General features: G+C 30.4%; 6 protein-coding genes across 10 annotated transcripts; 4 read left to right on the forward strand and 2 right to left on the reverse strand.

Moving 5' to 3' along the window:
* The first annotated feature begins 8,964 nt into the window (after positions 1 to 8,964).
* On the forward strand, positions 8,965 to 12,817 carry LOC123200746 (organic cation/carnitine transporter 7-like). Of its 4 annotated transcripts, none has more exons than XM_044616110.1 (6): positions 8,965 to 9,114; positions 9,439 to 9,716; positions 10,646 to 10,883; positions 11,463 to 11,973; positions 12,047 to 12,249; positions 12,330 to 12,817. In XM_044616110.1, the coding sequence occupies exons 2-6, from the start codon at positions 9,448 to 9,450 to the stop codon at positions 12,585 to 12,587; spliced, it is 1,479 nt and encodes a 492-aa protein (XP_044472045.1). In that variant the 5' UTR covers positions 8,965 to 9,114; positions 9,439 to 9,447; the 3' UTR covers positions 12,588 to 12,817. The 4 variants fall into 4 exon arrangements, with proteins under 4 accessions (XP_044472045.1, XP_044472046.1, XP_044472047.1 ...); XM_044616111.1 differs by lacking the exon at positions 8,965 to 9,114 and adding an exon at positions 9,117 to 9,257; XM_044616113.1 differs by lacking the exon at positions 8,965 to 9,114 and adding an exon at positions 10,024 to 10,278 and having other exon boundaries at positions 9,585 to 9,716.
* Positions 12,818 to 23,168: 10,351 nt separating this feature from the next.
* On the reverse strand, positions 23,169 to 24,304 carry LOC123200751 (TMV resistance protein N-like). The gene is made up of 2 exons (XM_044616118.1): positions 23,892 to 24,304; positions 23,169 to 23,427 (listed from the first exon to the last, which is right to left on the reverse strand). Exons 1-2 carry the CDS (start codon positions 24,077 to 24,079, stop codon positions 23,169 to 23,171), a joined length of 447 nt encoding a protein of 148 aa, XP_044472053.1. The 5' UTR covers positions 24,080 to 24,304.
* A 2,567-nt stretch (positions 24,305 to 26,871) lies between these two features.
* Positions 26,872 to 45,047, forward strand: LOC123200750 (organic cation/carnitine transporter 7-like). Its single transcript, XM_044616117.1, has 4 exons — positions 26,872 to 27,211; positions 27,805 to 28,313; positions 44,297 to 44,499; positions 44,580 to 45,047. The coding sequence occupies exons 1-2, from the start codon at positions 26,996 to 26,998 to the stop codon at positions 28,243 to 28,245; spliced, it is 657 nt and encodes a 218-aa protein (XP_044472052.1). The 5' UTR covers positions 26,872 to 26,995; the 3' UTR covers positions 28,246 to 28,313; positions 44,297 to 44,499; positions 44,580 to 45,047.
* LOC123200753 (organic cation/carnitine transporter 7-like) lies at positions 28,390 to 29,013 on the forward strand. The gene is made up of 2 exons (XM_044616121.1): positions 28,390 to 28,579; positions 28,660 to 29,013. The coding sequence occupies exons 1-2, from the start codon at positions 28,532 to 28,534 to the stop codon at positions 28,840 to 28,842; spliced, it is 231 nt and encodes a 76-aa protein (XP_044472056.1). The 5' UTR covers positions 28,390 to 28,531; the 3' UTR covers positions 28,843 to 29,013.
* Positions 35,679 to 59,755, reverse strand: LOC123200747 (calmodulin-like protein 12). 2 transcript variants are annotated; one of them, XM_044616114.1, is made up of 9 exons: positions 59,574 to 59,755; positions 58,209 to 58,775; positions 57,759 to 57,894; positions 57,053 to 57,133; positions 56,598 to 56,822; positions 56,412 to 56,492; positions 36,458 to 36,682; positions 36,272 to 36,352; positions 35,679 to 36,040 (listed from the first exon to the last, which is right to left on the reverse strand). In XM_044616114.1, exons 2-9 carry the CDS (start codon positions 58,697 to 58,699, stop codon positions 35,906 to 35,908), a joined length of 1,455 nt encoding a protein of 484 aa, XP_044472049.1. In that variant the 5' UTR covers positions 58,700 to 58,775; positions 59,574 to 59,755; the 3' UTR covers positions 35,679 to 35,905. The 2 variants fall into 2 exon arrangements, with proteins under 2 accessions (XP_044472049.1, XP_044472050.1); XM_044616115.1 differs by lacking the exons at positions 56,412 to 56,492; positions 56,598 to 56,822; positions 57,053 to 57,133; ... (1 more) ...; positions 58,209 to 58,775; positions 59,574 to 59,755 and adding exons at positions 36,913 to 36,993; positions 37,624 to 37,735; positions 38,091 to 38,558; positions 40,540 to 40,942.
* A 6,402-nt stretch (positions 59,756 to 66,157) lies between these two features.
* LOC123200752 (organic cation/carnitine transporter 7-like) lies at positions 66,158 to 66,939 on the forward strand. Its single transcript, XM_044616119.1, has 2 exons — positions 66,158 to 66,586; positions 66,667 to 66,939. The coding sequence occupies exons 1-2, from the start codon at positions 66,539 to 66,541 to the stop codon at positions 66,922 to 66,924; spliced, it is 306 nt and encodes a 101-aa protein (XP_044472054.1). The 5' UTR covers positions 66,158 to 66,538; the 3' UTR covers positions 66,925 to 66,939.
* The last annotated feature ends 5,150 nt before the right edge of the window (positions 66,940 to 72,089 follow it).

Here is a 72,089-nt window from a genome sequence, read left to right on the forward strand (position 1 = left end):
GTGTTTATTGATATATCCTTGAGTCAAGCCTCAAACTTGCAACCTCATCAAGTCGAGCAACAATGAGTTTAAACTTAACAATAATTAAGTTGAACTCAACTCAACACGAACTAAGCTATGAGAAGCTTGCCAGTGGTGTGACTAGTTTACAACCCTAAACAAAATCATTTAAATAATAGATTCAAATTTAGTAAATAAAATAATAAACAAAAATTTATCTTGATAATTTACTTTTTACTAATAAACAAACTTGCTATTACCGTATTATTAATTAATTTAAAAAATTAAACTATCAAATTAACCCAGAAAGTTAGGGATGAAAATCAATATACAATATAGATTGATGAACTCAAACTTATAATGAAAATAATCCATAAGATTTCAATATTATCTCCTCTGACAAAACCCATAATTATGTATGAAGGAAAATGATTATAAAAGCGTTTCTACCATAAACTTAAAAGATGAAAACCTCAATGTGAAATGAAAAAAAAAAACCAAATGTGTTATAAATCAATTAATAAAAGTTTTGTGAGATTTTAGAAATAACAAAGAAAATATCCTTTTATTTTTTTAGTGTTATAAGGCATTTTGCTCTATCAAGCTAAATGACCATATTTCGTACACTAAAACCTTCCTAAATGAAATTTGAAGGACTAGTGTTTGGCCAGATGAAAGCCACAAATATTTCAAAGGCATTACCTCATCTCTCAGTCCAACTTATTAGCCTAAATGTTGATATTAACAATAATATTAGTACTATAATTTCATTTTTAAATATTTCTAATATTGATGACTTGGCACCATGGTCTTACAAATTTTGTTGATGACTTGGCACCATGGTGGAGTCAATGAAATCTATATTGAAAACCTATAGATTTCATCAATGACTTAACACTATGATGAAGTTAACGAAATCTAAATTGAAAATCTATAAATTTCTTCGATGACCTTACACCTTAGTGTGGTAAATGAAATTTGCTAATGCCTAACTTCTTTGCCAACTTCCTATAGATGTCATAACTAGGTATATGACAGATACCCAATTAGTTTTTCTTTGTTTTGAGTTTACATGTTCATTTTGTTTTACTTTGACTTTGACTTAATTTGTTTTTGGGAGTCTATGTGTTTATTTTGTTTTGTTTTGTAAGTCTCTAACTTTGCTTCAGGTATGTCCCTCATATTTTGTATTTTATTTTTGCTTTATAAAATTTCTTAATTTATAAGAAAAAAGATATTATAAGTGGTGAAGACAATTGAGTTGATTATAAATGTGAGATTCTAGTTGACCACTAAGGTTATGGTTTCCAAACTTTTGTAAGAATTGAATTGCATGTTTTCAAATCTATAAAATGAACCAATTGTCATGTTTACATCATTAAAGTAAGATTTGTAAAAAGTTTATTTTTTTCATTTTTTTTTAATTTTTGGATAGTGAAATTTTTATTTTACTTTTATCACATTACTTTTTTATTTAATGAAGTTTGATTTTAGATGGAAAAATATAAATTTATACCTTGAAAAGGTTGAAAAGTGTTCTTAGACCAAACTTTGGATGGCAAAACTTAATTTACTCACTAGATTTGTATTGATTTCTAGGAAAGAGTTTAGAATAACAAATTTATAAAATAAAAAGTCTATTAGTCTCTATAGGTAATCAGATTTATAATTTGAGTATTTGGATTGGGTGTAATAACAAGAATAACTCCTAAGAAATTGTAATTGGGTTATTTCTATAACTCACAAAAAAAAAAAATTTACGGTCAAGGTTTAGTGCATCCCTAAACTTACTAAGTTTCGAAAACTCAAATACCTATCCGTTAATTGTTAAATTTAACAAAATATGTTAGTTTAAATCGTATAATTATAATTTAATATTTAATATTAAAAAAATAAAATTTCGTCCCTTCTTCTTAAATTTTAAAAACTAACAATTTTCCCTCGACCTAAGTTTTAAAAACCTTACTTTTCCCCGTAAGGGTTTTCTTCCTTCCTTCTCTAGTGACCTTCTCTATCATTGGTTGACTTCAGCTTCCCACCAATCTTCTTCTCTGGTGTGCTCTCCCCCTCTCAATGCTCTCCCTGAAGAACGACGATTGAAGAATTGTCAAATCAAAGCATGGGTTGTCAACCTACGCTTCTATTTGATGATGGTTGTGAAACGATGTGGTCGCGGATGAATTGACGAATGCATTGGAGATAAAGATGTCTTCATCTTCATCCAGACAAAGACGATTTGTCTCTAGACAATTGAGTTGAGCATTATGCTTGGAGAGATGACCAAGAAGGATAGATAGTGTTAGAAAGGAAGAGACATAATTTGGAAAGCAGTAAAGAAGGTGATTGTTTACCAAAAGATTGTCACTAAAAAATTGAAACCTTTAGGGGAAAAATGTAACTTTTCAAAACTTAAGTCTTAGAGAAAATTATTAATTTTTAAAATTTAGGAGAGAAAAAAAGATGAAATTTTATTTTTTTAATATTATATGTTAAATGACAATTATATTATTCAAATTAACAAATTTTGTTAATTTTAACAGCTAATGAGTGGATATTTAAGTCTTTAAAACTTAATAAGTGAGAGTTTGGGAATATACTTAACTTTGGGTGAGAATAAGTCTTTTGGCCGAAAAAAAATAAATAAAATTATACATATTTATTTTAAATATACAAATATACACCTATTTAATATAAAAAAATTGTTTTTTAATATTTTAATCTTCAATTATCATGAGTCAGCGAAAAATATTTATATTAGGGAAATTTTAAAAACTAGGCAAAATTAAAGGGGTCTAAGGAAATTGCCCAAAAAATTCAGGTTTAAGCAAAAATGCCCAGGTTTTTGAAATGACGAAACTGCCCCCATATATAAACACAGCAAATTTTCACTGTGCAATTCAAAGAAAATTCGAATTTTTTCCACATCCCACGGCAATCCCACGACGAACGTCATTTCCGCCGATTTTCTTGCTTTCCGGCAACCGAAAATGGAAAATAATGTTATCACATCTCCCGTAATCTTGTTTGGATCAAATTATTGCTCATATTATTGAAATTTGATTGAGATTTTTCGGTTTGAAATTTTAGGGTTTACGGTTTGAACAATGCTTAAATTGTTTTGATTATTGGTTGTTTTTGTTAAATTAATTGAGGGGTTTTGTGTTATACAACGTGTAGATTCGATTTATGGGAAAATCGGAGGCTGAAACGACCAAAATTTGGCCGAAAATGACTGACAAAGAGATCGACAGTCCGACATGGGAACAGTGTTTCCCACGTCAAAATCATGCATCCCACGTTCAGCCAAATTTAGGGGGGTAAATTAGCTTTTTAAAACTATTGGGGAGTCGTGGGAGACGCATTAGCCCACGTCGGGTTTTTCTGAAATTTGTCACGTCAACGTGAGTTTGGCGAAATTACGAAAATGTCCCTATATATAAACATAGCCAAATTTCTTATTTCCCACGTTAATATTTGCGAATTTACTATGCATTTCTTTCAAATTTCAAAACTTTTCACGCACCACGTTCATCCCACGACCGACCAGATTTCCGTCGATTTTCGTGATTTCCGGCATCCGCAAATGGCAAAGAAGGTTAGTATATCTCCCGTAATCTTGTTTGGATCAAGTTATTGCTCATATTATTGAGATTTGATTGAGATTTTTCGGTTTGAAATTTTAGGGTTTACGGTTTAAATAATGTTTAAAATGTTTTGATTCTTGGTTGTTTTTGTTGAATTAATTGAGGGGTTTTGTGTTATATAACGTGTAGATTTGATTTATGTGAAAATCGGAGACTGAAACGACCAAATTTTGGCCGAAAATGACTGCCGAAGAGATCGGCAGTCTGACGTGGGAACAGTGTTTCCCATGTCAAAATCATGCATCCCACGTTCAGTCGAGATTGGCTGTTTTTAGGGGGGTAAAGTAGCTTTTTTAAAATATTGGGAAGCCGGTGAAATTCTTTAGAACACAGTGGACCTGTTTAGAGTTGGAGTTTTCATGAGGGGGTAAATTGAGAGTTTTCTTATCTAGGGTTTTTGATTGTGTAGTTTTAGAATTTTATATCCGTTTTTTCTGTTCTAGGGTTTTTCAACTTTTGGAATTTGAATTTCAATTAAGTTTTTTCGAATTTCACCGTTTTACGAGATATGGACTCGTATTTTTCATATTTCCGAAGGATTTTTCGATTGTTCCCATTTTAGGGTTTTTCAACTTTTAGAATTCGAATTTCAATTCCGTTTTTTCAGATTTTATCGTTTTACGAGATATGGACTCTTATTTTTCAGATTTCCGAAGGATTTTTCGATCGTTGCCATTCTAGGGTATTTCAACTTTTAGAATTCGAATTTCAGTTCCATTTTTTCGAATTTAACCGTTTTATGAGATATGGACTCGTATTTTCCAGATTTTCGAAGGATTTTTCGATTGTTGCCATTCTAGAGTTTTTCAACTTTTAGAATTCGAATTTCAATTCCGTTTTTCGAATTTCACCGTTTTACGATATATCGACTCGTATTTTTCAGATTTCTGAAGCATTTTTCTATTATTGCCATTCTAGGGTATTTCAACTTTTATAATTCGAATTTCAGTTCCATTTTTTCGAATTTAACCGTTTTACGAGATATGGACTCGTATTTTCCAGATTTCTGAAGGATTTTTTGATTGTTGCCATTCTAGAGTTTTTCAACTTTTAGAATTCAAATTTCAATTCCGTTTTTTTGAATTTCACCGTTTTACGATATATCGATTCGTATTTTTCAGATTTATGAAGGATTTTTCGATTGTTTCCATTCTAGGGTTTTTCAACTTTTAGAATTCGAATTTCAATTCTGTTTTTTCAAATTTCACCGTTTTCGATTGTTGCCATTCTAGGGTATTTCAACTTTTAGAATTCAAATTTTAGTTCCATTTTTTCGAATTTAACCGTTTTACGAGATATGGACTCGTATTTTCCAGATTTCTGAAAGATTTTTCGATTGTTGCCATTCTAGGGCTTTTCAACTTTTAGAATTCGAATTTCAGTTCCATTTTTTTGAATTTAACCGTTTTACGAGATATGGACTCGTATTTCCCTGATTTCTGAAGGATTTTTCGATTGTTGTCATTATAGGGTTTTTCAACTTTTAGAATTCGAATTTCAGTTCTGTTTTTTCGAATTTCACCATTTTACGAGATATCAACTCGTATTTTTCAGATTTTTGAAGAATTTTTTGATTGTTCCCATTCTAGGGTTTTTCAACTTTTAGAATTCGAATTTCAATTCTGTTTTTTCAAATTTCATTATTTTACGAGATATGAACTCGTATTTTTCAGATTTTCGAATAATTTTTTGATTGTTGCCATTCTAGGGTATTTCAACTTTTAGAATTCGAATTTCAGTTTCATTTTTTTAAATTTAACCGTTTTACGAGATATGGACTCGTATTTCTAAGATTTCTGAAAGATTTTTTGATTGTTGCCATTCTAGGGTTTTTCAACTTTTAGAATTAGAATTTTAGTTCTATTTTTTCGAATTTAACCGTTTTACTAGATATGGACTCGTATTTCGCAGATTTCTGAAGGATTTTTCGATTGTTGTCATTCTAGGGTTTTTCAAATTTTAGAATTCGAATTTTAGTTCCGTTTTTAGATATATCGACTCGTATTTTTTAGATTTTCGAAGGATTTTTCGATTGTTCCCATTCTAGGGTTTTTCAACTTTTAGAATTCAATTTTTAATTCTGTTATCAGGTAGTTAAATCTTGTTTTTTAAGTTTTGTCATTTCCTTTTTTATTATTTGGTATTTTTCATCTTTTTATGTTTTTTCCACGTATACATTTGTTTACATATTTGTTTTTACTCATGTCTAACGAATTTTTTACATTGTCTCAGGATATTTCTCGCAAAAGAAGACAGGTTGACAGCGAGCTACGAATCCCCGATGAGACCAGACACTTTCGGGTAGAGGCGATATGTCGTGCACAGCGTGCCGCATTATCTCGAAAGTGAGAGTGAGTGTTTGAGTGATATGAGAAGTGTGTGTAAATAAAATGAGTGAGGAGGGTTTATATAGATGAGGGGAAGGGTAATTTTGATATTTTAGAAAAAGTAATGAAATAAATAAATAAATATGAAAATGCCTTTATAATGTAAAATATCCAAAAACCCCCCATATTTATTCTAAATTACATTTAACCCCCATACTTGTCAAACATTGTATTTAACCCCTATATTATGACATAAAAACTAGACTTAACAAATAAAATTAAGTTTTAGGCTAAGATTGACATAAATACCTTTTTTTGATGAATAGTATTTTTTAAGCCGAATTCAAAAATACGAACTTCTTTCGTCCAAACGAATCCCTACTAATTGATGTTGAAAAAAATGAAAGTGAGAGTGAGTGTTTGAGTGATATGAGAAGTGTGTGTAAATAAAATGAGAGAGGAGAGTTTATATAGATGAGGGGAAGGGTAATTTTGACATTTTAGAAAAAGTAATGAAATAAATAAATAAATATGAAAATGCCTTTATAATGTAAAATATCCAAAAACCCCCCATATTTATTCTAAATTACATTTAACCCTCATATTTGTCAAACATTGCATTTAACCCCTATATTATGACATAAAAACTAGACTTAACAAATAAAATTAAGTTTTAGGTTAAGATTGACATAAATACCTTTTTTCGATGAATAGTATTTTTTTGAGCCGAATTCAGAAATACGAACTCCTTTCATCCGAACGAATCCCTACTAATTGATGTTGAAAAAAAAATGAAAGTGAGAGTGAGTGTTTGAGTGATATGAGCAGTGTGTGTAAATAAAATGAGTGAGGAGGGTTTATATAGATGAGGGGAAGGGTAATTTTGACATTTTAGAAAAAGTAATGAAATAAATAAATAAATATGAAAATGCCTTTATAATGTAAAATATCCAAAACCCCCCATATTTATTCTAAATTATTTTAACCCCCATACTTGTCAAACATTGCATTTAACCCCCATATTATGACATAAAAACTAGACTTAGCAAATAAAATTAAGTTTTAGGTTAAGATTGACATAAATACCTTTTTTCGATAAATAGTATTTTTTCGAGTCGAATTCAAAAATACGAACTCCTTTCGTCCGAACGAATCCCTACTAATTGATGTTGAAAAAAAAATGAAAGTGAGAGTGAGTGTTTAAGTGATATGAAAAGTGTGTGTAAATAAAATGAGTGAGGAGGGTTTATATAGATGAGGAGAAGGGTAATTTTGACATTTTAGAAAAAGTTTGAAATAAATAAATAAATATGAAAATGCCTTTATAATATAAAATATCCAAAAACCCTCCATATTTATCTAAAATTATTTTAACCACCATAGTGAGTGAGGAGAGTTATATAAATGAAGGGAAGGGTAATTTTGATATTTTAGAAAAAGTTTGAAATAAATAAATAAATACAAAATGCCTTTATAATGTAAAATATCCAAAAATCCCTCATATTTATCTAAAATTACATTAAACCCCTATAGTAAGTGGGAGAGTTAATAAATATGAGGGGAAGGGTAATTTTGGTATTAAAAAAAGTCGTAGGCGTTTTTTTTGAAACAGTGATTTTGCGCATTTTGGCTTGGAAATAGTGATTTTGGACATTTTTGTTTAATGGGAGGGCATTTTGGCCATTTTCTAAAATTGCTCTTTATATTAAGAATGTTTTGAGTCAAAGATAATGATTTATTATTATAAAATTAAATTCAGATGTGACAACACGTTAATGCTATTGATTATGAAAGGGATTGCACATGAAGACAATGAAAAGGAGAATATTATTGGAGCTTTATTATCTTGAAAATAGAAGACATCTTTAACATTGCATAGCATAGTATGTATAATATAACACTGTATTAATTATTCTATAGTATCACATGAAATATTTTTAGAATGTTTTATGCATAATTGTATCATATTAACAAACATTTTACCATTTTTTTTAATTTTATAAGGTGTTTTATATGCTATAAAATGTCTTATACAAAAAATATTCTCATTTCATAGTAAAATCAATCTCATGTATGATATATTATAGTAATATGGTTGATAATATATTATTATATGATTAAATATTATTTTATTTTTAATTAAAAATTATTTAATCACATAATGTTGTATTATTATTGATATCAAATTAATATTCATTGTAAATATACATAATTATATCTGAAATATTATAAATGATATAAATACTCTAAATTCTTCTAAGTCCAAAAGGTCTTCAATTTTGTAAGTGTGAATTGAAAATGAGGGTTTATATCCAAACACTGAAGTTTGGTTCCAAAGTTAAAATTTTTGTATGTTTGCGACATTTACTATGCATAAATACAAAAATTAGTTATTGAGACAATGACAACATAAGATCATTTTAATTTATTATACTAATTATTTCATGTTATTTTAGAGTAATTTATATTTTAAGTAACATTATACGTATCTATTTTGAATATATAAATAGGTATAAATTTATATATATTATCATATAATTATGTATTATTTTATATTTAATTTAAAATAATTTAATTACTTGATAGTATATATCAAATATATATTTATTTATATATTTAAAATAGGTATGAATAATTTGTTATTATATAATTTGTTATTTTATCTTTAATTTAAAATTATTAAATTATTTGATAATATATATAAAATATATATTCATTGTATAATAAAATAATGACACATAATTTTATTATTCATATATATATATATATATATATATATATATATATATATATATATATATATATATTGATTTAGGTTTTTTTGGATGTAAAGTTAAATTATTGAAAAAAAAAAAAAAACACTTTTTATTTTAAGATTATAACGATGTAAGAATTTATAAGTTTTGAAATATGACCCACTGATTTGAAGAGCATATGGCGTTCGTCGACGACAAAGAGTTATGATTTGATGGCTTGTTCCCTCCGCAATTACACTTGTCGACAAAAGTACTTTAGTAGTGGTGCATATTAATAATTTGTGGCCTTCCTTTCATTATCTCCTAGACTCAGTTTTATTACACCATTCATATCCATTGCTTTTTCCTTACTGGGTCTTGATATTAATTTGAACCATTGCAGTGAAGGTATCTTGTTCTATACCTCAAGTCTGACTTTATAACATATTTTCCAACTGTTGCTTATTTTTTTCATAAGAAAGAGCTATTGTTTTAATCACAAACAGTGTAGCACTTACTACTACTTGCATGTTATCTGCCACTTGTACCTGGTACTCTCTGCTTCAAATTCTTAAAGCTATTTTAAGCATGCAAAATTCATATCCATTTGCTAAATTTCTGGTTCTTTGAGTTTTTGGTTGTTAAAAAGTGATTATGATGCTATACTGGTCATCTGTATGATTTGGCTTCTAATTATGTTTTGAGTATCTCAGTTTGCTTGTTTTTGAATAGGCTGTCTAGATGGATGAGCAGAGTGACGTGTACACAGTGGATGAGGCACTTGGTCATGTAGGGTTTGGGAAATTTCAATATCTTGTGCTTGGTTATGCTGGACTGGGTTGGGTTTCAGAAGCTATGGAGATTATGATCCTCTCTTTTGTTGGACCAGCGGTGAAGTCTGAGTGGGGGCTTTCATCAACTCAAGAGAGCCTTATATCTACTGCTGTTTTTGCTGGATTGGTGGTTGGAGCTTACTCTTGGGGTATTATATCAGACAACTTTGGAAGGAAGTATGCCCTTTTGTTTTATTTATTCTGTTTTCTTGATATCTGTCACATATTTTAACATTATCTGATGCAAATGAAAGTATTTATTCTTAGCCACATACATTTCTTTGCTTTAATTGGGGAACTTTTAATGTTTCCTAAGTCTATTTGAAGTTTTGACTGTTTGAGATAAAAATTGGTTCAATCTAAGTTTTTGGGATTGGTAAAATTTTTGTTTCTGTTGTTGGGTTATCAGGATTTTGTTCTGGAAATAGCAGAAAAAGCATTAATTATGATTAGAATTCGAATTTAAGTTATGACAAGCTTTCAGGTGAGGATATATAAAAGCTGATCTTTATCAAGTGGTACCTTTCCAATCAGCTTGATTCAGTGGATTCCTTTTATGCTTTGAGCAGCTCAAGATGAACAAGGTTCAGTAATGTTAGTACTATTTAAATTTTGTGGTCAAAGGATTTAGTTTTCATTTGTTTGCCCAGGGAAGGATTAACGACGCTGGACATGTAAGGTTGATCAACAATATGAAGCTCATGGAAGATCAAGATGAACAATTACCTCTAAAATTTCGGTTCTGTCTTCTATATATATTATTCCTGTCCAATTAACCTCTTCTGATTATGCATGATTCTTCTCAATTGATGTATTTCTTTGAAAAGTTTAAATTAGTGTTTCTGCTGATTTCTTCAATGCTTAGTGAATGTAAGCATGTGTATATTAAATATGTCATGCTGACCCTCTCGAGTTCAGTGTCCCATATAGCATTTAATCATATATTCATTCAGTTTCCAACTTTGGCTGATTAATGAGTTGACAATTATTCAAAATGCAGAGTCATTTGACTATTTTCGATTCCCACATTTACCTTTCTGCTTCATGATTTGGTCAGATTAATCAAATTGGTTTCTCATTATTATTCTTTTATGTTTCCTTTCCAGGAAGGGTTTTCTGGGAATAGCAATGGTAACTGCTGGTGCTGGGCTGCTAAGTTCTTTCTCTCCAAATTATACATCGTTGGTGATTCTTCGTTGTTTGGTTGGTGTTGGCCTAGGCAGTGGGCACGTTTTCTTATCCTGGTTTCTAGAGTTCGTTCCTGCTTCTAATAGAGGCAAATGGATGGTTGTCTTTTCAGCTTTCTGGACCGTTGGATCAATTTCTGAGGCCGCACTTGCATGGGTATGTATTATGTCATGGTACTGTACTTCTGTAGTTTAATAGCAGCACCATTTGAACTTGTGGACCATTTCAGCTTATGGACCATTTGAACTCATGAATAACAAAATTTATGACCACCTAGACGTTGTACTACCTAAACTAGTTAGGACCATTAACATCACCAGTTGTTCGAAAGTGATTCTTTGTTTATTGTATCCATTTAGGGAGATTCTTTATTTCTTTTTTCCCATGCATCTTCCCTTTTTCAGTTGAATAACTAAACTTGAAGCTAAGTATTCGAACACTGGAAAATTCAGTAAGTTCATTGCAATGCTTTGACAATGTGGATTGGCTAATTGAGTTTGAAAATTGAACTAAGAGTTGTTGCAGAACATCAGAGTCTTATCTGCTGGCTTTGTTGGCCTGGTACTTCCTAAGGACGATTGACGATTAAATCTTGAAATCCATCACTAGATGATACTATGTTTAAATTTTGATCATGTGGGGGCCCAGAGTTCTCTTATATTGTTCATTCTTCCTGGGGACAAGAAATAGTTTTAAGATTATATCCATTTCAATATTCTGTCACCTCAACTGCAGACTGTCATGCCAAGATTGAACTGGAGGTGGTTACTTGCACTGTCCTCTGTTCCATCTTTTGTTGTGCTTTTTCTTCTTGGTCTTTCACCGGAATCTCCAAGGTATCTATGCATGAAAGGTAGAACAGCTGATGCACTTCATGTTCTAGAACATATGGCACAACTGAACGGACAAAAACTCCCAAATGGCATGCTTGTTTCCAATAAAACTGCATGGGATGAAGAATTTGGTACTCCTGGACATGTTCATCTTCTTACATTGGATGTCAACAAAACCACACAGCCGAAATCTGGCTTCTCAACATTTCTCATGCTATTCTCACCAAGATTAATTAGAACAACTGTTCTTCTGTCAATTTTACTCTTTGGAAATTCATTTGCTTATTATGCAATTGTATTGTTTGTCTCCGAGCTTAGCAGTGCGGAGAAAACTTGTAGCTCGACTATGCTACTTGCAAAAAATCTCCAGAGCTCTAGCCTCTACATAGAGTCATTCGTCACTAGCTTGGCAGGTACTTTTTCTAATGAGTTCCATATTATGATTTTGCGTTTGCAGTTTTCATTTGATATGAGATTCTCTTGCAGAGGTTCCTGGACTTCTTTTATCGGCAATTCTAGTTGATAAAGCTGGTCGCAAGCCTTCTATTTCAATTATATTCACCCTAGCATTCATTATTATTTTGCCACTGATTATCAATCAGTCCAATATTTTAAGAACAAGCTTATTATTCGTAGCTCGCATGTGTGCTATGGGAACCTTCACAATCTCTTTAATATATGCCTCAGAGGTAAGCTTCTTAGAACTACTTACAGAACTTAATTGACTTCCAATGAACTTATTCGCCGCTAATTCTCATTTTACCGATAGTTATATCCAACTTCAATGAGGTCAACCGGCACTGGATCTGCAAACGCCATGGGAAGAATCGGAGGTATGGTTTGCCCTTTTGTTGCAGTTGCGCTGGTGGAGGGCTGCCATACCAAAGCTGCCATCATAGTGGTAGAGGGTGTAATAGCGATATCAGTAATATGTGTTCTATTGATCCCATTTGAAACAAGAGGAAAGGAATTGAGTGACATTGTAGATGTTGTACCAAATTCAAGACAAGTGACTGTTGGTCAGTGATAAGATCGTATGTATGTGAATATGATACGAGTACCATTATGTACGCAAACAATATGCAGAAACAATAATATATTACAATATGATTAAGTAGTTTTAAATTAAAAATAAAACAATACTCAATCATATAGTAACATGTTATTGTTTATGTTAAAAATTGTACATATTATTTGTGTATACGATTTTGTTGATATGATATTGCACCGTTATGAAGCGTGAGTATGATTCACCAATATTTTCTCTTTATTCTCAAGTGTAGCTTTCTATTGAAGCAGTTTTGCTTGCACCAATTAGAAATAAGCAATATCAAGCCTTGTGCAAGAGAGACTACAATATTGGTGAATGCAATTGGCCACGTAATTTTGTGTTCATTATGTGATATAAGTGAATGATGTTAAGTGGAAATGAATGATTGTGTGAATGAATTAAGAGGAGAAAAAGTTTTTAACATGGTTTGACCCGCTACTCAGAGTCAATATCCATATCCTATCTAATTTTTGAGAAATTGTTTCAACATAATATATATAGTTGTTACATAGTGGTAATCTTTTTATGCCCTTAAAAGGATTTATAGTTCTTTTCTATCTCTATATATTCTATTGTATTTTTAGGACAAGGAGACGTATTCATTGTTTTATTTATTATATTTAAATATAAAATTGAAATTAATTTACTATTTTGTTTTATACAAAGTTATCTTATCCTAATTTAACAAAACTAGCTTAGATGAGTTAGTCCAATTGATGTAGGCTATGGTTATAGCGTAACCAAGCAAAAATGTTTTGCTCTTTTTCCCTTATTACTCTTCCTATATTTCGATGTATGTCTTCTTGAAATCGTAGTTCAATTATTTATATATTAATTGTGCTCACAACATGTGTACACAACCAATCTATATCATGAGAACTTACAATTGGTATTAAAACAGGTTTTGAATTTATTATATTTAATAGATCCACTCATGGTTGCTTCTAGCTTACTTGTTTGATTTCTTATTCTACAACTTTTTTTAACCTCATAATGCATACATTATGTGAAGGTGGTTTAGCCACAAACCATCCATATAGGATATAATTAGCTATCTTTATTAGAAGACAAGATAAGAGCTTTCATAAAGTCGATTAATGAAAAAGATTGGATTTCAACTATTAATGAATGGAAACACCAGCAAATTGAAGAAGAAATAATAAGAATTAGAACTTGTAGAACAAAAGACTAATGTTGATGTAACATCTCTAATCCAATAGTTTAATTTACTATCAAAATATTATTCACTTTAAATATATAGTTCATTATAGTATTCCTTTTGGACTTTGCAACCCAAAACACATCTTGACAACTTAAGGCCTACAAATCTGACATCTCTCTTATGTTTTTGCAGACGTGGGATTTGTCTAAGGATGCCATATACAACCCCTTTTATGGGACTCAACGTCCTCACAAAGGTTTATTCCACCATCACTTAAGAAGACATGCGAAATGACTCTAATACCATTTGTAACATCCATGATCTAATAATTTATCCCACTGTCAAAATATTGTCCACTTTAGAGATATAGTCTATCATAGTTTTGCTTTTGGGTTTTGCAATCTAAAACTCATCTTGACAATGTAAGACCCACAAACCCAACATCTCTTCTGTGTTTTACTAATATGAGATTTATTTAAGGGAGTTACAGTTGATCAAAATGCCAAAATGTTGATTAAATGGATCTTGATGAATTGATCAACTTTTTTAACACTATGAGCTCACTTTAAAATGGTATAAAAAGAAGTCATGTATTACTCTTCACTCAAACACTTGGTTGAATATTGTTAGACTAAAAACGTTGACTTTAAAAATTTGGATAATAAAATAATTGTCATGTTGACTAAGAATTATGCCAAGTTTCTTAAAAAATACGAGAAAACCCAATGTTACAAGTAAAGGGAAACAAAATTTTGGCAAATAAAATTCTAATCAAGTTTCAGGACTTGGCAATAATTTAAAATTTGTTAAAAGATATTGAAAAAAAAAAAAACAAGGGAATTCAATTTCGTGAATGTAAGAGTTATGATCACATACAAGCAAAATGTGCTAACTCTTTTAAAAAGAAAGGAAAAGTGATCATTGTAAATGAATTTAATGAATCAAGATTTGTGGAGATTTTTGTTTAATTTGTTGCAAACATGTCTAAAATAACAAATGTTAGGATAGTCGAAAAATTTGATGACCTTTATGAATTCGATGATAAAGTTTATGGTGAACAATAAAAAACATATCATCAAATGTAGTGGTTTAGAATAGTTCAAGAAGTCAGAGTGGTTGAAAACCTTTAGATTTCATCAATGACTTAGCACTAAGATGGGATTGATGAAATTTATATTGAAAACCTATAAATTTCTTGGCAACCTGACACCATGGTGGGGTAAATGAAATTTGATGATGTTTGACTTCTTCACCAACTTCCTGTATGATAGAGAAGCGGATGGTGATGTTGTTATAGATGGTAAAGACAACTGAGTTGATTAAAAATGTGAGATTCTAATTAATGACTAGGGCTATGGTTTCCTAACTTTTGCTAGAATTGAATTGTAGATTCTCAAATCTATAAAAGGGTTCATCTATCATGTTTATAACATTGAGGTGAGTTTCATAAAAAAGTTTATTCTTTTTCACTTTTTTTTGGTTTAATTTTTGGATAGTGAAATTTTTATTTTACTTTTATTGTGTTACTTTTTTATTTAATGAAGTTTGATTTTAGATAGAAAAATATACATTCATGAGAAGGTTGAAAAGTGTTTTTAAACTAAATATTGGATGGAAAATGTAATTTACTCACTGGATTTGTATAGATTGCTAGGATAGAGTTTAGAATAACAAATTTATAAAATAAAAAGTCTATTAGTATCTATAGGTAATTGGATTTATAATTTAAGAGAGCATTTGGGTGTAATGGATGCTAAACTTTCGGAATAAGAATACCTCCTAAGAAATTGCAAACTATTTCTTTAACTCACACCAAACAAAAACATATATATATATGATTCAAACAAAAATATCTAGGCCAAAAGACTTATTATCAAAATAATTGTGAATTATTATGGATGGCCAAAATATCTAAGCCAAAAGACTTGTTCCTGCTTAAGGTTAGGTGTAATGCCAAACTCACATTTTCTAATTTAAAAAAACCCAAAGTCTCATATATAAGCAAAATTTTGTTAAAATTATCGGTTAAAGTTAAAAGTAAAATTATTATTTAATAAAAAACTTAAAAAATTAATTTTTTATCATATTTTTTCCCTTTAATTTGAAAATCTAACCATTTTCTCTTTACTAAAAATTTGAAAAGTTATAATTTCCCTATAGGGTTTTAAAACCATCACCAAAGACAGTGAAATTTGCCATCTTTAGCCACATTTGCTCTTCGTCTCGGCTTATGTCCCTCTAGCGATCAAACCTCTCTTTCCGAAGAAAAAGAAATCAATTTTGTTTTGAATGAAGATAGTTGTCTTGTCTCAAAAGAAAACAAATCGTGTTTGTCTCCAATAAAAACAAAAAAGGTGGGGAGGAAGTGATGATTGGTTGAGGGAGAAGAATGAAGGAATGTCAGCCAATGGTTGGGAAGGACTGAGTTGTTGAAGAGAAAAAAAAAAAACTCTATGAGAAAAATGATCATAGTTCAAATTTTGGATAGACGAAAATTGTTAGATTTTCAAACTGAGAAGAAAAAATATAATAAAACTTTAACTTTTTAACTTTTTATATTAAACAATGATTTTGCTTTTAACTTTACCTAAAAATTTTAATGGAATTTGACATGAGTGAGATTTTATGTTTTTAAAAGATAAAGGGTGTGAATTGATAGTACACTTAACTTCCGGTGGAAACAAACTTTTGGGCAAATATCTATGACCAGAAAATTAAATTCAGATGTGACAACACGCTAATGCTGTTGATTGTGATAGGGGTAGAGATGATATGGATGGAATTAATTCCACATGATGACTATAAAAATGAAAATATAATCGGAGCCTTGTTATCTTAAAAGTAAAAGACATATTTACCATTGTGGGTGTTTGGTTTGTGTTTGAGAAAGTATAATCTTGTTAATTTTTTTTTTATTATTTGAATTATTTTATTTAATTTATTAATAATAATGTGATAAATAATATAGATAATAATCTGATTATTATTTCTACTTTAAGTATTAAAAGATTATCAAAGTAATCTTATATTTATTATAATTTTATTCTTATTTATTAATTTTTTAAAACTAAAATAGCCCCATTTTAATTAATATAACAAGTAATATAAAATATATTTTAAAAAATTATATCTAATGATATTTAAGTAAAATAATATCTTAATATTGTTTCACAATATCTAATCAAATATAATAATTATTTATATCTATATATTTTTACCGAATATAGTAATAATTTATACTTAATAATCTTTAAGTTAATCTATTTTTATGATAATCTTTATATTTAATAATAAAATATTACCTAAACCAAACACTACTTATGTAATATAATATTGTATAATATAACACTGTATTAATTATACTAATGTTTTATGTCAAATATATCCTTGTTTAGTTTTTAAATCAATTTTTATTAATAACTAGAATAATAGGGTATGTCTTGTGTAACATAGTTAAGAATTTGAGTAAATAATACATACATTTGTAATGAATTTTAATTTGTAAAACAATAATGATGAGTTATTATATGAGTGAATATTATTTTATTTTTAATTTAAAATTACTAAATTATATGATGTTATATTATTATTAATTTTTAAAATCAATATTTATTATAAATATACATCATTTTATTATAAATATTATAAATGATATAAATACTCAAAAATTTTATTGTAAATATTGTAAATATTATAAGATCATTTTAATTTATTGCACTAATTATTATAGTCGTTGTAGTATTATTTATTTTATTTTAGAGTAATTTGCATTTCCTTAAAAAAAAAATTTATTAGTCCTAAAATACTTTTTCACCAATTGAATACATGTATCATACTTTTTCATCCTAAATCCAACTTTATTAACGAAAAAGTTTAGACACAAAATCATAAAAATTAAATTATGATATAATCACTTACTATTTCCCTTTCCAAAATTATTATATTATTCTCAATTATAAAATTTTAAAATAGACTCTTGCATGTCAAAATTTTCATCAATACCTTTTCGCCTCTCATTTTAACCTTTTTCCTTTTAGTGGGTTTGGGTCGGTAACGATTTTGTTGGCTTTAAATTTGAATAGATAATGATTTTGACAATTCAAGTTTCTAAACTTGAATGGTAAAGATTAAATTATAAATTTCTAAACATATAACCTTTTTCTTTTTAGCTTTGAGAAAGTATTTTAACATAATATATGCAGTTATTACATAGTAGTAATCTTTTTGGACTCACGGATTTATAGTTCACCCCTCCAAATTCCGTTGTATTTGGAGGATAAGGAGGCATAGTTTTAGTCCAATCCGTTACGTTCGAATATAAATTTGAAATTGATTTCTTATTCTATTTCATAAAAAGATAGGGTAATTATTTTACCCCAATTCGGTAAGTTTTTCATTTATGCTAATAAAATTCATGTGAAGCAATCCCATTGAAGAAGTAATCTCAAAATCTAGTATTTTTTTCTTTAAAACTTCATATTTGCTTGATATCCGTAAAACTATATGTACTCACTTTTGATACATAATTTATATACATAGATAATATATCATTATGTGATGATTAAGTGATTTTGAATTAAAGATAAAACAAAACCTAAATACAAGATAATATATCATCTGTGTATACAAATTATGTACTAAAGATGGGGATACATAACATTGCGTGCTTGATATTGTAGTCATCATGATGAATGTAGCTAATTCTTTTTTTTCTTTTTTTCTTTTTTGGGCCAAAAGACTTATTCTGATCCGCTAATTTTTGAAAACTTAAATAACCACCTATCTATTAATTTTTATTATTATTGTCAGCAGTAAATTTATCATTTAATATTTTATTTAAAGAGATAATTTTTTCTACCTAAGTTTTGAAAACTAATAATTTCTCTCTAACCTCATATTTTTTATATTTAAAAGTTGACTCTCCTTGAAGTCTAGGGTTTGCAACCTCCGTATTTTTCTCATTTACAACTGCTTCCAGCCTTCTTAAAAATTTCAGTTTCACCCATACTTCACCTTCAGTTTCTAAATCGTTGTTGGCGACTTTCTTCCTCTGTCTTTAGTATCTCCTCTATTGAGCATGAGCCGCTGACATTCATCTCCTTATTATTTCTCCCTCGTTTGTGCAAAATCCTACTAAAATTGAGCAAGATTATCAGATTAGTGCCGATACGAGTCACCAAGGGAGGAAGGGTTTAGGGTTTCGATCTGTTGGTTAGTTCTATTCTCATTACTAGCCTCCTTGGTGACTCCCATCTGTGCAAATCAAGAACCTACTCACCTAAAAACAAATCGACGACTACTGCCTTTCTCTCTTTTTGTGTTAGACAAGAGAGAAATGGTCAGGAGATGGATATTGGTGGCTTATGCTTGGTAGAGGAGATGTTGGAGGCAGAGGGAGAAGGTCGTCGACGACGATCTGGATACTGAAGGTGAAATGGGGCTGAAATTGAAACTTTTTAGAAAGTTGGGGGTAGCTGTAAATGGAAAAAATATGGATGCTACAAACTCTAGACTCTAGGGGGGTTAGTTTTTATACTTGAAAAATATGAGGCTATGAGGGATTTGTCAATTTTCAAAACTAAGGTGCAAAAAAGAATTTTTTTTTCTTTGAATAAACTATTTAAAAAACAATTTAACCCTTGATAGGAGTAACAAAATTTAACAGATGAATTGGTATTTGAGTTTTCGAAAGTTAGTGGATGGGAGTTTGGGGCTACACTAAACCTTGGGTGGGAATAAGTCTTTTTGGACTTCTTTTTTTTTTTTTTTTTCTAAAAGAACTTAAATTAGAAAACACTTGATTCATGTGAGTTTGATTTTCCTTTGGCATCATGAATTGCATATTGCAAGGTAGTATTTAAAGCAAATTATATTTGCATTTATGTCTTGGTATGATCTAACTTGAAATTATTTTTCTTGTTATACTTGACCAAACCCTCTCATTGATATAATTTTTCATCACAACTAATGTACACAATTTAAAGTTTTACATAAGATCGATTGGCAAAAGCGATTAAAATCTAATACACTCAGATAAGTCTGTCATAGGCATGTGAGATGATAGATCGAGATAAGTAAGAGAGGACATGAGACAAAAGATTTTTTACTCGGTTTGGTTTGATGATTTGAATACCTACATTTACAAAGTTATCATTTATCTAAGTATAGAACAAAAATAATACAGGATCCTCTCTCCTTTCCCCCACCGCAACTCTTTTTCACTTCTGCTTAAGACAATTTTCAAAGAGAAGATTATATTTCAAAATCCCCTAATATAGGATCTTAATCCTTGAATTGAATCTAAATGGGAGGGAGTTATGTATATAGCAACGACATTTTTTTTTTTATTTTATGGGAAAAGTTAACATTTTATTAAATAATCATTGATCAAGTATTGTGTCGTAAAATTTGGATGGGTTCTTCCTTTGCTGAAATTGTAATCATAAAAGAATTTTCTTTTCAATGAACTATAGAGTTACAGTTGCCTAGTTGCTAGTCATTTATCTAGATATCTAGCCTTGAATTGGGTTCCACTAAACTTTGGGTTTCAAGTTGGAGAATTACATAGTCGTTGTCCATTGGTCATCACATGTGGTTTTACTTTGAGAGTTGACTTTGAGGTGATCAATTCGATGAAACAACATTTTTCCCCTCGTTTTTGGACTGCAAGGAGAATATCAAGAACTTCAAGAATATTCTACCACAATGGTTTCACCATATGTTTTAGATTATGCAAGTAAAGATACCATGATTTCATATGTTTCAAGCAATGTATCTATCTTATCATTTCACTTTCCTTGTGGGATATGACTATACATGTATTATTTACATCATGAGATAGTTGAAATGTGTTTGTGAGGAGATCTAACAATCATGTTAGTAGTGATTTGTCATAATACAACCAAACTTAACATTTAAGTTTCAGACCTCAGGGATGACATCTAGAATTAACTAGATCAATATGTATTGGTAATTAAACCATTTTGTTTAGGATGAAACTAGACGCCATGGTCTCAACTCAAGTATAGAGTAATAATTGAAAAGAGTAATAATTTAAATTAGAATTCCAACGCACTCAAACATCAACATCCAAGTAAAAGATTGCATTACAATATCATAAGATTCACTAAAATTTATTAACATTGATTGTAATGAGCTCATAAAATTAACTTGTGTTAATTGGAATTTTAATTTCAAAAGAACTTGAATAAAAGAGAAAAGTTCAAATATGCAATCACCATAGATGAAGTCAGTGCTTGTATTAGTAAATGAAAAATGATAGATGAGTTTGTAAAATAAGAGTTGGTATAGCTATTTTTCCAAGGTATGCCTAGAGTGTTTGACTATTAGAGACTCAACTGGATATACTAGAAAACTTTTGATAAGATTTGGAAACTAAAGTTTCTCCTAGAATCAAAGTCTTTGGATGGCTTTGGCCCAAACCAAAATTTCATATTAGATAAAAAAAATTCCAAAAAAGGCTACCAAGATTGTGTCTTTTGGCTTTTTTCTTTTTTTTTGATAACTGGGGATTTTGCCCTTATTTGTTAAATAGGTAAATCCGAGATATAAGGATCAAACCCATACCATTGCATCAGATAAGTCAAGATTTCACAAGTAGCATGAGTTAATGAATCCAGGTACTTTTGATTCATTACTGATGTAGAACATTTTTGCTTTTAGGGAAACGAGACAAAGTACACCTTATCCACTACTTTGGACTGTAATATTCAAGGACTTTGAAGATTCTAAATGTTTTCTTCATAAATCTTATTAACTTGGAAGTAGTTTTTGGTGATTTTGATATAGACAGTGTCTACTTAAGGAGCTGATTCAACTACAAATGTACCACATTCATTTTTGTTGATGGGTTCGAGCTTCTGTCACGTTTATGAAACATTGACTTACTTGGTACAGTAGTTGTGGGTTTTATCACTATATCCCAGTTTACCTAACCAACAAATAAATATGAACGAGGTCGAAGACTTTTAAGTATTACAATTATATCCTACTAGTATAAGGTGTTTATGAAATAGTGTAAACAAATATTCAGTAGACAACAATGTTATATTTATGTTATCATTAATCTCTCTAATAATACATTTATACGTATGTGAAATAACTAGTGATCAAGATTTTAGAGCTATTATATAAAGATAGAATCAACATATATATGAAACAGTCATATTGATATGATCATGCGCTTGTTCACAGAATACATATGATTATGCATTCATATAGACAAGAATGGTAGTGTAATGATATTGCACCCTAGAATGATATGTACTATGTACGTTTGTTGATAGAATTCAAATGGTCGTGTGCTTATTCATAGAATACATGTGATCGTGCATTCATATAGACAAAAATGGTAGTGTAAATGATATTGCACCGTAAAATGACATGTACCATGTAAACTTGTTCATAAAATACAAATGGTCATGCAATGGTAAAAAAACTTCAAGATTGTTATACTTTGGTCTTTAGGTGCAATCAACAATACTTTTAGCCCAAAGACCTTCCGAGACTCAATATCCTCTATCCAGATTACACATCAAATTCATCTTAGTTAATCTTATATCTAAAGAATTTGATCAACTCCTTTTGTGTGTGACCTATAGACTCTTTATTAGGTCGATAGTGACTAGATTTGTGTCAATGTTTTGACCAAACATCCGTTCATATAGACATGATTGTGTGCTTGTTCATACAATACATATGATTGTGCGTTCATATAGACAAGAATGCTAGTGTAATGATACTGTATGCTAGAATGACATTTATAGGGTGCACCCATGCACGTGTTGCATCAAGTTGTGAATGAACAATTTTGACACGTGAGATTTGTTATCACCTTTCGATAAAATCGTTCAATATTATAACAATTATGTCTTTATTACCGTTGTCATTGGTCATGATAATACCAAACCTATGAATAATTTTGAGAATGACTACTTAATATACACATAGGATTCTCATGATTAATTATCATTCAATTAATCCCTCGTTATGATTCAACCATTTTAAAGACATCTATCTAAATTACAAGAATAAGATAAAGAAAATGTCATATTTCATTCATTAAAAAGTCTTTCTACAGTTACACTTTGTTGAGCTAAGATAACGTTTGAATTGAAATTAACTGACTAAACTATAAATAATTAATCTATAAATAATTATAGATTGTATATTACAATGAAATCACCGTCAACGATACTTGGTCCCATTCTGATGCGCTAAAGTGATGAATATGCCAATGACAGCCTTCCGTCAGACTTTCATTCAAAACTTTTGTCAGGCAAGGTGTGAATGCAGCACACAAAAGTACTTAAAAAAAAAAAACAACAACGACAAACAAAGAGGGGTGAGGTGAGAAACAGGTTGATTCTTCCCCACTAACTCCAAAAAAAATTTAAAAAAAGAAAAAAAGGGGTCAGGTATTGGGTGATTGGCCCCACGACTCTGATTGTGTGGGTGTGGGCCTGCTGCATTACAAGATTCTCTAAACATGTAATTACTGCAGTGGCAGAGGCAGTCACTAATCTTTTGAGATTGATCAAGTTTGAGGCTGAGGTTGAAGTTGAGACTGAAGTTGAACTAGTTAATTTACTTGATATTTCCTTCACAACACCTTCAATAAATTCTGCTTCATACCTACAACATCATTAAAGTTATTTATTTATTTTTTTTAATTAATAAACAACATCATTTTTCTAAAATACCAACTAAATTATATCATCTATTCTATATACTTACAACTCATACTTCATTTTTCTGCTTTGCTAATTAATTATACTCTCTACTCCCTACATCTATTTTTTTAACACACAATAAGGCTTTAAGATTAATGAATTTTTACCTGCCCTTCAACTCCCTCCCAGACAGATTAGTGATCTCCATCAAAGCAATGACCAATTAATTATTATAAGTTTAAAAAATCAATTCAGAACTAAAAGAAAGTTATGCTTAAAACATTTCAGAGACACTGACCAATTAATTATTATTAGTTAAACAAATCAATATTCTGTTTCCACAGAAAAAGGTATGTAGTAAGAAAAAAAATACTAAAAGTAAGTTCTGGAAATTAGGCTCTGCATATTGTAATAAAGAATATTTACCCATCCTTCAAGTGAAATCCAGAAAGATCGGACACCTCCTTTAGACTCTTCCTCCACATTTGCACTTTCTCTACATTCTCCTCAAAGCTTTCTTCATGCCCAGAAAATGCTTCTTTAAACACTCCTTCTTGATGTCTTGGTTCATAGGGCTCCACACCATAGAATATTGGAATGACTATTTGTCTCATTGTGATTTTACATTCAACAATCTTAACGAGTTCATCCAAACATCGAATAGAAGAAGCATAGCTTTTAGAGAAAACAACAATTGAAATTCTTGAGTCTTCAATTCTATTTGAAATGGGAATTTCTCTTTCAAATTTATTGTCACCCTTAAAAACTTTAAATCCTTTTCGATCCAAAGCAGCATATAAATGATCTGTGAAGTTCTTGCCAGTGTCTTCACTTTGAAAGTTTATTTTATTTTATTTATTTTATTTTAGAGTAATTTATATTTTCCAAAAAAAAATTATTAGTCATAAAACACATCTTTCACCCATTGAATACATGTATCATTCTTTTTAATCCTAAATCTAACTTTTTCAAATCAAATTGAAAAAAAAAAAGTTTGAAAAATTTTCAAACAAGTCAAATCATATTAGGTTTCGAACCAAATTGGAAAAATATGATTTGGATTACAGTTTGAATCATGTTATCAGTATTTTATAATATATGATATATATATCATCCGATATGATATAAGTGAAAAATAATACATATCATAAAATGTATCGAATTAATACGGTATAGTTAACATATCATATGGTGTGATATATGTTGTCGATACAAATCAATACATTTTTTAAGAGAAAATGATGGTGTAATGGGGGTGTATATGAAAAAAATTTTAAATTTTAAGGGTATTGTGATATTTTCCCAAACGATGATATGTCAATTATAAGTTTTTATTAGTTTATCACTTTTTTTTTCAAAACGCATATCATATGATACGATATATGACACACGATATGAAAAATTAAATTTTCAATACATGATACGATGTACAATTCAACTACCATGATTTGAATATTTTAAAATCATTTATATATATATAATTTAATAAAATTATAATTTTTAAAAATATAATATAAACAGGTAAAATAAATATGAAATATATGTACAATACACATATAAAGAAAATGACAAAATTAATATAAAAAACAAAATTGTACACCTAATTGTTTATTAGAAAATTCTATCAAACATAGTTATATATATATATACACATACATACACACACATGCATGTATGTATTTTAAATAAATATGATTTACGATTTGGTTCGGTTTTAAAATCGTTCAAATTGTAACCCAAACTAAAAAAAATGGTTTGAAAATTTTTTAGCCAAAATCAAACTATTTTACAAACCAAATTATAATTTTTAAATAATTTGATTCAGTTTTATGGTTTGAACCGATTATGCACATTTCTAAGACTTTGACGTAAGCTAGTTAATGAGTCAGTGTTTTAATTTTTTTCAAAATTTCATTATTTTACCTACTCAATATTAATTGTTTTTTACGTGGATGGCAAAGAGAATATTCCTTGTCGACAAAAATATTTTAGTATTGATGGATGTTACATATTTATGGCAATGCTATCATTATCTAACTCCTTTCCTTGCTAAGAAAGTTATTACACCATTCATAGCTGTTGCTTTAATCACAAACAATGCAGCACTTCTGCTACTTGTACCTGGTACTCTGTGCTTCAAATTCTTGAAGATATTTTATGCATGCAAATTTACTCATTTGCTAAATTTCTGGTTCTTTGAGTTTTTGGTTGTTAAAATATGATTATGATGCCATATTGGTCATCTATATGATTTGGCTTCTAATTATGTTTGAGTATCTCAGTTTTCTCGTTTTTGCATTGGCTGTATAGATGGGTGAGCAGAGGTATGTGTACACAGTGGAGGAGGCACTTGGTCATGTGGAGTTTGGGAACTTCAATATCTTGTGCTTGGTTATGGTGGACTGGGTTGGGTTTCAGAAGCGATGGAGATTATTATCCTCTCTTTTGTTGGACCAGGGGTGAAGTCTGAGTGGGGGCTTTCATCAACTCAAGAGAGCCTTATATCTACTGCTGTTTTTGCTGGATTGGTGGTTGGAGCGTACTCTTGGGGTATTATATCAGATAACTTTGGAAGAAAGAATGCCCTTTTGCTTTATTTATTATGTTTTCTTGGTATCTGTCACATATTTTAACATTATCTGATGCAAATGAAAGTATTTATTCTTAGCCACATACATTTCTTTGCTTTAATCGGGGAACTTTTAATGTTTCCTACCGTCTATTTGAAGTTTTGACTGTTTGAGATAAAAATTGGTTCAATCTAAGTTTTTGGGATTGGTAAAATTTTTGTTTCTTTTGTTAGGTTATCAGGATTTTGTTCTGGAAATAGCAGAAAAAGCATTAGTTATGATTAGAATTCGAATTTAAATTATGACAAGCTTTCAGGTGAGGATATATAAAAGCTGATCTTTATCAAGTGGTACCTTTCCAATCACCTTGATTCAGTGACTCCTTTTATGGTTTGAGCAGCTCAAGATGAACAAGATTCAGTAATGTTAGTACTATCTAAATTTTGTGGCCAAAGGATTTAGTTTTCATTTGTTTGTCTGGGAAGGATTAACGACGCTGGACATGTAAGGCTGATCAACAAAATGATGCTCATGGAAGATCAAGATGAACAATTACCTCTAAAATTTCCATTCTGTCTTCTATATATATTATTCCTGTCCAATTAACCTCTTCTGAATTATGCATGATTCTTCTCAATTGATGTATTTCTTTGAAAAGTTTAAATTAGTGTTTCTGCTGATTTCTTCAATGCTTAGTGAATGTAAGCATGTGTATATTAAATATGTCATGCTGACCCTCTCGAGTTCAGTGTCCCATATGGCATTTAATCATATATTCATTCAGTTTCCAACTTTGGCTGATTAATGAATTGACAATTATTCAAAATGCAGAGTCATTTGACTATTTTCGATTCCCACATTTACCTTTCTACTTCAATGATTTGGTCAGATTAATCAAACTGGTTTCTCATTATTATTCTTTTATGTTTCCTTTCCAGGAAGGGTTTTCTGGGAATAGCAATGGTAACTGCTGGAGCTGGGCTGCTAAGTTCCTTCTCTCCAAATTATACATCGTTGTTAATTCTTCGGTGTTTGGTTGGTGTTGGCCTAGGCAGTGGGCATGTATTCTTATCCTGGTTTCTAGAGTTCGTTCCTGCTTCTAATAGAGGCAAATGGATGGTTATCTTTTCAGCTTTCTGGACCGTTGGATCAATTTCTGAGGCCGCACTTGCATGGGTATGTATAATGTCATGGTACTGCACTTTTGTAGTTTAATAGCAGGACCATTTGAACATGTGGACCATTTCAGCTTATGGACCATTTGAACTCATGAATAACAAAATTTATGACTGCCTAGACGTTGTACTACCTAAACTAGTTAGGACCATTAACATGACCAATTGTTCGAAAGTGATTCTTTGTTTATTCTATCCATTTAGGGAGATGCTTTATTTCCTTTTTCCCATGCATCTTCCCTTCTTCAGTTGAATAACTAAACTTGAAGCTAAGTATTCGAACACTGGAAAATTCAGTAAGTTCATTGCAATGTTTTGACAATGTGGATTGGCTAATTGCGTTTGAAAATTGAACTAATTGTTGCAGAACATCAGAATCTTACATAAGTTGTTCCATAATCTGCTGGCTTTGTTGGTCTGGTACTTCCTAAGGACGATCGACGATTAAATCTTGAAATTCATCATTAGATGATACTATGTTTAAATTTTGATCATGTGGGGGCCTAGAGTTCTTTTATATTGCTCATTCTTCCTGGGGACAAGAAATAGTTTTAATATTGTATCCATTTCAATATTCTGTCACCTCAACTGCAGATTGTCATGCCAAGATTGAACTGGAGGTGGTTACTTGCACTGTCCTCTGTTCCATCTTTTGTTGTGCTTTTTCTTCTTGGTCTTTCACCGGAATCTCCAAGGTATCTATGTATGAAAGGTAGAACAGCTGATGCACTTCATGTTCTGGAAAACGTGGCAGAGTTGAACCGAAAAAAACTCCCAGATGGTATGCTTGTTTCCAATAAAACTGCATGGGATGAAGAAGTTGCTACTCCTGGACATGTTCATCTTCTTACATTGGATACCAACAAAACCACGCAGGCGAAATCTGGCTTCTCAACATTTCTCATGCTATTCTCACCAAGATTAATTAGAACAACTGTTCTTCTGTCAATTTTACTCTTTGGAAATTCATTTGCTTTTTATGCAATTGTATTGTTTGTCTCCGAGCTTAGCAGTGCAGAGAAAACTTGTAGCTAGACCGTGCTACTTGCAAAAAATATCCAGAGCTCTAGCCTCTACATAGTCATTCGTCACTAGCTTGGCAGGTACTTTTTTCTAATGAGTTCCGTATTATGATTTTGCGTTTGCAATTTTCATTTGACACGAGATTCTCTCGCAGAGGTTCGTATCAGCAATTCCAGTCGATAAAGCTGGTCGCAAACCTTCTATTTCAATTGTATTCACCCTAGCATTCATTATTATTTTGCCATTGATTATCAATCAGTCCAATATTTTAAGAACAAGCTTATTATTCGTAGCTCGCATGTGTGCTATGGGAACCTTCACAATCTCTTTAATGTATGCCTCAGAGGTATGCTCCTTGGAACTACTTACAGAACTTAATTGACTTCCAATGAACTTATTCGCTGCTAATTCTCATTTTACCTATAGTTATATCCAACTTCAATGGGGTCAACTGGCACTGGATCTGCAAACGCCGTGGAAAGAATCGGAGGTATGGTTTGCCCTTTTGTTGCAGTTGCGCTGGTGGAGGGCTGCCATACCAAAGCTGCCATCATAGTGGTCGAGGGTGTAATAGCGATATCAGTGATGTGTTCTACTGATCCCATTTGAAACAAGAGGAAAGGAATTGAGTGACATTGTAGATGTTGTACCAAATTCAAAAAAGGTGATTGTTGGTCAGTGATAAAATTGTATGTATATGAATATGATATGAGTAGCATTATGTGCACAAACAATATGCACAAACAATGATATATCATAATATGATTGGGTAACTTTAAATTAAAAATAAAACAATACTCAATCATATAGTAACATGTTATTGTTTATGCTAAAGGTTATATATATTATTTATGTATATAATTTTGTTGATATGATATTGCACCCTTATTAGGGAAGTGTGAGTATGATTCACCAATATTGTCTCTTTATTCTCAAGTGTAGTTTTCTGTTGAAGCGGTTTTGCTTGCACCAATTACAAATAAGCAAAATCAAGCCTTGTGCAAGAAAGACTACAATATTGGTGAATCGAATTGGCCACGTAATTTTGTGTTCATTATGTGATATAAATGAATGATGTTAATTGGAAATGAATGATTGTGTGAATGAATTAAGAAGAGAAAAAGTTTTTAACGTAGTTTGACCTGCTACTCAGGTCAATATCCATATCCTATCTAATCTTGGGGAAATTGTTTCAACATAATATATAGAGTTGTTACATAGTGGTAATCGTTTTAGGCCCTCTAAGGGATTTATAGTTCGCTTCTATCTCTATATATTTTCTTGTATTTATAGCATAAGGAGATATAGTCATTGTTTTATCTATTATATTTAAATATAAATTTGAAATTAATTTACTATTATGTTTTATACAAAGTTATCTTATCCTAATTTAACAAAGCTAGCTTAGATGAGTTAGTCCAATTGATGTAGGCTATGGTTATAGCGTAACCAAACAAAAATGTTTTGCTCTTTTTACCTTATTACTCATCCTATATTTTGATGTATGTCTTCTTGAAATCGTAGTTAAATTATTTACATATTGATTGTGCTCACAACATGTGTACACAACCAATTTGTATCATGAGAACTTACAATTGGTATTTAAATAATTTTTGAATCTATTATATTTAATAGATCCACTCATGGTTGCTTCTAGCTTACTTGTTTGATTTCTTATTCTACAACTTTTTTTAACCTCATAATGCATACATTATGTGAAGGTGGTTTAGCCACAAACCACCCATATCGGATATAATTAGCTATCTTTATTAGAAGACAAGAGAAGAGCTTTCATAAAGTCGATTAATGAAAAAGATTGGATTTCAACTGTTAATGAATGGAAACACCTACAAATTGAAGAAGAAATAATAAGAATAAGAACTTGTAGAACAAAAGACTAATGTTGATGTAACATCTCTAATCCAATAACCCAATTCACTATCAAAATATTATCCACTGTAGATATACAGTTTATCATAGTTTTCCTTTTGGACTTTGCAACCCAAAACATGTATTGACAACTTAAGGCCTACAAACTTAGCATCTCTCTTATGTTTTTGCCGATGTGGGATTTGTCTAAAGATATCACATACAACCCCTTTTATAGGACTCAACGTCCTCACTAAGGTTTATTCCACCATCACTCAAGAGGACATGCGAAATGACTCTAATACCATTTGTAACATCCATGATCCAATAATTTAACCCACTATCAAGATATTGTCCACTTTGGAGACAAAATCTATCATAGTTTTGCTTTTGGGTTTTGTAACCTAAAACTCATCTTGACAACTTAAGACCCACAAACCCAACATTTGTTCCGTGTTTTACTAATATGAGATTTATTTAAGGGAGTCATAGTTGAACTTGACATTTCAAATTAAAATTCGAAAGTTATTGTGATATTTTTAATATTGTTTTAGTTAATCAAATAAAAGTTATAGCCAACTATGAAATAACTGAAGATGCATAAAAAAGGAAGAAATTGAGAGTGTCAAGAAGGCAAACATAGAAGGGTCATAACAAAATTTCAAAATCTAACAGTGTTTGATTGAGAATCTATTTAATGATTTTCGTCAAAAAAATTAGGGATATTTCAAATGAATTATGTGCTATAAATGAAATATATTCTAATGCTAAACTTGTGCACAAAGTTTTGGGTTCTCTACCTGAAAAATTTTTGCCCAAAGTTACATCAATTGAAAAATGCCAACATGTTGATTAAATGGATCTTGATGAATTGATCAACTTTTTTAACACTATGAGCTCACTTTAAAATGGTATAAAAAGAAGTCATGTATTAGTCTTCACCCAAACACTTGGTTGAATATTGTTAGACTAAACACGTTGACTTTGAAAATTTGGATAATAAAATAATTGTCATGTTGACTAAGAATTATGCTAAGTTTCTTAAAAAATACGAGAAAACCCAATGTTACAAGTAAAGGGAAACAAAATTTTGGCAAATATAATTCTAATCAAGTTTCAGGACTTGGCAATAATTTAAAATTTGTTAAAAGATATTGAAAAAAAAAACAAGGGAATTCAATTTAGTGAATGTAAGAGTTACGATCACATACAAGCAAAATGTGCTAACTCTTTTAAAAATAAAGGAAAAGTGATCATTGTAAATGAATTTAATGAAACAAGGTTTGTGGAGATTTTTGTTTAATTTGTTGCAAACATGTCTAAAATAACAAATGTTAGAATAGTAGAAGAATTTGATGACCTTTGTGAATTCAATAATGAAGTTTATGATGAACAATAAAAAACTTATCATCAAATGTAGTGGCTTAGAATAGTTCAAGAAGTCAGAGTGGATGAAAACCTTTAGATTTCATCAATGACTTGGCACTAAGATGGGATTGATGAAATCTATATTGAAAACCTATAAATTTCTTTCACAACCTGACACCATGGTGGGGTAAATAAAATTTGATGATGTTTGACTTCTTCGCCAACTTCTTGTAAGATAGAGAAGGGGATGGTGATGTTGTTACAGATGGTGAAGACAACTAAGTTGATTAAAAATGTGAGATTCTAACTAATGACTAGGGCTATGGTTTCCTAACTTTTGCAAATTGAATTGTAGATTCTCAAATCTATAAAAGGGTTCATCTATCATATTTACAACATTAAGGTGAGTTTTGTAAAAAGTTAATTCTTTTTCACTTTTTTTTTTAAATTTTTGGATAGTGAAATTTTTATTTTACTTTTATTGTGTTACTTTTTTATTTAATGAAGTTTGATTTTAGATAGAAAAATATACATTCATGAGAAGGTTGAAAAGTGTTTTTAAACTAAATATTGCATGGAAAAATGTAATTTACTCACTGGATTTGTATAGATTGCTAGGATATAGTTTAGAATAACAAATTTCTAAAATAAAAGGTCTATTAGTCTTTATAGGTAATTGGATTTATAATTTAAGAGAGTATTTGGGTGTAATTGATGCTAAACTTTCAGAATAAGAATACCTCCTAAGAAATTGCAAATTATTTATTTAACTCACAACAAACAAAAATATCTATAGTAGGAATATTTAAAGTCAAAGATAATGATTTATTATTACAATAATTGTGAATTATTAAGGATGCCCAAAATATCTAGGCCAAAAGACTTGTTCCTGTCCAAGGTTAGGCGTAATGCCAAACTCACATTCTCTAATTTTAAAAACCCGAAGTTTCACATATAAGCAAAATTTTGTTAAAATTGTCAGTTAAAGTTAAGGGTAAAATCGTATAGGAAACGAAACTAGATTAGTCATATCTCCAATATCATATACATTTTCAGTCAAATAAACATAGATATTTAAAATGACAACCCTTATTTGTCTTATTGATCTCCTAAGGGGTACCTCAATAATAGGATCATGAGTTACACTTTTGGGAATTTCAATTTGTGGTGTAAGGTTTTCTTGAGCTTCAGTTGTTTCTTTGCGAGCAGAATTATTTATCCTAGAGAAAGGAGACAAAGGAAATGTGACAACTGTTTAATGATCCTTGAAAGGAAAGCCAACAATAACATGAATCTCAACAAATATTAATGTATCATGAACATCAAATTCAAGGAGCTTAGCAGTTTGAGACTCAATTATTCTTATGTCGCGAAAAGGACAATCGAAACTCTATCTCTTTAAGTGAGATGGGTATCCGACAAAGTAACACCGGATGGAGTGAGGATGAAGCTTTATCTTAGTAGGATTATAAATCCTAACCTCAGTAGGGCAACACCAAACTCAAAAATGATTAAGGTTGGGCTTTTTACTGGTCTATAACTTTAAAGGTGTTTTGGGAATTGACTTACTGAGAACTCTATTCAAAATGTATAAGGTCGTTTTAATTTACTCTTCCCAAAGGTATTTAGGCAAATTAGTCATACTCATCATGCTTTTTACCATATTTATAAGTGTGCAGTTACGTCTTTCTGCCACACCATTTTGATCAGGACTCCGAGGCATGATGTATTGAGTAACAATATCACATTCTTGTAAGTACTTGGTGAACTGATTCATATGTTGACTTAAATCTCCATGTCTCCTATAGTACTTACCCCTTCGATCAGATCTTATAACCTTAATAACTTTCTCCAATTATTTTTTCATTTCAATTCTGAATATCTTAAATTTCTCTAAAACATTAGATTTTTCTTTAATCAAATAGAGGAAACCATAACGGGAGAAGTCATCAATAAAAGTAATAAAATATTGATAATCCTATCAACTGGCAGCCCGCTGAGAAGATGTTCATCCACAATCTTTTTCATAGCCATCATGCATAAACGATTCGACCTTTCCCACTTAACAAATAAATCCTTCTCTTCAGTAGTACTCATATCATAGTATTAGCTAGTTTATCTTGAACAAGTGTCATATCCCAATCACCCATAGTTATAACAAATTCAATATCTTGCTTTCATTACTTGAAATTGCTCCCAGTTAGAACCTCAATAGTTAATGCAGTAAGGGTTCAATAAGGCGCTAAATAAGGTTAAACTGAAGGGAATGTGTAACATCCATAAGGTTGTTTTGGTCATTTCATTTAATAATTGATATTTAGGATTTAGTGTTAATGAAAATGTGATTTTTGGCCTGATGAATAGTTATTCCTGAAGGCACGCCCATTCGAGTCATTCTATGTGGACAGTATGGATTTCGTGCCACATAAAAAATTTTAAATGGATGGATTATCATACATCGAGGATGCATGGTCGTTTATGCAATCGTAATCAGATCTTGAAAAGAGCCACTATCTTGTATGTTAGGGTTATCTAATATTTCTAATATGTTTCAATTTTATAAATCTTGATACTCTATTACGTCTTCTAATTAGTTTGAGGAAACTTCCATCAATTCTAAGATAGTCAATGCAACCAAAATCTTTTGCTTGGCATTAAGGTAAGTAGGGTTTAGTTTTTGTCTTCATATTAATGAATTTTGGATGAGCATATTATGTCAACGATGATATGATAACAATTTAGCCATGTTTATGTTGTTTGATAAATTATTATTGTGTTATTATGAATCACAAGGTGTTAGAAACCTGCTTAAGGTGTTATGTCGTGAAATTGTCTTAAGGTTGTGATATTTTGATATGCAATATTAGATTGGATGGATTTGGTGTTATTTTGATGAAAATATGATGTTATGTTGTGTTATATACATTTTGGAATTGATTTAGCGCAAGTTGGATAGGAGAAATTCAGCCAGAATGGTCTGATATTGCATTCTAGAATGACATGTTTGACTATCTCGAGGACAAGAATAGTAATGCAATGATAAGAGATTGAATAAACATTTATATAGACATGATCATGCACTTGTTCATAGAATACATATGATCGTGCATTTGTATAGACAAAAATGGTAGTGTAATGATATTGCACCCTAGAATGACACGTACTATGTATGCTTGTTGATAGAATACAAATAGCAATGCACTTGTTCATAGAATACATATGATCGTGTGTTTGTATAGACAAAAATGGTAGTGTAATGATATTGCACCCTAGAATGACATGTACTATGTACGCTTGTTGATAGAATACAAATGGTCGTGCACTTGTTGATACAATACAAATGGTCATACGTTTGTATAGACAAAAATGGTAGTGTAATGATATTGCACCCTAGAATGACATGTACTATGTATGCTTGTTGATAGACTACAAATGGTCGTGCACTTGTTGATAGAATACAAATGGTCATACGTTTGTATAGACAAAAATGGTAGTGTAATGTTATTGCACCCTAGAATGACATGTACCACGTAAACTTGTTCATAAAATACAGATGGTCATGCAATGGGCAAAAACCTTCAGGATTGTTATACTTTGGTCCTTAGGTGCAATCAATAGCACTTTTAGCCCAAATACCTTCTAAGACTCAATATCCTCTATTTGGATTATAGATCAGATTCATCTTGGACCTACAGATAGTTTTGAGATTAGCTATCTAATGTGTACATAGAATCCTCACGATCAATTGTCATGCAAAGAGTCCTTTGCTAATGTTCAACTATTTTAAAAACTGTTATGTAAATTACAAAAATAGGATAAAGAAGATGTTATATTTCATTAATTAAAATTAGTAATGATTAACAATTACAATGGTCATGATTAGCTTTAGAATATCCTAACAGATATTTCCAACACTAGTGCCTGTAAATAGCCCTCAATTATACAACTTAATAGGTGTAACACAACTTACATATTCTAGCAAAACTTTGTAGCCAATCGTTCCTGCTGACATGGTGTGTTCTGTAGTTTGTTTATCATAATCTTTTCATTAATTCCATTTTTTTTTTATAATTTTCTTCAACTTGAGGAAAGAAATTGTGTTAACTTCCTTCTTATCTCCAGAATCAACTTGTTATCGGTTTTCATAATTTGAAGTGAATAAACATTGCCCAGAATCAACACCTTTGAACAAATATCATACAACTAAGTTAGGCATAAATTAGTTTAAGGAGATTGTATAGCAAAAAATATGAAGAATAATACGCAGAGTCCTTTGCCAATTAAAAAAAAAAACACACACACACACAAACACCATCTAATATATAAATAATTAATAGATTGTATATTACAATGAAATCACCGACAGCGATACGAGATCCATCTTCATGTCTGGGCATCAAAGATTTGGTGCCCTAACAACCCAATGAAATTGCAATCACTTTGCAAGCATCAGCCTAACAAACTCATCATAATTCACCTGACCATCACCATCAACATCTGCTTCTTGGATCATCTCCTTGGCTTCTTCATATGTCATCTTCTCTCCAAGATTTGTCATGACATGTCGAAGCTGCACAATTTCGAAGTCACAAGAACCATTAAGACTGGTAAATGAATCCAAAACAGGTATTTTGTTCTTAAACCGGAATGCATTCAGGCACAGATACAAAAGGAATTATGTCTCGTTTTCAATTCAATCATATTACAATCGATTTCTTCCTTCGGTCTTAATTTTTTTTCTTTTGGTTCTGTATGAATTACAGTGTATTGTCTAGATTGCTTGTTCTTACTCATAACATACCTCCGCAGCAGAAATGAAACCATTTTGATCTTTATCGAAAACCTTGAAGGCTGCTTTCATTTCCTCCTCAGTATCAGTATCCTTCAGAAAATAAACACAATAATACATAATTACAACGTTTTACTTGCCCAGACATGAAGAAAATTTCTCTAAACATGTAATTACTCCAGTGGCAGAGGCACTCACTAATCTTTTCAGATTGATCAAGTTTGAGGAGGCAGAGGTTGAAGCAGAGGTTGAAGTTGAACTACTTAATTTACTTGATATGTCCTTCACAACACCTTCAAGCATCACCCTAACAAACTCATCATAATTCACCTGACCATCACCATCAACATCTGCTTCTTGGATCAGCTCCTTGACTTCTTCATCTGTCATCTTCTCTCCAAGATTTGTCATGAAAAGTCGAAGCTGCACAATTTCGAAGTCACAAGAACCATTAAGACTGGTAAATGAATCCAAAACAGGTATTTTGTTCTTAAACCGGAATGCATTCAGGCACAGATACAAAAGGAATTATGTCTCATTTCAATTCAGTCATATTACAATCGATTTCTTCCTTCGGTCTTAATTTTTTTTCTTTTGGTTCTGTATGAATTACAGTGTATTGTCTAGATTGCTTGTTCTTACTCATAACATACCTCCGCAGCAGAAATGAAACCATTTTGATCTTTATCGAAAAGCTTGAAGGCTTCTTTCAGTTCCTCCTCAGAATAAGTATCCTTCAGAAAATAAACACAATAATACATAATTACAACGTTTTACTTGCCCAGACATGAAGAAAATTTCAAACAAAAAATTACAGCTACTACAGCCCAAAAGTTAAACACAATTAATTATAGAATCTCATTCTTCAGGCGAAAGTTGGTAGGATAGTGGCATCAAAGATTATTCTTCAGGAGAAAGTTGGTAGGGTGGTGGTATCAAGACCATCTTCAGGAAAAAGCGGCTAAGATACGAGATCCAAAGATTTAAGCAAAAAAAAATTACAACGTTTTACTTGCCCAGACATGAAGAAAATTTCAAACAAAAAATTACAGCTACTACAGCCCAAAAGTTAAACACACTTAATTATAGAATCTCATTCTTCAGGCGAAAGTTGGTAGGATAGTGGCATCAAAGATTATTCTTCAGGAGAAAGTTGGTAGGGTGGTGGTATCAAGACCATCTTCAGGAAAAAGCGGCTAAGATACGAGATCCAAAGATTTAACCAAAAAAAAAAAAAAAAAAGAAAGATTGGTGAGGTGAGTCAATGGTCGATTGGCCCCACTAACTGTTAGTGTGAGGGTGTGGGCCTGCTGCATTACAAGATTCTCTAAACATGTAATTACTCCAGTGGCAGAGGCACTCACTAATCTTTTCAGATTGATCAAGTTTGAGGAGGCAGAGGTTGAAGTTGAAGTTGAACTACTTAATTTACTTGATATTTCCTTCACAACACCTTCAATAAATTCTGCTTCATACCTGCAACATTATTCAATTTATTTATTTTTTTAATTCATAAACAACTTCACTTTTCTAAAATACCAACTAAATTTTATCTATCTATCTACGGTGTACACTTACAACTCATACTTTATATTTCTGCTTTGCTAATTAATTATACTCCCTACTCTCTACATCTATATTTTTAACACACAATCAGGCTTTAAGATTGTACAAAAATATTTGATTTCTTCCTTTTTTTAAGTTTAAAACAATTATTATAACTTAAACAAATCAACATTCTGTTTCCACTGAAAATATATGTAGTAAGAAAAAAAAAAATACTAACGAAAATTAGGTCTGCATATTCTAAAAAAGAAAAAAGAATATTTACCCATCCTTCAAGTGAAATCCAGAAAGATTGGACACCTCCTTTAGACTCTTCCTCCACATTTGCACTTTCTCTATATTCTCCTCAAAGCTTTGTTCATACCCAGAAAATGCTTCTTTAAACACTCCTTCTTGATGTCTTGGTTCATATGGCTCCACATAACAGAATATTGGAATGACTATTTGTCTCATTGTGTTTTTACATTCAACAATCTTTACAAGTTCATCCAGACATCGAATAGAAGAAGCATAGCTTTTTGAGAAAACAACAATTGAAATTCTTGAGTGTTCAATTCTATTTGAAATTGGAATTTCTCTTTGAAATTCCTTGTCACCCTTAAAAACTTTAATTCCTTTTCGATCCAAAGCAGCATATAAATGACCTGTGAAGTTCTTGCCTGTGTCTTCACTTTGAAAGTTTATAAATACATCGTAATTGCAATGAACTGTTTGGTTTCTCATGTTAAACAATCTGTTTGGAAAATAAAAAAGATAAATTTAATTTCTAAAATCCAAGATGAAACTCAGATCTATGCAAAATTTAATATCTCTGAGGAAATATGGATCATGAACAAAAAAAATTTGGGAAATTATAAAAAATGTCCAAAATACCCTCTATTAAGCAAAAATGCCCAAATTCACTATTTTTAAGCAAAAATGCCCAAATTCACTATTCCTAAGCAAAAATGCCCATAGCTTTTTCTAAAATGCCAAAATTACCCCTCCCCTCATCTCATTTATATAAACTCTCTCACTCTCACTCTCATTACATATATTTCTTATATCACTTAAATACTTATTTTCACTCTCATTTTTATTTAATATCAATTACAACGGATTCGTTCAGAAAGAAGAAAATCGTATTTTTGAATTCGATTCGAAAAAATCAATTCGTGAAAACTATATTAAAAATAACATGTTATGAATAAATAGATATATTGAAATACCCTAAAATATCAATAATAAAAAAATTACTCGAAAATCTAAAAAAACATATCTGAATTTCAAAAACTATACATTCAAATAGCTTATGAACGAGACAACCGAAAAATCGATCAAAAATTTCATAATTACATCGTAAAATGTGTCTAAAAAAACACATCTTAATTACAAATATCAAATTTGAAAATTACATATTAAAAAAGTCTAGCCCAGTCACAAACAAACTCAAAATCATAAAAACCGAAAATCTTAAATTTGATAAAATAAAAAACTGTATAATACACATTAAAACAGTTTTATTTTGGCCTTCAAATTCGGTGCAACTGGAAAAGCTAGTTGTCGTTATAGAGCTCGAAACGAGCTTCTCATTGATATATTACAAGCCCCGTAACTCTTCTCGGATCAAAAGTTATAGTCGTTCAAAGTCTGTCTCATATAAACCCTATAGTTTTAAAAAAGTTAATTTCCACCCAACCCACGGTTTTCACGGCCTGCCCACGGTTCAGTGTAAAATTTCACACGGACCCCCGTGGATCTCCCTGTTGTTCCTTCTCCCCCTAAAATTTTGAAAACGTTAAATTTCCCCTCCATCCCACGGCAACGTCGACAGATCTAATCCATTTTCCGATCAAAAATCATCATTTCAGCCTCAAATTTCAACACAAATCAAATCTACACATCCAATAACACAAAACCCCTCAAGCAATTCAAGAAAAACAACCAAGAATCAAAACATTTTATGTATTGTTCAAAATAGGAACCCTAAACATTCAAACCTCAAAATCTCCCTCAAATCTCAATAATCCTAACAATAAATTAATTCAAACAAGACGTGGGATAATGTACTATCCATATTTGTTATTTTTAGTTGTCGAAAAACGTGAAAATCGCTTCCGTAGTGGGATAACCGTAGGAAGGGTGATTTTCTTTGAATTTAAACAGTGAAACCGTAGAAAATTACCGTGGGAATTCCTTGTTTATATAGAGGGGCAGTTTCGTCATTTCACAAAAGTTGGGTATTTTTGCTTACACCTTATTGTTTTGGGCAATTTTCTTAAACCCCCTTAATTTTGGCCATTTATTATCATTTCCCAAAAAATTTCATTATTCCTTTCCAATTACTAATATTTCCTTAATACAAAGATTTGCAGCTTTATATTTCGAAAACAAATTAAGTCTTTTATGAATGTGAAAGTACTCAAAAATCATATCAACTGTCACATATATGTTCGTTTATCGTAACTAGGACTTCATAGGTTCAATAAACAAACTTTTTCTGAGCATTTACATAGATTTTGTGTAGATCGGTATAATTAAACTATAGATCTGAAGAATTAAACTAACATCAATTAATATTTTGGTCACGATTAGAGTTTTGTTGAAGTTTTTCCCTTTTTTTTAGGGATCTCATTGAATTGTAAAGCAGTTTCCCTATTTTTCTCTTGACATTAAAAATAACAGAAATTTAAGCGAAAATACAAAACAAAACAAAGAATGTTTGGAGGACTTACGGCTTCGAAGGAGCTGCACAGATCTGAAAGATGAACTCCGAGTCAAAGAAAGCAAAACTTTTTTGTTTTGTGAACCGAAGAAAATGCGATCTCAGTCTCATACAAGTGAATCGGACGTTACTGGGAAACGCAATCCCTACAGTTTTGGATTTTTTCAAATGGGTTTAAAATGTCGTGCTGGATGGCACTAGCCTGCAGGCTTATTGTCCAACCTACGACAAACCTCGATAGTCTGTGTGCCTCGCATCACCCACTATAATAATAAACCGTGTTCGCTTGTGTCAGGCTTAAAAAAAGAGAGATTGGGTCACATCTCAAATCGATTCGGCGCCTCCATTACTATGTCTAAATTACAGTTTACGAAATAGAGACGTAGGTTGGAGAAAATGGGAAAGCAAAAGTAGGGCGGGGTTTAGGATCTTTTTAATTTTCTTAATATTTTTAGTTTTTTTTGTCGTTTATAATTATTTAATTTTTTTAGACGACAGAAAAGTTCACTAAACACGGTTGAGAGATATGGATCAATGCCTACTTTTGCAAATCTATTAGACTTAACAAGGTGGATGAATCTTAGGGACCAAAATTATTTGCCTCCAAAAACAACATAATGTCAAAACTACGAAGGATGTCCAAACATCAAATGAAAGAAAAGCAACGGATGTTGCCTGTTTTTGTAAAGTTAAAAGATAAAAATTTGTCTTTTCACTAAATCTTGGGTGAAAAATAGTCCTTATGCCTCTTATTTAATATAATACCGGTGTTTTTATACCATACAATATTTTATACGGTATTTTTTAAATCAGTCTTTATTAATAACTTGAGAAAAAGGTACGTCCCATGTAACATAATTAAGAAATTAAGTAAATAATACATGCATTTCTAATGAATTTTAATTTAAATAATAATGATGATATATTATCATGTGATTGAATATTATTTTATTTTTAATTTAAAATTATCAAATTATATGAAGATATATTATTATTAATTTTTAAAATTAATAAATTATAAATATACATAATTTTATTGTAAATATTATAAATTATATAAATACTCAAAATTTTTATTTTAAATATTATAAGATCATTTTAATTTATTGTACTAATTATTATAGTTGTTGTATTGTAGTATTATTTATTTTATTTTAGAGTAATTTATATTTTCCAGAAAAAAAATTATTAGTCCTAAAACACATTTTTCACCATTGAATGCATGTATCATACTTTTTCATCCTAAATCTTACTTTACTAACAAAAAAATTCAGACACGGTATCAAAAAAATAAAATAATGATATTTCAATCGGCTATTTCACTTTTCAAAATTACTATATTATTTTCGAATATAAAATTTTTAAATAGACTCTTGTATGTCAAAATTTTCATCAATACTTTTTCCCTTTTCATTTTAACTTTTTTTGTTTTCTAGTGGGTTTGGTTGGGTAACGATTTTGTTGGGTTTGAATTTGAATAGATAACGGTTGTGACAACTTATGTTTCTAAAGTTGAATTGCAAAAATTGAATTACAGATTTTTAAACATATAATAAAGGTCAAACCATCATATTTGATGGCTTGAATGGGTTTGAGATTAGGTGGTGGTTATGATGGATTTGAGTTTGGATAATAAGCGGACGTGACAACTAAGCTTTTTCAAACTTGGGTCGCATGGACTAATTTAAAAATTCAAATATAAAAAGGTCAACTATTATGTTTAAAAAGTTGATAAAGGTGTGCAAAATTCGATTTGATGTGATTTAAGAGTTTTTTTAAACTAAACTGAAAAAAATGATTTAAAAATTTTTTAAACCAAACCAAATCATATTAGATTTCAAACCAAATTAAAAAAAATATGATTTGGTCTGGTTTGGATTACGGTATGAATCATAGTTATCAATGTTTTACGATACATGATATGCATAATACCATACAAGTGAAAAATAATACATATCATAAAGTGTATTAAATTAATACGATACAGTAAATATATCATAGAATATAATACATATTATTGATACGAATTGATACACTTTTTTAAAGAAAATGATAGTATAATGGGGTGTATATGAAAGGTTTTAAAAAGTTAAGGGTGTTAGCATATTTTTTCAAATGATGATGCGTTAATTATAATTTTTTATTATTTTATTTTTTATAACGCATATCATATGATATGATATATGACACATGATATGAAAAATTAGATTTTCAATACATGACATGAGACACCATTCGACTACCATAATTTGAATATTTTAAAATCATAAACCCTAAACCCTAATATAAACATGTAAAATAAATATAAAATATATATACAATATACATGTAAAGAAAATGATAAAATTAATAAGAAAAAACAAATTGTACACCTAATTGTTTATTAGAAAATTCCGTCAAACATAATTATGTATATGTATTTTAAACAAATATGGTTTACGATTTGGTTCAGTTTTAAAATCGCTCAAATCGCAACTTAAACTAAAAAAACTGTTTGAAAAATTTTTAACCCAAACCAAACTATTTTACAAACTAAACTAAATCAAATTGTAATTTTTAAATAGTTCGATTCGATTTTATAGTTTAAACCTGATTATACACACTCCAAAAAGTTGATGTCCAATAGTAAAAGAGTCCTTTTTTTTTTTTCAAAATTTCATTATTTTACCCGCGCAACATTAATTGTTTTTTACGTGGATGACAGAGAGAAAATTCCTTCTCGACAAATTTTTCGGTTCTTTTCTATACCCCGTGTTTAAGGTCAATGCAAATTTCCAATTGGTCGCTAATTTTTTCATAAGAAAGAGTTATTGCTTTTGTCACAAACAATGTAGCACTTCTGCCACTTGTACCTGGTACTCTTTGCTTCAAATTTTTGAAGATATTTCACTCATGCAAATTTATTCATTTGCTAAATTTCTGGTTCTTTGAGTTTTTGGTCGTTAAAATATGATTATGATGCTACACTGGTCATCTATATGATTTGGCTTCTAATTATGTTTGAGTATCTCAGTTTTCTTGTTTTTGAATTGGCTGTATAGATGGGTGAGGAGAGGTATGTGTACACAGTGGATAAGGCACGGGGTCATGTGGAGTTTGGGAAATTTCAATATCTTGTGCTTGGTTATGCTGGACTGGGTTGGGTTTCAGAAGCTATGGAGATTATGATCCTCTCTTTTGTTGGACCAGTGGTGAAGTCTGAGTGGGGGCTTTCATCAACTCAAGAGAGCCTTATATCTACTGTTGTTCTTGCTGGATTGGTGGTTGAAGCTTACTCTTGGGGTATTATATCAGATAACTTTGGAAGAAAGTATGCCCTTTTGTTTTATTTATTATGTTTTCTTGATATCTGTCGCATATTTTAACATTATCTGATGCAAATGAAAGTATTTATTCTTAGCCACATACATTTCTTAGCTTTAATTGGGGAACTTTTAATGTTTCCAAAGTCTATTTAAAGTTTTGACTGTTTGAGATAAAAATTGGTTCAATCAAGTTTTTGTTGGGATTGGTAAAATTTTAGTTTCTGTTGTTAGGTTATCAGGATTTTGTTCTGGAAATTGCAGAAAAAGCATTAGTTATGATTAGAATTCGATTTTAAATTATGACAAGCTTTCAGGTGAGGATATATAAAAGCTGATCTTTATCAAGTGGTACCTTTCCAATCACCTTGATTCAGTGGACCCCTTTTATGGTTTGAGCAGCTCAAGATGAACAAGATTCAGTAATGTTAGTACTATTTCATTTGACATGAGATTCTCTTGCAGAGGTTCCTGGACTTCTTTTATCGGCAATTCTAGTTGATAAAGCTGGTCGCAAGCCTTCTATTTCAATTATATTCACCCTAGCATTCATTATTATTTTGCCACTGATTATCAATCAGTCCAATATTTTAAGAACAAGCTTATTATTCGTAGCTCGCATGTGTGCTATGGGAACCTTCACAATCTCTTTAATATATGCCTCAGAGGTAAGCTCCTTAGAACTACTTACAGAACTTAATTGACTTCCAATGAACTTATTCGCCGCTAATTCTCATTTTACCGATAGTTATATCCAACTTCAATGAGGTCAACTGGCACTGGATCTGCAAACGCCATGGGAAGAATCGGAGGTATGGTTTGCCCTTTTGTTGCAGTTGCGCTGGTGGAGGGCTGCCATACCAAAGCTGCCATCATAGTGGTAGAGGGTGTAATAGCGATATCAGTAATATGTGTTCTATTGATCCCATTTGAAACAAGAGGAAAGGAATTGAGTGACATTGTAGATGTTGTACCAAATTCAAGACAAGTGATTGTTGGTCAGTGGTAAGATCGTATGTATGTGAGTATAATACGAGTAGCATTATGTACGCAAACAATATGCAGAAACAATAATATATTACAATATGATTAAATAGTTTTAAATTAAAAATAAAACAATACTCAATCATATAGTAACATGTTATTGTTTATGCTAAAGATTGTACATATTATTTGTGTATACGATTTTGTTGATATGATATTGCACCGTTATGAAGCGTGAGTATGATTCACCAATATTTTCTCTTTATTCTCAAGTGTAGCTTTCTGTTGAAGCAGTTTTGCTTGCACCAATTAGAAATAAGCAATATCAAGCCTTGTGCAAGAGAGACTACAATATTGGTGAATGCAATTGGCCACGTAATTTTGTGTTCATTATGTGATATAAGTGAATGATGTTAATTGGAAATGAATGATTGTGTGAATGAATTAAGAAGAGAAAAAGTTTTTAACATGGTTTGACCCGCTACTCAGAGTCAATATCCATATCCTATCTAATTTTTGAGAAATTGTTTCAACATAATATATATAGTTGTTACATAGTGGTAATTTTTTTATGCCCTCAAAAGGATTTATAGTTCGTTTCTATCTCTATATATTCTATTGCATTTTTAGGATAAGGAGACGTATTCATTGTTTTATCTATTATATTTAAATATAATATTGAAATTAATTTACTATTCTGTTTTATACAAAGTTATCTTATCCTAATTTAACAAAACTAGCTTAGATGAGTTAGTCCAATTGATGTAGGCTATGGTTATAGTGTAACCAAGCAAAAATGTTTTGCTCTTTTTCCCTTATTACTCTTCCTATATTTCGATGTATGTCTTCTTGAAATCGTAGTTCAATTATTTATATATTAATTGTGCTCACAACATGTGTACACAACCAATCTATATCATGAGAACTTACAACTGGTATTAAAACAGTTTTTGAATTTATTATATTTAATAGATCCACTCATGATTGCTTCTAGCTTACTTGTTTGATTTCTTATTCTACAACTGTTTTTAACCTCATAATGCATACATTATGTGAAGGTGGTTTAGCCACAAACCACCCATATAGGATATAATTAGCTATCTTTATTAGAAGACAATATAAGGGCTTTCATAAAGTCGATTAATGAAAAAGATTGGATTTCAACTATTAATGAATGGAAACACCAGCAAATTGAAGAAGAAATAATAAGAATTAGAACTTGTAGAACAAAAGACTAATGTTGATGTAACATCTCTAATCCAATAGCCTAATTCACTATCAAAATATTATTCACTTTAAATATACAGTTCATCATAGTATTCCTTTTGGACTTTGCAACCCAAAACACATTTTGACAACTTAAGGCGTACAAACTTGGCATCTCTCTTATGCTTTTGCCGATGTGGGATTTGTCTAAGGATGTCATATACAACCCCTTTTATGGGACTCAACGTCCTCGCAAAGATTTATTCCACCATCACTCAAGAAGACATGCGAAATGGCTCTAATACCATTTGTAACATCTATGATCCAATAATTTATCTCACTGTCAAGATATTATCCACTTTGGAGACACAGTCTATCATAGTTTTGTTTTTGGGTTTTGCAACCTAAAACTCATCTTGACAACGTAAGACCCACAAGCCCAACATCTCTTCTATGTTTTATTAATATGAGATTTATTTAAGAGAGTTATAGTTGATCAAAATGCCAAAATGTTGATTAAATGGATCTTGATGAATTGATCAACTTTTTTAACACTATGAGCTCACTTTAAAATGGTATAAAAAGAAGTCATGTATTAGTCTTCACTCAAACACTTGGTTGAATATTGTTAGACTAAAAACGTTGACTTTGAAAATTTGGATAATAAAATAATTGTCATGTTGACTAAGAATTATGCCAAGTTTCTTAAAAAATACGAGAAAACCCAATGTTACAAGTAAAGGGAAACAAAATTTTGGCAAATAAAATTCTAATCAAGTTTCAGGACTTGGCAATAATTTAAAATTTGTTAAAAGATATTGAAAAAAAAAAAAACAAGGGAATTCAATTTCGTGAATGTAAGAGTTATGATCACATACAAGCAAAATGTGCTAACTCTTTTAAAAAGAAAGGAAAAGTGATCATTGTAAATGAATTTAATGAATCAAGATTTGTGGAGATTTTTGTTTAATTTGTTGCAAACATGTCTAAAATAACAAATGTTAGGATAGTAGAAAAATTTGATGACCTTTGTGAATTTGATGATGAAGTTTATGGTGAACAATAAAAAACATATCATCAAATGTAGTGGTTTAGAATAGTTCAAGAAGTCAGAGTGGTTGAAAACCTTCAGATTTCATCAATGACTTAGCACTAAGATGAGATTGATGAAATCTATAGTGAAAACCTATAAATTTCTTTGGCAACCTGACACCATGGTGGGGTAAATGAAATTTGAAGATGTTTGTGTTAGAATATGCCCTAAAAACCAATCGCTTTAATTGGTTTTAAGGGTTGTATATCGTGTATATACATTATTAATAAAAGAAGAGTTCTGTCATACTTCACATGTTTTCTATGTCACTTTTATATCCATGTTGTAGTTGTACATTACATCCATATTAACTACATGCATACAACATGTGAGAGGTCCCGATGAGTTTTAATAAACGTCATCAAATCGTTCCCTACATAGACAATCTATTTGGACAATAGTATTGTATAGTGGGTGTGTGCTATATCACCACAGTATATCAATGGATGATATTAGGCATGGTGGATATACACATGGGTAAACAATGAAACCATTTGATGGTTAGAGAACTGATCAAAGGTTATTCTATTTTATTGTTTATCGAACGTGACCGCTGAACGATGATCACATGGGCATTAATATGTAGTCAATAATACATCGTGAATCATACTAGTGTATAGATCCTTTGACTTGAGATATCACAGTTGTGCTTCGTTTCGGAATGTATGGTTCGTATGGTGTATACCATGAGGCTAATCATGTCTCGTTCAGAAGCCGTTTTGATCATATGTTGCTTGAGCGAGAGGACAAGTGATGATCATACAAGGATCCGTCAGTTCGACTGCTCCTGAGTTCCCATACGAATATTGAGAAATATGAAAATCTAAAACACTGGCCAGTATAGATAAAAGACCACAAGAAAAGAGTTTCGATGTGGCACGTTATAATGTATTATTTGATATTCGAAAAGATTAAATATTGGATTTTGACATTCCATGAATCCAAGTTTAATCGGGATGTAATGACGGAGGGATTGGACTACATGGTAAGTGTGAGTAAGAAAGGTTCATTTGATATTATATGAAGCTTGTATTTCATTGTGATGTAGGGGTCATGGGACATTGCTAAATGATACCACATGATCAGTGAGAGCTTCATTTTGTAGCGGAAAATGAAGTATATCGGTTAACGACAGTTTTAGGTTATATAATGATATAATGAAACGTATCGTCCGATATGGGGCCCACGGCTACGTTACTATGAACCTTGAAGGTCACACCTATATTTCAAGGAAGAAAATGGTGTTATGAAGCTGAAAATATTTATCCATGGTTGGCTAGCACTTTCCGAGGATAAAAATTATGTTTTTCGAATAAGATTCGGAAAAGGGGCAAAATTGTCATTTTACACCTTTTAAATTGTTTAGAAAGTTAAAATGATTAATTTTGGACACAAATGACTTAACATGTGTCAAATTCTCATTTCTCTTATTTATCAACCAATGAGAATTAAGCATGTGTTTTAACTTGATAATTATCAAGTTTTAATGCAATAAATGTGAGAGAAAATAAAGAAAAATACACATTTTTCTTTTCTTCTTCTTCTTTGCCGGGAAAAGCTTCTCCTTTCTTCCATTTTTCTTCCTTGAATGGTGTAAGTCAAGAGATCACTTATTTTAGTGATTCAAGCTTCCAAACTTCAAATCAAATTACAAGGTACAAAGTAGTTTACATGTTTATATATTTTATTTCTTGAAAAACCATGTAAACTTTTCAATACCATTGTTACATATAATGTGAACATAAATTAAAAATTTTAATTTTCTTGCCAAAATCCTTTAGTTTGACTTTTTCACCAACTTCCTGTAAGATAAAGAAGGGGATGGTGATGTTGTTATAGATGGTGAAGACAACTGAGTTGATTAAAAAGGTGAGATTCTAATTAATGACTAGGGCTATGGTTTCCTAACTTTTGCAAGAATTGAATTGTAGATTCTCAAATCTATAAAAGGGGGTTCATCTATCATGTTTATAACATTGAGGTGAGTTTTGTAAAAAGTTTATTCTTTTTCACTTTTTTTTGTTTAATTTTTGGATAGTGAAATTTTTATTTTACTTTTATTGTGTTACTTTTTTATTTAATGAAGTTTGATTTTAGATAGAAAAATATACATTCATGAGAAGGTTGAAAAGTGTTTTAAAACTAAATGTTGGATGGAAAAATGTAATTTACTCACTGGATTTGTATAGATTGCTAGGATATAGTTTAGAATAACAAATTTATAAAATAAAAGGTCTATTAGTCTCTATAGGTAATAGGATTTATAATTTAAGAGAGTATTTGGGTGTAATGGATGCTAAACTTTCGGAATAAGAATACCTCCTAAGAAATTACAAATTATTTCTTTAGCTCACACCAAACAAAAATATCTATAGTAGGAATATTTAGAGTCAAAGATAATGATTTATTATTATAATAATTGTGAATTATTATGGATGGCCAAAATATCTAGGCCAAAAGACTTGTTCCTGCCCAAGGTTAGGCGTAACGTCAAACTCACATTCTCTAATTTTAAAAAATCCAAAGTCTCACATATAAGCAAAATTTTGTTAAAATTATCAGTTAAAATTGAGGGTAAAATTGTTATTTAATAAAAAAATTTTAACAACTAAAGTTTTATCACATTTTCTCACTTCAACTTGAAAATCCAATAATTTTCTCTCAATTAAAAGTTTGAAAAGTTATAATTTTCCTATAGGGTTTTGAAACCATCTCCAAAGACAATGAAATTTGCTATCTTTGGCCACATTCGCTCTCCCTCTTGGCTTATCTCTCTCTAGCGATCAAACCCCTCTTTCCGATGAAAAATAAATCATTTTCGTTTTGGACGAAGATGGTTGTCTTTGTCTCAAAAGAAGACGTCTTTGTCTCCAATGAAGGCAAAAAGGGTGGGGAGGAAGTGATGATTGGTCGTGGGAGAAGAATTGAATTGGACCATGTTAAGTTTATGATTTTGTGTAATAACAAAATTATAAATTTTGTAAATTAGCTACTTTGGGATACATACCTCAATCATGAGTGGGTAGTATACCTACATGATAAGATATTCCCTTGAGTTTTTGTTGCACATCACTTGTTTAATAGATTTGTTTCATATAAATAGATTGTTTTGTTTTATGTTGAGTTATCCCAAAAAATAGAGACACTAATATAATGGCTAAATGACTATTAAAATGGTGTAATTGGACTTTTTTGTGTTTATGCGTCTTTATAGCTAGAGTGTTTTTGAGATTCAGTAGTTTGTAAGGAGTTTTGTGATTTTTATTTTTGAAAAGTCTCATAGTTATAATGGTTAGTTTATTAATTGATAATATTGTAAAGTAGACCACTTTGGGTTTAATCGAACCAAATATTTATTAGTATTTTCTTTTTTATTGGTTGGCTCTGTATTTTGTGTCTTTAGTTATTGCGTCCTTAACAAGTAGTATCAGAGCAAGGTTCGTGACTTGGGAGGAGGCAAGCATGATTTCAGGAAGAGCACGAAGGGAGGAGTTTTGAGGCTTTTTTTACGAGGTATATCTATTATTTCTAAATTTGAGATTCCTTATTTGATGGGAAAAGTACTTTTATGTCATGACAAAGTACAATTTGAGATTTGTTAATGTAGTAAGGGTTCAATAAGGCGCTAAATGAGGTTAAGCCTAAGGGAATGTGTAACATCCATAGAGTTATTTTGGTCATTTCATTTAATAATTGATATTTAGGATTTAATGTTCATGAAAGTGTGATTTTTGGCCTGATGAATAGTTATGCCTGAAGGCACGCCCATTCGAGTCATTCTATGTAGACAGTATGGATTTTGTACCACATAAAAAATTTTAAATGGATGGATTATCATACATCGAGGATTTATGGTCGTTTATGCAATTATAATCAGATCCTAAAAAGAGCCACTTTCTCATATGTTAGGGTTATCTAATATTTCTAATATGTTTCAATTTTATAAACCTTGATATTCTATTACGTCTTCTAATCAGTTTGAGAAAACTTCCAACAATTCTAAGATAGCCAATGCAACCAAAATCTTTTGCTTGGCATTAAGGTAAGTAGAGTTTAGTTTCCATCTTCATATTAATGAATTTTGGATGAGCATATTATGTCAATGATGATATGATAACAATTTAGCCATGTTTATGTTGTTTGATAAAGTATTATTATGTTATTATGAATCACAAGGCGTTAGAAACCTGCTTAAGGTGTTATGTTGTGAAATTGTCTTAAGGTTGTGATATTTTGATATGCAATATAAGATTAGATGGATTTGATGTTCTTTTGATGAAAATATGATGTTATATTGTGTTATATACATTTTGGAATTGATTTAGCGTAAGTTGGATAGGAGAAATTTAGCCAGAATGGCCTGATATTGCACTTTAGAATGACATGTTGGACTATCTCGAGGACAAGAATAGTAATGCAATGATAAAAGATTGAATAAACATTCATGTAGACATGATCATGCGCTTGTTCACAAAATACATATGATTGTGTGTTCATATAGACAAGAATGGTAGTGTAATGATATTGCACCCTAGAATGACATGTACTATGTATGCTTGTTGATAAAATACAAATGGTCGTGTGCTTGTTCATAGAATACATATGATCGTGCGTTTGTAAAGACAAAAATGGTAGTGTAATGATATTGCACCCTAGAATGGCATGTACCACGTAAACTTGTTCATAAAATATAGATGGTCATACAATGGGCGAAAACCTTCAACAATGTTATACTTTGGCCCTTAGGTGCAATCAATAACACTTTTAGCCCAAATACCTTCTAAGACTCAATATCTTCTATCAGATTCATCTTGGACCTACAGATAGTTCAGGAATGGTATGGCTAGAGTGTTTGACTATTAGAGACTCAATTGGATAGACTAGAAAACTTTTGATAAGATTTGGAAACTAAAGTTTCTCCTAGAATCAAAGTCTTTGGATGGCTTTGGCCCAACCAAAATTTCATATTAGATAAAAAATTTCAAAAAAGGTTGCCAAGAATGTGTCTCTTGCTTTTTTTTTTTGGATAATTGAAGATTTTGTTCGTATTTGTTTGGTGGGTAAACCTAAGACATAGTAATAGGACTCACAATCACTACACCAAATAAGTTAAAATTTTACAATTAGCTTGTTGTTTGATGTTTATGAAAAACAAAAAGGCCTGAACCCTTCCCTTTCTACAGTGCCTAGTGGCTTCTTTGGCTTGGGTTATGCAAAGAGGTCAATAAGCATGGGTTAATAAATCTAGGTACTTTTGATTCATTACTGATGTAGAACATTTTTTCTTTAACGGAAACGGGACAAAGTATATCTTATGCATTCCTTTGGACTGTGATAGTCAACGACTTTGACGATTCTAAATGTTTTCTTCATAAATCTTATAAACTTGGAAGTAGTTTTGGACAATATTGATATAGACAGTGTCTACTCAAGGACCTGATTCAGCTGCGATGTTATGCCATTCTCTATGGAATCTATTGGGGTTGTCACAAGCACTAGATAATCATATGAAAGTACCAAAAAAGAAAATGAGGATGTATCACATTCATTTTTGTGGATGGGTTCGAGCCTCTTTCACGCTTATGAAACTTTAACTTACCTGATACAGTAGTTGTGGGTTCTATCACTATATCCCGAGTTTACCCATCCAACAAACAAATAGAAATGGGGTCCCTGGTTACCAAATTGTGGATGGAACTTACATATTCTAGCAAAATTCTAGAGCCAATTTTTCCTGCTTACATGGTGTGTTCATTTCCCTCATTTAGCTTCAATATGTTATTATTTTAACTTTTGTTGCGTCCTTGGAACAAATATTTAGTAGTTAAGACTAACACAACTTGGCCTCTTTTGATTGGCTTCTATAGTTGGTTTATCATCATCTCTTCATTAATTCCACTTTTTATAATTTTCTTAGCTATAATTTTTCCTTCAGCTTGATGAAATTGTGTTAACTTCCTTCTTATCTCAAGCATCAACTTGTTATTGGTTTTCATAAAAAATATTGCATAATTAGGATTTCAAATTACCAATTTGATGTTTTAAAAATTATAGAAAAAGCAGGAATCAGTCTTTATAATATTTTATAGGGAATTCACATCTTTTATTTTATAATTCTTATAAATTACTATTTTATCTCAAATTATGTACTTATTTTTCTTCAGAAACTCCCATAACCTTCATTGCATTTCAACCGAAAATTTCAATTCTATGAAAATCTTTTTCATCTCTCAATTTTTATATCAACGAAAATTTTCATAATCGTATTTATACATCTAATTACGTTGACAAGGTAAGAAAATCACTAGATTCTCTTTCCACTTTCATATTTTTTTATTTTTTTTATTCAAATTGCATTTATTCTTCAACCAGGTTGAGTAGTTTTGTGTTTGCTAAGAGTCAAAGACTTCTAACTATTACGATTATACCCTACCAGTATAAGGTGTTTATAAATAGTATAAACAAAAATTCAATAGATAACATTGTTTTATTTATATTATCATTAATCTCTCTTATACTACATTTATACATATGTAAATAAACTGATGATCAAGATTCTAGAGCTACTATATAAAGACAAAATCAACATATATATGAAACAATCATTTATGAGAGATATGAGATTTATTGTAACTCAAAATTATGTTCACAATCATAAATAGAAGTTGGGCACTTTATTTTAATTTGATTATTGAGTTGTTCACTTTTGTGGAGGTGATGAGTAATGAATCACTAAAATGATAATTTTAAGGCAAAAAATATTTGTGTTTATAATAGAATGCATTGAATTGGACCATGTTAAGTTTATGAATTTGTGTAATAACAAAATTATACATTTTGTAAATTAGCTACTTTGGCATACATACCTCAATCAAGAGTGGGTGGTATACCTACATGATAAGATATTGCCTAGAGTTTTTGTCGCACATCACTTGTTTAATATATTTGTTTCATATAAATAGATTGTTTTGTTTTATGTTGAGTTTCTCAAAAAACTGAGACACTAATATAATAGCTAAATGACTATTAAAATGGTGTAATTGGACTTTTTTGGGTTTATGCGTCTTTATAGTTTGAGTGTTCTTTTATATTCAGTAGTTTATAAGGAGTTTTGTGATTTTTATCTTTGAAAAGTCTCATAGTTATAACGGTTGATTTATTAATTGATTATATTTTAAAGTAGACCACTTTGGGTTTAATCAAACCAAATATTTATTAGTACGTTCTTTTTTATGGGTTGGCTCTATATTTTGTGGGTTTAGTTGTTGCGTCCTCAACAAGTAGTATCAGAGCAAGGTTTGTGACTTGGGAGGAGGCAAGCATGATTTCAAGAAGAGCATGAAAGGAGGAGTTTTGAGGCTTCTTTTGTGAGGTATGTCTATTATTTCTAAATTTGAGATTCCTTATTTGATGGGAAAAGTACTTTTATGTTATGACAAAGTACAATTTGAGATTTGTTAATGCAGTAAGGGCTCAATAAGACGCTAAATGAGGTTAAGCCTAAGGGAATGTGTAACATCCATAGAGTTATTTTGGTCATTTTATTTAATAACTGATATTTAGGATTTAATGTTCATGAAAGTGTGATTTTTGGTCTAATGAATAGTTATGCCTGAAGGCACGCCCATTCGAGTCATTCTATGTAGACAATATGGATTTTATGCCACATAAAAAATTTTAAATGGATGGATTATCATACATCGAGGATTTATGGTCGTTTATGCAATTGTAATCAGATCCTAAAGAGAGCCACTTTCTCATATGTTAGGGTTATCTAATATTTCTAATATGTTTCAATTTTATAAACCTTGATATTCTATTACGTCTTCTAATCAGTTTGAGAAAACTTCCAACAATTCTAAGATGGTCAATGCAACCAAAATCTTTTGCTTGGCATTAAGGTAAGTAGAGTTTAGTTTTCATCTTCATATTAATGAATTTTGGATGAGCATATTATGTCAACAATGATATGATAACAATTTAGCCATGTTTATGTTGTTTGATAAAGTATTATTATGTTATTATGAATCATAAGGTGTTAGAAACCTGCTTAAGGTGTTATGTTGTGAAATTGTCTTAAGGTTGTGATATTTTGATATGCAATATTAGATTAGATGAATTTGGTGTTCTTTTGATGAAAATATGATGTTATATTGTGTTATATACATTTTGGAATTGATTTAGCGTAAGTTGGATAGGAGAAATTTAGCCAGAATGGCCTGATATTGCACTTTAGAATGACATGTTGGACTATCTCGAGGACAAGAATGGTAATGTAATGATAAAATATTGAATAAACATTCATGTAGACATGATCATGCGCTTGTTCACAAAATACATATGATTGTGTGTTCATATAGACAAGAATGGTAGTGTAATGATATTGCACCCTAGAATGACATGTACTATGTACGCTTGTTGATAGAATACAAATGGTCATACAACTTAATAGGTGTAACACAACTTACATATTCTAGGAAAACTTTGTAGCCAATCTTTCCTGCTGACATGGTGTGTTCTGTAGTTTGTTTATCATAATCTTTTCATTAATTCCATTTTTTTTATAATTTTCTTCAACTTGAGGAAAGAAATTGTGTTAACTTCCTTCTTATCTCCAGAATCAACTTGTTATCGGTTTTCATAATTTGAAGTGAATAAACATTGCCCAGAATCAACACCTTTGAACAAATATCATACAACTAAGTTAGGCATAAATTAGTTTAAGGAGATTGTATAGCAAAAAATATGAAGAATAATACGCAGAGTCCTTTGCCAATTAAAAAAAAAAACACACACACACACAAACACCATCTAATATATAAATAATTAATAGATTGTATATTACAATGAAATCACCGACAGCGATACGAGATCCATCTTCATGTCTGGGCATCAAAGATTTGGTGCCCTAACAACCCAATGAAATTGCAATCACTTTGCAAGCATCAGCCTAACAAACTCATCATAATTCACCTGACCATCACCATCAACATCTGCTTCTTGGATCATCTCCTTGGCTTCTTCATATGTCATCTTCTCTCCAAGATTTGTCATGACATGTCGAAGCTGCACAATTTCGAAGTCACAAGAACCATTAAGACTGGTAAATGAATCCAAAACAGGTATTTTGTTCTTAAACCGGAATGCATTCAGGCACAGATACAAAAGGAATTATGTCTCGTTTTCAATTCAATCATATTACAATCGATTTCTTCCTTCGGTCTTAATTTTTTTTCTTTTGGTTCTGTATGAATTACAGTGTATTGTCTAGATTGCTTGTTCTTACTCATAACATACCTCCGCAGCAGAAATGAAACCATTTTGATCTTTATCGAAAACCTTGAAGGCTGCTTTCATTTCCTCCTCAGTATCAGTATCCTTCAGAAAATAAACACAATAATACATAATTACAACGTTTTACTTGCCCAGACATGAAGAAAATTTCTCTAAACATGTAATTACTCCAGTGGCAGAGGCACTCACTAATCTTTTCAGATTGATCAAGTTTGAGGAGGCAGAGGTTGAAGCAGAGGTTGAAGTTGAACTACTTAATTTACTTGATATGTCCTTCACAACACCTTCAAGCATCACCCTAACAAACTCATCATAATTCACCTGACCATCACCATCAACATCTGCTTCTTGGATCAGCTCCTTGACTTCTTCATCTGTCATCTTCTCTCCAAGATTTGTCATGAAAAGTCGAAGCTGCACAATTTCGAAGTCACAAGAACCATTAAGACTGGTAAATGAATCCAAAACAGGTATTTTGTTCTTAAACCGGAATGCATTCAGGCACAGATACAAAAGGAATTATGTCTCATTTCAATTCAGTCATATTACAATCGATTTCTTCCTTCGGTCTTAATTTTTTTTCTTTTGGTTCTGTATGAATTACAGTGTATTGTCTAGATTGCTTGTTCTTACTCATAACATACCTCCGCAGCAGAAATGAAACCATTTTGATCTTTATCGAAAAGCTTGAAGGCTTCTTTCAGTTCCTCCTCAGAATAAGTATCCTTCAGAAAATAAACACAATAATACATAATTACAACGTTTTACTTGCCCAGACATGAAGAAAATTTCAAACAAAAAATTACAGCTACTACAGCCCAAAAGTTAAACACACTTAATTATAGAATCTCATTCTTCAGGCGAAAGTTGGTAGGATAGTGGCATCAAAGATTATTCTTCAGGAGAAAGTTGGTAGGGTGGTGGTATCAAGACCATCTTCAGGAAAAAGCGGCTAAGATACGAGATCCAAAGATTTAAGCAAAAAAAAATTACAACGTTTTACTTGCCCAGACATGAAGAAAATTTCAAACAAAAAATTACAGCTACTACAGCCCAAAAGTTAAACACACTTAATTATAGAATCTCATTCTTCAGGCGAAAGTTGGTAGGATAGTGGCATCAAAGATTATTCTTCAGGAGAAAGTTGGTAGGGTGGTGGTATCAAGACCATCTTCAGGAAAAAGCGGCTAAGATACGAGATCCAAAGATTTAAGCAAAAAAAAAAAAAAAAAGATTGATGAGGTGAGTCAATGGTCGATTGGCCCCACTAACTGTTAGTGTGAGGGTGTGGGCCTGCTGCATTACAAGATTCTCTAAACATGTAATTACTCCAGTGGCAGAGGCACTCACTAATCTTTTCAGATTGATCAAGTTTGAGGAGGCAGAGGTTGAAGCAGAGGTTGAATTTGAGGCTGAGGTTGAAGTTGAACTACTTAATTTACTTGATATTTCCTTCACAACACCTTCAATAAATTCTGCTTCATACCTGCATCATCATTCAATTTATTTATTTATTTTTTTAATTCATAAACAACTTCACTTTTCTAAAATACCAACTAAATTTTATCTATCTATCTATGGTGTACACTTACAACTCATACTTTATATTTCTGCTTTGCTAATTAATTATACTCCCTACTCTCTACATCTATATTTTTAACACACAATCAGGCTTTAAGATTGTACAAAAATATTTGATTTCTTCCTTTTTTTAAGTTTAAAACAATTATTATAACTTAAACAAATCAATATTCTGTTTCCACTGAAAAGATAATACTAAAACAAAGTTATAATTTTTACCTATCCTTCAACTCCCTCCCCCTCCCTGACAGATTTGTGATCTCCATCAACGCGTTTCGCCAAGTTTGCATATTTTTTATGTTGTCTGTAAATCCTTGTTGATGTTGACCATAAGCTTCCTCAAACTTTCCAATTACCAAGGATGGATTCACATCGTAGAAAATTGGAATGACTGTTCGTCCCATCTTGCTCTTACATTCATCGATTTTCACAAGTTCATCCAAACACCAAGGTGAAGAAACATAATTTCTTGAGAAAACAACAACTGAAATACGTGATTCTTCTATTGCATTAAGAAGTTCTACTGAAATGGGTTTTCCTTTTTCAAGGTCTCTGTCATCCTTGAATACCTTAATTCCCTCTCGAATCAAACCACTATACAGATGATCAGTAAAGTTCTTTCGAGTGTCTGCACCTCTGAAGCTTAGAAACACGTCATATTTCGAACTAGTGGAGGAAGAAGATCCATATGGACCTCTAAGGATGCTCATGGTGGAAGTAATTGATTTGAATCAAACAGCTTTGTTTGAGACAAGTTACACTTTTGATTATGCAACTAATTCCCTCCTGTGCAAATGCATCAAGTCAGAAAACATGATCAATTTTTTGCCTATTAAAATGCATATATATTATTTGGTCAAACAGAAATTTAATTTTGGTGTTAATATGTGAGAATAAAATTAATTAACATATTTAATTTGCTGGCAAGAAAAGCAAATTATTCCAAAATAAAATTTGATATAATCTCTGCTTCACCAAAAATAACAATGTATAGATGTCTGTGAAACGTATATTTCATCACTACTCTCAGGAAACTAAGCAAAGATATCCATTCAAAATAAAAACAGGAACAACGTACATAAACTTACAGTTTATTTTATAGGATTTTTATAGAAGAATTGGCAAGATGATAACTAGAAAAATGAATAAAGAAAGAAACTAAAGATGCATTATCCATTCAAAACGAAAATTTAAACTCAAAGATGAAACTCAGATCTATGCAAAATTTAATATCTCTGAAGAAATATGGATCATGAACAAAAAAAGATTGCATTATTCCTTGCCAATTACTAACATTTCCTTAATACAAAAATTTGCAGCTTTATATTTCTAAAACAAATTAAGGGTTCTATGAATGTAAAAGTACTCAAAAATCATATCAACTGTCACATATATGTTCGTTTATCTTAACTACGACTTCATAGGTTCAATAAACCGACTTTTCCTCACCATTTACATAGATTTTTTTTTTTTTAAGGATCTTCTTGAATTGTAAAGCAGTTTCCCTATTTTTCTCTGACATTAAAAATAACTGAAATTTAAGCGACAATACAAAACAAAACCAGAAAAGTTTGGAGAACTTACGGCTTTAAAGGGGTTGCAGAGATCAAAAAGATGAACTCCGAGTCAAAGAAAGCAAAACTATTTTGTTTTGTGAAAGGAAGAAAATGCGATCTCAGTCTCATGCAAAGGAATGGGATATCACCAGTCACAAGGCGGAATCGGGCCACGTTAGGGTAGGCTCAGGACCATCCTTAATTCTAAATTTTTGTTTAGAGAGTTAAACAACCCACTCTTATCTATTTCAGCAGGGCTTCCCTTTATTCTAAAATTTTTGAACAGGCCCACTAAATTGCCATAATCACCTAAAATCAAAGAACCAATTTTTGTTTAATCCAAAACCCTAACCTCACAACCTCGCTCCCATTGAACAGATAAGTTTGGTTTAGGCTCGCTTAGACGGGTCAAACTTGTCTCAGGTTTGCATGAGATATTTAGCTCGGCTCCCTTAAACAACGTCCTTCCTTTTCATTTTTTTTTAATGATGCAAGCTATGCTTAGTTTGCGAGTTAAGTATGCACAACCTCTGTTTGTGTTTGAGTTTGGGTTTATTTTTGCTACTACTCTCCAACTCATATTCAGGGTCATTTTCGTTTACCTCTTGTTTGTATTTAGGCCTATTCAAATTCGAATAAACTTACTTTGGATCAAACCCTAATCTAAAATTTCATTTAGATTGGTTTTAGATTTGATTTTTGGTTTATTTGAGAGGCAATTGAAATTTAAGTATTGAGGGTTTCAAGTTTGTTTATTTGAGGGTGTAATTGAAATTATTTAAAGCATTAGAGTCAACATGTGAGGGATGACATGGGCAGCTGGGCAGTCCTTGTTGCAATTTTTAATCAAGCAAACGTACATAATTCTTTTCTGTTCGTTACCTACTACAGCCTAAAGTTAATGTAAACGATCGGTAGAATCAGTCAAGCCTTCAATCGAAGACCTTTTCAAAGAATAAGCAGACATCTTCAACGCGCAATGAAGGGTAGTTTCCACAGACAAGTCGCTTATGCAATTAGTTCTACAGCCTCCCTGCCGCGCTAGTCTCTCTACCAACTTCAAATCTGACCATTACATTACGGATGGCTGCATTATTGATTAGGTGGTCAAACTGAAGCTTATGTAACCTATGTACCGGCCATGGCCATCACATCACATCACATCAAATCAATTCTTGGTTCACACAGTTGAAACTCTCATTAATTAATCAGATAAGTTGAGATGTTGGGTGGAAAAGGAAGTCAAATGTGTCCAAATCACATAATTCGGTGGGTGATAATAATTTTTATATTTTTCATTGGTTAGGGCAGGAAGTAGGAATAATGATTAAAATAATCATTTATTTTACGCTTTCTATATATATATATATAGATGCCTCCCTTGCTTTCATTAACATATGAATCTTGCAATATCTTTGAACATTTCAAAACACTGCAGATTAATTTTATAAAAAGTTTACCTCATTTAATATGCCAGCCATCGACCTACCAACTACAATAAATATATATATATAGGCATAAATATCTAGACATATTTAATTTGGGTCTTCAGAAAAATTTATAACAAATATCTGATTGTATCTTAAGGGTAAGACGTAAGATTTATATCTCATATAAAAAAAATAAAAACTTTTAATGTAAGGTTTATAGTATAGATATTTAATATAAAATTTATATAATTTTAAATTTTTTAATTTTAATTATTAATTTTTAAGATATGATTTTTTCAAGGTTCATATCAGTCTCAGTACTCACTGGGTTGATAAAAGGAGATCATCCAATAAAATTTGACAAAACATGTCAATATGCATTATTGTTTATGAATGATAATGATCAGGGTTATAAGTGGGTAAAAATTAAAAATTTGATAACTAGCTGATAAATTTGGCATTTATATTATATAGTCTTTCTACGTTGGTATGGTGAAACTGTGGGTTCGCTGTTCAATTTTTCCGCTTTCATGTAAGCTTTTTTTTTTTATCATGCTTTGGTCAAGGCGTTTCCTTTTTTCTGTGGCCGAAATTAGCTCCTAATTTATCTATTTATATCAGTCAAGTTTTATGTGAAACAAAGTACATCAGCAGTCACAAAATTTTTCCAATTGGTAGACACCAGAGCTGTCCAAATATTCCCGTAGGCCAAGAATGGCAATGGCTAAATAGTCAAATCAACGTGCAATAGATTTCAATCGTGGTTTAGCTGTTCAAATATTTGTCTTTGTTCTGATATCCAGCTGTCAGTGCGAGGTAATAGAGTCGCATTCCATAATAGGTTCACATTCATTGCACAAAAGCTGCATGAAGGTCCACATTGATGGCTCTATTATGGAAGGTGAACCTTCATGCAACTTGTTATTTAAAAATAATAAAGAATACTTCTATTGGCAAGAGGGCAATAAACTTGGTGGAACCTTCAATAATAGAGCCGTGACAATCATGTCGACCTTAGCCATTTCTTTTTTTATTTTAGTTTTTGTCTTTTACCTTGTCAGAAACTATAGCAAAGCCGCTTATGGATGCCGAGAATACTACAAGATTTGAAGAAAATGCTACAGGAATTGAAGAAGAAGATTTTGTATTACTGTAATTGTTTTTATTTTTAATATTTACAAACATAAGAATACAGTAAATTTATATAAAAAAGAATGTTTTAAATATGATAATATAATGAATTATAATAAATTAAAAATAAGGGATGATTGACGAAAATAAAAAAAATTGATTCTAATCTAATATTATCATATTTATTAATAATTAAAAATCAGAAAAGATCGATGAAAATCAGAAAAGATTTAAAAATCGGGGAAGACCAAAGGAAATCAGGAAAGACAAAAGCTGCATGAAATAAAAAAGAATACTTCCATTGGCAAGAGGACAACAAAGACCTTTCTTTTTTTATTTTAGTTTTTATCTTTTACCTTCGATAATAGAGCCATGGGCCCATGACAATCATGCAGCTTTGTTTTGAAAGTCCACATGACCATGATGGCTCTATTAGAAGTCATTTTGTCAACAAAGCCTGCATGAAGTTTTCCAAGTCATTTCGTCGCAAAATCACTAGCAGAAGTAAAGAAACTGCCAAGAAATTTCTACGGAAGATATAATGGACTCTGTCAAACTTAGCACTGCTTTTATAAGTATCAATACACATAAGTCTTACATTAAGAATTTTTTTGGAAAAAAATGGAGGATCTACGTCAAGCTGCAAAAGCTTACTTCTACAATGCGCCTGCAGAAGTTAAACAGCAGGCATACGACCTCTTCGGGGAAATGGACATAGATGGAGATGGAGATGGCGAGATAAGAAAGTCATCATTTATGTCAGTTTATATGCAAATTTAATTTATATATAAATTTGCATTTACCATATGTGTTTTGCATTGCAATAAGAAAGTCATCATTTATTTTATATAGATTTTAATATTTGATTGAGTGCTACTCTAAAGTAAAATATATGTTGATTGGTGAATAATGATAGGACTCATGGTATGGAGGCGCTACTTTAATGAAAATCATGATTCTGCTCTTGGTCGCACCACAGCTGAAATTATGTATCGGAGACAAAAAAAAAAAATACATGATAAAAATGTAAAATTAAAAGAAAAATGGAAACTAAGGTTCTAGCGTTAGACAGAATTACAATTTAGTTGAGATTTAAAAGAGTTTAAAATTGAAATTAAATTAAGAAAATGCAATGAAAGATTAAATAAAGAAAATATAAAGAGATTGAGAAATTAGGCTTTAGATACGAGGTTAATATAGGAAAAAAATTCAAAACCCTAAGGACGACTAGCCAAGTGGCTCGGCCTACAAAACGACTTCAGTAGTTCTAAAATTTTAATTTTTTTTAAATCGGCTACAATGTCATGTCAAATGAGACTAGCATAATTAAGAATTTGAGTAAATAAAAGAGTACGTCCCATATAACATAATTAAGAATTTGAGTAAATAATACTTACATTTATAATGAATTTTAATTTAAATAATAATGATAATGTGTTATCATGATATTAAATATTATTTTAATTTAAAATTATTAAATTATATAATGATATATTATTATTAATTTCTAAAATTAATAATTATTTAAATGTACATATTTTTATTGTAAATATTATAAGATCATTTAATTTATTGTACAAATTATTGTAGCTGTTGTAGTATTATTTATTTTATTTTAGAGTAATTTATATTTTCCAAAAAAAAATTATTAGTCTTAAAACACATTTTTCACCCATTGAATACATGAATCATACTTTTTCATCCTAAATGTAACTTTATTAATGAAAGAAATTTAGACACAATATCAAAAAAATAAAATTATGATATTATCATTGGCTATTTCACTTTTCAAAATTATTATATTATTCTCAATTATAAAATTTGGAAATAGACTCTTGCATGTCAAAATTTTCGTCAATACCTATTCCCTCCTCATTTTAACCATTTTTTTTTTTTGCTCTAGTGATTTTGGTTAGGTAACAATTTTGTTGAGTTTAAATTTGAATAGATAACGGTTGTGACAACTCAAAATTTTAAATTTGAATTGCAAAGATTGAATTACACATTTTTAAACATACGATAAGAGGTCCAACCATCATAGTTGATAGTTTCAATGAGTTTGAGATTAGGTGAGCGGCGGTTTGAGGCATGGATGGTGGAGGTTAGGATGGATTTGAGTTTGGATAATAAGTGGACGTAACAACCAAGAGCTTCCAAATTTAGGTTGTATGGACTAATTTAAAAAATTTCAAATACAAAAAAGGTCACTATTAAAGTAGATAGGGATGCACACAATTCAATTTGATACGATTTGAGAGTTTTTTTTTAAACCAAATTGAAAAATATAGTTTGAAAGATTTTTAAACTAAACTAAATCATATTAGGTTTCAAACCAAATTGAAAAAATATGATTTAGTTTGGTTTGGAATACGATTTTAATCATAGTTATCAGTATTTTACGATACAAATGAAAAATGATACATATCATAAGGTGTATTGAATTAATACGATACAGTAAATATATCATATGATATGATACATATTATTAATACGAATCGATACATTTTTTTAGAGAAAATGATAGTGCAATGGGATGTATCTGAAAATTTTTATAACGTTAAGGGTGTTACTGATATTTTTGCAAATTATGATAACGTTAAGGGCGTGTTAGTGATATTTTTGCAAATGATGATATATCAATTATAATTTTTTACTTTTTACAACATGTATTATATGATACAATATATGACACATAATATGAAAAATTAGGGTTTTGATACATAACATGATACACAATTCGACTACCATAGTTTAAATATTTTAAAATCATTTATATATAAAAAAAATATTTAATCAAATTAATCAAATTATAGTTTTCTAAAACATAATATAAGTATGTAAAATAAATATGAAATATATATACAATATACATATAAAGAAAATGACAAAATTTATATGAAAAACCAAATTGTACACCTAATTGTTTATTAGAAAATTATGTTAAACATAATTATATATATGTATTTTAAACAAATATGATTTACGATTTGATTTGGTTTTAAAATCGCTCAAATTGTAACCTAAACTTAAAAAAATTGTTTGAAAATTTTTTAACCCAAATCAAACTATTTTACAAACTAAATTAAATTAAACTGTAATTTTTAAACATTTTTATTTAGTTTTATAATTTAAATCAAATTATGCACACTCCTAAAAGTTGATGTCAAATAGTAAAAGAGTCAATTTTTTTATTTTTTTCAAAATTTCATTATTTTACCCACTCGACGTTAATTTGTTTTTTACATGGATGATATAGAGAAAATTCCTTCTCGACAAAAAAGCTTTAGCAGCACGTCATTTTTTCGGTTCTTTTCTATACCTCGTGTTTAAGGTCAATGCAAATTTCCTCGTGTTCAAAATTTCATTATTGTAACTGGTACTCTTTGCTTCAAATTCTTGAAGATATTTCATGCATGCAAATTTATTCATTTGCTAAATTTCTGGTTCTTTGAGTTTTTGGTCGTTAAATATGATTATGATGCTATACTGGTCATCTATATGATTTGGCTTCTAATTATGTTTGAGTATCTCAGTTTTCTTGTTTTTGAATTGGCTGTATAGATGGGTGAGGAGAGGTATGTGTACACAGTGGATAAGGCACGTGGTCATGTGGAGTTTGGGAAATTTCAATATCTTGTGCTTGGTTATGCTGGACTGGGTTGGGTTTGAGAAGCTATGGAGATTATGATCCTCTCTTTTGTTGGACCAGTGGTGAAGTCTGAGTGGGGGATTTCATCAACTCAAGAAAGCCTTATATCTACTGCTGTTTTTGCTGGATTGGTCGTTGGAGCTTACTCTTGGGGTATTATATCAGATAACTTTGGAAGAAAGTGTGCCCTTTTGTTTATGTTTTCTTGATATCTGTCGCATATTTTAACATTACCTGATGCAAATGAAAGTATTTATTCTTAGCCACATACATTTCTTAGCTTTAATTGGGGAACTTTTAATGTTTCCAAAGTCTATTTAAAGTTTTGACTGTTTGAGATAAAAATTGGTTTAATCTAAGTTTTTGGGATTGGTAAAATTTTAGTTTCCGTTGTTAGGTTATCAGGATTTTGTTTTGGAAATAGCAGAAAAAGCATTAGTTATGATTAGAATTCGAATTTAAATTATGACAAGCTTTCAGGTGAGGATATATAAAAGCTGATCTTTATCAAGTGGTACCTTTCCAATCACCTTGATTCAGTGGACTCCTTTTATGGTTTGAGCAGCTCAAGATGAACAAGATTCAGTAATGTTAGTACTATTTCATTTGACATGAGATTCTCTTGCAGAGGTTCCTGGACTTCTTTTATCGGCAATTCTAGTTGATAAAGCTGGTCGCAAGCCTTCTATTTCAATTATATTCACCCTAGCATTCATTATTATTTTGCCACTGATTATTAATCAGTCCAATATTTTAAGAACAAGCTTATTATTCGTAGCTCGCATGTGTGCTATGGGAACCTTCACAATCTCTTTAATATATGCCTCAGAGGTAAGCTCCTTAGAACTACTTACAGAACTTAATTGACTTCCAATGAACTTATTCGCCTCTAATTCTCATTTTACCTATAGTTATATCCAACTTCAATGAGGTCAACTGGCACTGGATCTGCAAACGCCATGGGAAGAATCGGAAGTATGGTTTGCCCTTTTGTTGCAGTTGCGCTGGTGGAGGGCTGCCATACCAAAGCTGCTATCATAGTGGTAGAGGGTGTAATAGCGATATCAGTAATATGTGTTCTTTTGATCTCATTTGAAACAAGAGGAAAGGAATTGAGTGACATCGTAGATGTTGTACCAAATTCAAGACAAGTGATTGTTGGTCAATGATAAGATCGTATGTATATGTATATGTATATGATACGAGTAGCATTATGTACGCAAACAATATGCAGAAACAATGATATATTACAATATGATTGGATAGTTTTAAATTAAAAATAAAACAATATACAATCACATAGTAACATATTATTGTTTATGCTAAAGATTGTATTTATTATTCGTGTATATGATTTTGTTGATATGATATTGCACCATTATGAAGTGTGAGTATGATTCACCAGTATTCTCTTGAAGTGTGAATATGATCCACCAATATTTTTTCTTTATTCTCAATTGTAGTTTTCTGTTGAAGCAGTTTTGCTTGCACCAATTAGAAATAAGCAATATCAAGCCTTGTGCAAGAAAGACTATGATATTGGTGAATGGAATTGGCCACGTAATTTTGTGTTCATTACGTGATATAAGTGAATGATGTGTTCATTACATAATTTTGTGTGAATGAATTAAGAAGAGAAAAAGTTTTTAACGTGGTTCAACCCGCTACTCAGAATCAATATCCATATCCTATCTAATTTTTGAGAAATTTTTTCAACATAATATATATAGTTGTTATATAGTGGTAATCTTTTTAGGCCCTCTAAGGGATTTATAGTTCGCTGTTATCTCTATATATTCTGTTGCATTTATAGGATAAGGAGACATAGTCATTGTTTTATCTATTATATTTAAATATAAATTTGAAATTAATTTACTATTCTGTTTTATACAAAGTTATCTTATCCTAATTTAACAAAGCTAGCTTAAATGAGTTAGTCCAATTGATGTAGGCTATGGTTATAGCGTAACCAAGCAAAAATGCTTTGCTCTTTTTACCTTATTACTCATCCTATATTTTGATGTATGTCTTCTTGAAATCGTAGTTGAATTATTTTTATATTGATTGTGCCCACAACATGTGTACACAACCAATCTGTATCATGAGAACTTACAATTGGTATTAGAACGATTTTTGAATCTATTATATTTAATAGATCCACTCATGGTTGCTTCTTGCTTACTTGTTTGATTTCTTATTCTACAACGTTTTTAACCTCATAATGCATACATTATGTGAAGGTGGTTTAGCCACAAACCACTTATATTGGATATAATTAACTATCTTTATTAGAAGACAAGGTAAGAGCTTTCATAAAGTCAATTAATGAAAAAGATTGGATTTCAACTATTAGTGAATGGAAACACCTGCAAATTGAAGAAGGAATAACAAGAATCAAAATTTGTAGAACAAAAGACTAATGTTGATGTAACATCTTTGATCCAATAACCCGATTCACTGTCAAAATATTATCCACTTTAGACATATTTTTTCATAGTTTTTCTTTTAGGTTTTGTAACCTAAAACACGTCTTGACAACTTAAGGCCCACAAACCTAGCATCTCTTTTGTGCTTTTGCCAGTATGAGATTTGTTTAAGGATGTCACATACAACCCCCTTATGGGATTCAACATCTTCACTAAGGTTTACTCCACCATCACTAAAAAAGATACGCGAAATAGCTCTAATATCATTTGTAACATCCATGGTCTAATAATTTAACTCATTGTCAAGATATTGTTCACTTTGATGACACAATCTATCATGGTTTTGCTTTTGGGCTTTACAACCCAAAACTCATCTTGACAACTTTAGACCCACAAACCCAACATCTCTCCTATGTTTTACTAATATAAGATTTGTCTAAAGAGTCACAGTTGAATTCAAAATTTCAAATTAAAATTTGAAAGCTCTCATGGTATTTTTAATATTGTTTTAGTTAATTAAATAAAAGTTATAGCTAACTATGAAATAACTGAAGATGCATAAATAAAGCTTAAGATAAAAAAGGAAGAAATTGAGAGTGTTAATAAGACAAACTTAGAAGGCTCATAACAAAATTTCAAAATCTAACAATGTTTGATTTAGAATCTATTTAATGATTTTCATCCAAAAATTTGTGATATTTCAAACGAATTATATGCTATAAATGAAATATATTCTAATGCTAAACTTGTACACAAAGTTTTGAGTTCTCTACCTGAGAAATTTTAGCCCAAAGTTACATCGATTGAAAAATGTCAAAATGTTGATTAAATGGATCTTGATGAATTGATCCACCTTTTTAAAACCATGAGCTCACTTTAAGAAGTCATGTATTAGTCTTCACTCAAACACTTGGTTGAATATTGTTAGACTAAAAAGTTTATTTTGAAAATTTGGATAATAAAAAATTGTCATGTTAACTAGGAATTATACCAAGTTTCTTAAAAAATACGAGAAAACCCAATGTTACGAATAAAGGGAAACAAAATTTTGGCAAATATAATTCTAATCAAGTTTCGGGACTTGGCAATAATTTAAAATTTGTTAAAAGATATTGAAAAAAAAAAAAAAACAAAGGAATTCAATTTAGTGAATGTAAGAGTTATGATCACATACAAGCAAAATGTGCTAACTCTTTTAAAAAAAAAAGGAAAAGTGATCGCTGTAAATGAATTTAATGAATCAAGATTTGTGGAGATTTTTGTTTAATTTGTTGCAAATATGTCTAAAATAACAAATGTTAGGATAGTAAAAGAATTTGATGACCTTTGTGAATTTGATGATGAAGTTTATGATGAACAATAAAAAAACTTATCATCAAATGTAGTGGCTTAGAATAGTTCAAGAAGTCAAAGTGGTTGAAAACCTTTAGATTTCATTAGTGACTTGGCACTAAGATGGGATTGACAAAATCTGTATTGAAAACCTATAAATTTCTTTGACAACCTAGCACCATGGCAGGGTAAATGAAATTTGATGATGTCTAACTTCTTTGCCAACTTCATGTAAGATAGAGATGGGGATGGTGATGTTATAAATGGTAAAGACAACTAAGTTGATTAAAAAGATGAGATTCTAATTAACGACTAGGGTTATGGTTTCTTAACTTATGCAGGAATTGAATTGTAGATTCTCAAATCTATAAAAGTTCATCTATCATGTTTATAACATTAAGGTGAGTTTTGTAAAAAGTTTATTCTTTTTCATGTTTTTTAAATTTTTGGATAGTGAAATTTTTATTTTACGTTTATTGTGTTACTTTTTTATTTAATGAAGTTTGATTTTAGATAGGAAAATATACATTCATGAGAAGGTTGAAAAGTGTTTTTAAACTAAATGTTGGATGGAAAATGTAATTTACTCACTGGATTTGTATAGATTGCTAGGATAGAGTTTAGAATAACAAATTTATAAAATAAAAAGTCTATTAGTATCTATAGGTAATTGGATTTATAATTTAAGAGAGTATTTGGGTGTAATGGATACTAAACTTTTGGAATAAGAATACCTGCTAAGAAATTGCAAATGGTTATTTCTTTAACTCACACCAAACAATATATATATATATATATATATATATATATATATATGTATGATTCAACCAAAAATATATATATTATAATTGTGAATTATCACAGATGGCCAAAATATCTAGGCCAAAAGACTTGTTCCTGCCCAAGGTTAGGTGTAATGCCAAACTCACATCCTCCAATTTTTAAAACCCAAAGTCTCACATATAAGCAAAATTTTGTTAAAATTATCAATAAAAGTTAAGGGCAAAATCGTTATTTAATTAAAAAATTTAAAAAATTAAAATTTTATCACATTTTCCCTCTAAAATTGAAAATCTAACCATTTCCCCCCTACCAAAAGTTTAAAAAGTTGTCATTTCCCCATAGGGTCTTGAAACCATCGCCAGAGAAGACGAAAGTTGCCATCTTTGGCCATATTCACTCTCCCTCTTGACTTATTTCTCTCTAGTGATCAAACCCCTCCTTTCGACAAAGATAATTTCCTCCGACAAAAAAGAAATTATTTTCGTCTTGGACGAAGATGGTTGTCAGAAGACAAATCGTTTTCGTCTCAAAAGAAGATAAATCGTTTTCGTCTCTAATGAAGACAAAAGGGCTAGGGAGGAAGTGATGATTGGTTGAGGGAGAAGAATAAAGGAAGGTTAGCCAATGGTTGGGAAGGAATGAGTTGTCGAAGAGAAAGAGAAAAAACCCTATAGGGGAAATGGTCATAGTTCAAACTTTGGGTGAAAGGAAAATTATTAGTTTTTTAAACTGAAGAGGAAAAATATGATAAAACTTTTGTTAGATTTTCAAACTGAGAAAAGAAAATATGATAAAACTTTAGTTTTTTAAATTTTTATATTAAATAACAGTTTTACCTTTAACTTTATCTGAAAATTTTAACATAATCTGACTTATGAATGAGATTTTGAATTTTTAAAAGATAGAGTATGTGAGTTTGAGATTACAACTAACTTCTGATGGGAACTAGTCTTTTGGGCAAATATCTATGACAAGAAAATTAAATTTAGATGTGACAACATGCTAATGTTATTGATTGTGAAAGGGATAGACATGATATGGATGGAATCAATTCCACATGATGACTATAAAAATGAAAATATTATTGGAGCTTTATTATCTTAAAAATAAAAGACATATTTATCATTATGGGTGTTTGGTTTGTGTTAAGAAAATATGATCTTGGTAATTTTTATCTTTTATTACTTGAATTATTTTATTTAGTTTATCAGTAATAAATGATTACGGTAATTTTTTATTACTAATAATGATGTGACAGATAATATAGATAATAATCTGATTATTGTCTCCAACTTAAGTATTAAAAAATTATCAAAGTAATCTTGAATTTATTATAATTTTATTCTTACTTATTAATTTTTTAGAACTAAAATAGTCTCACTTTTAATTAATATAACAAGTAATATGAAATATATTTTATAATAATTATATCTAATGATATTTAAGTAAAATAATATCTTAGTATTGTTTTATAATCTCTAACCAAATATAATAATTATTTATACTTATATATTTTTATCAAATATAGTAATAATTTATACTCAGTAATCTTTAAATTAATCTATTTTTTATGATTTTTTTATATTTGATAATAAAATATTACCTAAACCAAATATTACCTATGTAATATATTATTGTACAATATAACACTGTATTAATTATACTATTGTTTTACACTAAATATACCTTATTTCATTTTTAGATCAATCTTTATTAATAACTAGAATAACAGAGCATGTTGCGTGTAACATAATAAAGAATTTGAGTAAATAATACATATATTTGTAATGAAT

Source organism: Mangifera indica, chromosome 17 (genome assembly GCF_011075055.1).
Source record: "Mangifera indica cultivar Alphonso chromosome 17, CATAS_Mindica_2.1, whole genome shotgun sequence".
NCBI classification, from domain to species: domain Eukaryota; kingdom Viridiplantae; phylum Streptophyta; class Magnoliopsida; order Sapindales; family Anacardiaceae; genus Mangifera; species Mangifera indica.

Coding starts and splice junctions, on each gene's coding strand:
- LOC123200746 (XM_044616110.1), top strand. CDS start 9,448: ATGGATGAGCAGAGTGACGTGTACACAGTGGATGAGGCACTTGGTCAT. Junction 11,974..12,046: donor ATTCGTCACTAGCTTGGCAG/GTACTTTTTCTA, acceptor ATTCTCTTGCAG/AGGTTCCTGGACTTCTTTTA. Junction 12,250..12,329: donor CTTTAATATATGCCTCAGAG/GTAAGCTTCTTA, acceptor TTTTACCGATAG/TTATATCCAACTTCAATGAG.
- LOC123200751 (XM_044616118.1), bottom strand. CDS start 24,079: ATGAGACAAATAGTCATTCCAATATTCTATGGTGTGGAGCCCTATGAA. Junction 23,428..23,891: donor GGATTTCACTTGAAGGATGG/GTAAATATTCTT, acceptor ATGATGTTGTAG/GTATGAAGCAGAATTTATTG.
- LOC123200750 (XM_044616117.1), top strand. CDS start 26,996: ATGGTAACTGCTGGAGCTGGGCTGCTAAGTTCCTTCTCTCCAAATTAT. Junction 27,212..27,804: donor CTGAGGCCGCACTTGCATGG/GTATGTATAATG, acceptor CCTCAACTGCAG/ATTGTCATGCCAAGATTGAA.
- LOC123200753 (XM_044616121.1), top strand. CDS start 28,532: ATGTGTGCTATGGGAACCTTCACAATCTCTTTAATGTATGCCTCAGAG. Junction 28,580..28,659: donor CTTTAATGTATGCCTCAGAG/GTATGCTCCTTG, acceptor TTTTACCTATAG/TTATATCCAACTTCAATGGG.
- LOC123200747 (XM_044616114.1), bottom strand. CDS start 58,699: ATGAGCATCCTTAGAGGTCCATATGGATCTTCTTCCTCCACTAGTTCG. Junction 57,895..58,208: donor GGGAGGGAGTTGAAGGATAG/GTAAAAATTATA, acceptor ATGATGATGCAG/GTATGAAGCAGAATTTATTG. Junction 36,041..36,271: donor GTTTCATTTCTGCTGCGGAG/GTATGTTATGAG, acceptor GAAATTGTGCAG/CTTCGACATGTCATGACAAA.
- LOC123200752 (XM_044616119.1), top strand. CDS start 66,539: ATGTGTGCTATGGGAACCTTCACAATCTCTTTAATATATGCCTCAGAG. Junction 66,587..66,666: donor CTTTAATATATGCCTCAGAG/GTAAGCTCCTTA, acceptor TTTTACCTATAG/TTATATCCAACTTCAATGAG.